The sequence below is a fragment of the Coffea eugenioides genome, chromosome 6 (assembly GCF_003713205.1).
Source record: "Coffea eugenioides isolate CCC68of chromosome 6, Ceug_1.0, whole genome shotgun sequence".
NCBI lineage: Eukaryota > Viridiplantae > Streptophyta > Magnoliopsida > Gentianales > Rubiaceae > Coffea > Coffea eugenioides.
This window is the reverse complement of record NC_040040.1, coordinates 16031727-16091765: the sequence shown is the minus strand read 5'-3', so window position 1 is coordinate 16091765 and position 60039 is coordinate 16031727. Positions and strand designations below refer to the sequence as shown.

Here is a 60039-nt window from a genome sequence, read left to right as displayed (position 1 = left end):
AATTAATATATGATATTAAAATAATGTTAATTTTATAAATTTAGATGATAATCTAGAAATTCACCTTTTTCCCTGGCGAATTTCTAAGAATATTGCTAAAATAAAAATCTATCATAAAATTGGTGTTGTTTGAGAGTTATTTCTGATATTAGGGTGGTCGCAATAATGGTGAATTTCTAAGAATATTGGTAAAATAAAAATCTATCATAAAATTGGTGTTCTTTGAGAGTTATTTCTGATTTTAGGGTCGCTGCAATTACAATATTAAAATTTATAAATTTATAAAATTAACATTATTCTTGACTGTCATCTAAATTTATAAAATTAACATTATTCTAATATCATAGATTAAATTTTTGATAATTCTAGTTTATAATAGGATTTTAGTAATAGAGTTTTAGTAATACGATTTAAGAATTTTAATTTTAAAATTATGGTTAAAGGGTTATATTGTGATGGTTTGGAAATTAGGATTTCATGTAAAACGTTAAACCCTAAATCCTAATTGAGCCAAACAACACATAATTCATTTTACGGAAAAAAATCGTCGCAGTTAAAAGTTACATTTTATTAAAAAAAGGAAAAAAAGAAAAAGAAAATGTATCGCGGCTCATCTCGTCGGCAGCGATGCATAAAAAACAATAAAACCTCATGAGTGGCTATAGGACAAAATGGGTCCTATTCCTTCATGAGCGGCAAAATATTTACAAAAATTAAAAAAAAATAAAATTAAAGCGACTCCAAAATAAATGAAAATTAAAAGGATTTTATTAGAAACCTCAAGTTGCAGATGCGACAACCCCTTATTCGGCAACCCACCTCAAACAACACCAATTATTGGACAATTTTCAATTTTAACGATATTCCAAGAAATTCGCCCTTTTCACCATATGATATAAGAAGTCAATGATATAGTAACCATTTGATATAGTAACACTGTTATTGGTTGAGTGCTAACTAGCGGCAGCGCATTCTTTGACTCCTCTCAGGAGCGGAGTTGTGTCAGGCCTCCGAATCCATTTCTGTATGAAATTGAGAATTAATTCCGGAATTTAGGAAGATTTGGGAAAAAAGGGAAAGATTGGGGACGAAGAGTGCACGGAAGAGCAGAGAGAATTGAGAGAGAGAGGGAGAATTAGAGAGAGAGAGTAACAAGAAGAGGGAAATTCTGTTATATTGCTCAGATGCCTTTTCCACCAATCAATGCTATACAAATAGGATGAAGCAACCGACTATGAAATCTGCTAACTAATTCTGTTATGCGCTAAAATGACGTCGCGCTACTCAACTTGGTCCTCCCACGACGTCGTCCTACTTATCACTAACTCTACTGACCATTAAGTGGAACGACAACGTTTGCGCATTGGGGCAAAATCAATTGGTCTAATTTGGAAAATCAATTGCTGAATTTGGAAATCAATTGCTGTGTTCTGACAAGTTGTCAACCTATATAGTAAAAGCGCGAATGGATCTGTCAAGAATGGTGGTTGCTGTGCTGATGTGGCCAAATTTTATTGGCTAGATCGTCCATCATGTGTTTCTCACGTGCCAAAAATTTTGATTTAGGGCTTCCCTTGTTTTCTTTCCCCTCGTTCATCTCCACCGATTCGTTGCTCTCCAGAGCTCCGTTTCTCTCCCCTTCCATTTTTCTTTTCATTTCTTTGTTCCTTTGTTCCTTTTTGTTGTTTTTTATTTGGTCCTTTTTTCTCTGTTTTTCCTTCCCGTTTCCCCCCTCCCCCTTTTTCCCTTTCTTCTCTTTCCTTTTTTCAATTATATGATTCTAACTAATTTTTTTCCCTTGTTAGAATTGGTCTGGATATGAAGCTACTAAACGCATGAGACACAGAAATGATCTTCTTAATTGGTAAGCTCCAATATTTCCCTAAAGTTTTATAGTTTCCTTTATTTACAAAACAAAGATATTTTTCCTGCTAAGATTTGTTAATCTTTCGATTAATAACCCAGAGGTCTGAAATACTATTTTTCCATCTCCTTCTTTGAGCAAACAAAGAAAGCCGTAGTAAAATCTTCATCCAAAAGCAGCGAAAGTCGGAAGTATTTATAAACCCAGAGATCTGCTATTTTTTATTTTCTCCCGACTTTCGACTATCATTCATCTACATGTTTTCTTTCTTCTTTGTTAATCAACAAAAATTAAAAACAAATATGGCACTTTGATGTTTTTTTGTTTAGTTTTTGTTTCTTTCTTTGTTTTCTTGAATTTACAGTTACTCACAATCACATTTTGCTTCTCATAGATTGCGGACAATGGATTGAAAGTCCAAGAGAAGGAGAAAAAGAATCAACTTTCCAGGTTGTGCGATTTTCTTTAATTTATTTTTTAGTCTTTTTCCAATGTTACTCTAGCCTTCAAATTTTTGTTTCCGTTTTTTTTTGTAAGAAAAGTTTCTGACTTCAGATCTCTTGCTTAGTACTTTAGTTTTGTTGCTGTTAACGATCTTATTTCTGCTGTCTATTGGACAGATAGGGATCTCATTTTTCTTTTAATAAATTGAGGGAAAAATGGAAGAAAAGTCGACGGGAAGAAGAAAAAAAGATTTAAGTTTTCATGGTTCGAATTTTTCTGTAGTTTATTTTCCAACCATTTTTCTAATTTTACACTAAACTGGACCTTCAAGTTTCCGGTTCCTTCTTTTTTCTTTTTTCTTTTTTTGGCTTTTCCATTGAAGATTATATGTTTTAATTTCTTGTTTAGTTATTTAGTTTTGCTGCCGGTAATAGTCTTATTTTCCATTTATGTCATATTTTGATTTCTGTTTAGTAGATTGAGGAAAAACGTAAGAAATATCCACAAGAAGAGATAGATTTAACTTTTTAGGTTGTGATCTTTTTTTTCCCCAATTATCTTTGCAGCTCACCTGAAATTCAGCTTTCAAGTTATATTCTATTCATTGGTTTCACAAAGTAGTTATAGGTATGATTTCTTAGTTTTGCCTTTTATCTTTACTATTGCCTTCTTAACACGGATGGTTATGCATCCAAGTTATACATGGTACTGGGAGATCCTGTTTGAATTGTGCTTGGAATAGATGTCTTTGTCATTGCTTTTCCATTGCAGTAGTTGCAACTTTGTATTTAGAGTATGCATAGAGTGGTGTAGTTGCATTTAAAAGTGTGGTTAACACTTATTGCTAAAATGTCTTATGGGTGTCTGAGTTTTGCAGCGGAACCAAAAGTTTTTATGCTGTAATTTGCTTCAGTACAATATTGAGTTTTTGGTTGAGCTTAACATGACTGGTGTATCAAATTCCAAAAAGTCCTTGCTCTCAAATTACATTTGTGTAGTGCAAGAAATTCTGATACACAATGAGGAAAAAGTGATTGCCAAAAGTGTGTATATTTGGCCATACTCTTAACTGTGATTATTTTATTTGGCCATCTCACCTTTTGTTCAATTTGTTGTATGGATTCCAGATTTTTACTTTTTCCTCCATTTATTTATCTCAAACATTCTGTGTGGAAGGCATTCAATGGAAAAGCATATTGTTTCTTAATGTTTATGTGCCATCATCCTGTACAAGAAGGAAAGATTTTTTATGTATGCAGGGATTATACTTGGTTCAGAGCCCATGATTGCAATGTTTTTTTTTCTTTTTTCTTTTTGGGTTTTTTTGAGTATCCAAAACTGATCTGGTGTTTTTAATAGGTATTTTGTGTTAAGCTGATTGCTGGTAGTGATAGGAGGGAAGCTGCTTATATTATTCTCACTAGCTTTAAGGCTACTTAAGTTTGTTCTATGTTTAGCCTTTTTCTACTTAATTAGGTATGTTTAGTCTTTTAAAGTACTGTTGTTTACTTAATGTTTCTTTTACCATGAGATCCTTGTAATTTTGTAGTCTCTGAATTTTTTAGTAAGAAATTTTCATTTATTGCAGATTATTTAATATTTGATTTGAAATTCATTTGTTAGCTTGCTTATATGCAGTTTCAATGTATTGATGTATTTACCTTTTGGTTCGTAGTTTGCTCTCTTATTGTAATTATTGGTCCTACAGAAAAGAATGATTCATTTATAGTGGCTCATGTGCAATTTCTTACTATCAATGCAAAAAAAAAAAAAAAAAAAAAACACCACTTAATAACTGCCAGTGCGACATTCATTGAAGATAATGCATACATGGTGGTAAACAGACTGATTTTGTATTCTTTGGGGGTTTTTCCCCCTGATGAATAAGAGAAATTTTTCCCTTCCCTAGATTCTTAAATGTATATTCTGATAGGCTTTAGATTATCACCTAATTGTGTTCTTTTGTTTGTTTGATAGATTGTTTTCCTCAACAATTGAAGGTTACGAAGCTAGAATAGAAACTCCCAGGGGGTTGATACATGTACATTTGCTTGTGAAAGTTAAAAATAACATATTGGATAGTTGTGCCTTTTAATTTTCTTTGCCTTTCTACTCTTGAATGATGAGTTGGACTGGGGCAATTTCTTTTCTGGCCTGTTCTTCTTTTTTTTTTCCTTCCCGGCTCTGTTAGCTCGTCAAAGAGCCTATTACTTTGGTTATTATCATAGCATGGTTAGGTTACACAATTTATTTCGCCAATTTAATGGGTAGATTTTACAAACTTACTTTTTTTCTTTGCATTTTAATCTTGATAACACCTCATTAATGTTTCAAAAACTAGAAGATCAATTTTTTAGCAAATGATTTTACATTTTGAGGATTATCATTTAATTACATGACTTTGTTCTAGAAGTGTTTGTGAGCAAGTTGGGTAAAGCAGAGTTGACGATTGAACTATGTGGTTCATTGCCTACAATAGCAGTCTATTCTGCCCATAGTAATTGTAAGACAAAACAGCCAAGTTTGATCTAATAATTGTTTGTTTATACTTTTATGGGTTTTTTTTAATATTAGTGACCATATCTTACTTGAGCTTTTACTTCATATGTGAATTTGCGAACTGAGATTTTTAAAGCCTTTTTTTCTATGGTTAGTCATTATTGGTGAAGTCATTTTTTCAGTGTATGTAATATATGGTTCTTGGTATCTCAACGTTATAGTATTCAAATGTGAAAACAGCTTGAAAAAATGGAAGGAATATCCACTGAAAGGAGAAAAAAATTTTAACTTTTCGGGTTGTGGATTTTTTTTGATTTATTTCCCTGTCATTTTTCCAATTTTACACTAGATTGGACCTTCAAGTTTCTGCTTCCTTTTCATTTATGAAGTTTTTAATTTCTTGCTTGCTTCTTTAGTTTTGCTGCTCCTCATAATCTTAGATTGCTGCATATTTGATAGATTGAGGAACATCACAAGGAAATACTAAAGGGAGGAGAAAAAGATTTAGCTTTTCAGGTTATCGTTTTTTCTTTTTATTTTGTGGTCATCTTTCTAGATTACCTTAACTTTGAATTTCAAATTTCTGATTTTTGTGCTATGTAGTGGTTTTCACGAAGTGTCTGGTAGGTGTTGAAATTGTTAATTTTACGAATTCTTTTTTTTTTTTAGCTGTTGCCTTCTCAACATGAATTGTTATGCATCTGAATCATATATGAAGCTGGGAGGTTTAGTTTGAAGTACTCTTGAGGTGGATATTGTTTCTCATAATTGTTATGCATCATTTGCCATGCTGAATTTATCAATCATGCTAATATAATCTTTGATAGCCATATATTGAGGGTTTTTTTAAATAATGTAGGTTATTCTTCTAGAAGCTGTGGATGTTGAAGAAAAGGCAAACAATTATCTAAAGGAAGAAATAGTTGAAAGAGATCAATCAATATTACTTCGTTTTTTCTAGACATTTATATGTTTTCTCACCTTGTAGTTTCCTCCCAATGCTGTGCTGATGTGTTTATCACCTTGGCATTTATCACCTCTCTCCCAATGCTGCCACTTTGACTACCAAGATCAACCCAAAAAAAATTACGTCAAATCATTCTGGAGGGGAAATGAAAAGAAATTAAGCATTTGCATGGTAATCGAGTGACTTTTAAGGTTAGCTTCCTGTTATTTTGTAGATATTTCTTGGCTGTGAATTTTTCTTTTTCATTTTTAAAATTTTATGACTATTAGGTATCATCTGGTGATTATTTTGTTTTTTGGTTTCTTTTGTGTGCATATGACTGGTAAAGAAATAGAGGAGTTCAGGAAGAGAACTACACGCAGTTGGTTACCATATGGAATGAACCAAATAGAGAGGAGTCATTGGGTTGGTTACCAGTTGGTTACCACAATCAATGACTGTTAAAAGCATCCATGCTTTCGGCCTTTCACGGGGAACGAGAGGAGAGTCTGAATGAAGCTGGAGCTCTCTGATGCTATTAGTCATTGAAAGTCTAGAATCATTTTGCTTGTGGCCAATTAGAAATACTTTTTTCTTTTCTTTATCAATTTGTTCAATTGGCACTGGTATAGGTTTAGTCTCACTAAGTAGATTTTCTCTTTATACTGCATGTATATGCATTTTATTATTCGTTTGAATATGTTGTAAAAGAAACTTATTACTGTTAAATATCCTTTTCTAGGAACTGACAACTTGATTTGTGGTTTTTATCAACAAAAAACAAACTTATAGCTATTAAATGCCTTTTTTAGGAACTAACAACTCCTTTGTGTATTTCTTCAAGCTATATTTTTTCCCTTCTCCACCATTATATGTGTCTTTTTTTATTTCTATTTTTATTTTATGCAAAAGCAAGGAGCATCTTAATGATCTTAGTAGTCTACTCATTGTATTGTCTTGCATTTCCTTAACAGATTATTCCTATTTACTGCCTAATAAAACTACAAAAATAGAATGGCAAAGTTTTCGATGTATCTTTTTGTACCTTTTCATACTTAATATTTGAATTTGAATCATTGGGCATTTCTGGGCAATCTTGAAAATTACACCGCGCACCGCGCGGTGTTCTCCTCCTAGTCTCATCAAAATTAAGAAGGGTTCTCTCCATACTAATTTCTGTCTTTTGCCATAGCTTTTTATCGGTCACTCTAACACGGTCCCTCCCATGAGTGCCGCTATGTTATTATTGATTTTTAATAGCCAACAAACACAAACTGATATCATAGATATCCAACTTGGTGGATTGAATATTTTGAGCAAAAAAAAAAAAAAGATTGACTATTTTGAGCATGCCACTTGACTTTTCCCAAGAAAAGATGAAATTGAGCTGATGATTATAAAAGAGAATGCTCCAATAAATGTTGACTTGTAGCTAGCTGCTGTTCATCCGTCTTGAGAACCCTTAAGAACTTAAAATTCGTGACAAATTAGCTAATAAATAAAGCAATGGAAATAAGAGCTAATTTGTGAATTGAAAGCTGATAAAATCACTCAATATGTAATGCAAAGATAGCTGGAAACCTTGGAAAATCTAATGAATGCTTGAAAAGAAAATGAAACCTACTTCGAAATTCATGTCAAACTAAAATCATCTATAGAACCTAGCTAAATTAGATTTAAAAAATCATGAAAATAGTAATCTACATGAACAGGAAATGATTGCAAGAAATTGAAAATTCTAAGCTTAGCCTAAAGGTCCCAAGAAAACTTGCTAAAAAGAGAACATTCCTATGGAAATTACTATTTCTGAGAAAGACTTTCTTTGGTGTTTGATATGACAAGCGTTCTTCTCAAGTCTAATTTTTTTCCAGTATTTATGGTAGTATGCTCCTTCATTTGGGTAGTAGTTGCTTCCTGACAAACTCCTATTTTCGTGGCTAATTTAGTGTTCCACCATCTCACCTCATTGGTTTGGTGGTCCACTTGTTAATATAACTTCATGCCACATCGAACATGTCAGCTTAAGGCAAGAGTGATAACTACCCACTTTCTTGCCTTGTGAATGGCACAACTACAATGTCCCTAACTTTTAGGACGATGATCTGGTGTATGACTTTGACAAATCGACTCGCTTGATCAGCCTTCTTTTGCCACTTTATATCTGCACTAATCAGCACATGTCCGTTGCTTGTACCGATAGATGCTGCCGATAAATTATAGATGCTGTTCATATATTCTAGATTGCCAATTTATATGTATTTGATATCATCCCTATCTTCGAACAACTTTCATTTGTCATTGTTGATAAATGCCACATGTGTGGCTGATTATATATCTGCCGGTAAGCGGTAAATATTATACCAACATATTGGAGAAGGAAACTCAATTCAAAAGGAAAATAACTAAGGTTTCGTTTGATAAAACTGAATCTGAATTCTGAAGTTTGAATTCTGAAATCTGAATACTGAAACAATTAATTTGCTGAATTTTAAGCACTGAAAAAAATATATGAATGTCTGAATTTTAATGCTAAAGCTATTTATACTGTTTGATAAATATTTATAGCTGAATGCTTAATAAGTTTAATTTGACAATTGTGCCCTTATATCCTTTCATTCAAAAAAGAAATAGAATCTATGATTTAATTAGTTTAAAATTGTAAGGTATGAAAATGACAATATTTATTTTTAAATCAAATTAATATAAAAGATGAAATATATTATATGAGGAGTATGGAGAAGATGTGAAAGTCATTAAAAGGGAGAAAATAGAAACTAAAAATCATTAGATAGAGAATATTAGGTTGTTTAATTAGATAAGAATTTTGAACATAATTAACAAACAAGGGTAGATTTGGTAGATAAGATAAGGTAGTTGAAATAATTCTATTGATTCTTATCAGAATTAAGCATTCAGTTAGGATTCTTGTGCTGAAAAAAATACACACAGGTTCAGCACTGCTTAACAAGTTCAGCAAATAGATTTTCATTTATCAAACACTCAAAACATCTGAATGTCTGAAAAGATTCAGATTCAGCACTTTTTTATGTTATCAAACAGACCCTAAATCGACAAAACAATTACTGAATTACAAAGGAAAAGGGTCAAAATTGCTACTATTATTGGAATGCGATGGCTCCGTATGCCATTCTTTTTCCAACTCTATTTGCACCTTTGTTTTTTCTACTCAATATGGAGATGTTGCCATTAATGCTTTTCCAACTGCTTGATGCTTCGACGTAGATTCTATACAGCCTATGACAATTTTGTAACTAACAATTTTGGGACATATGGATCCGAAATTTATGGAATGCATTTTTAGATTTCGGATCTTTTACCTTGATATGTGAATCTATGACAATTTATTCTTGATTTATTGGCTCATTTGTGTTCTACTTCTCATGCGGATAATAATTTGAATAAGTTTTGTGGGTTTTGGTTTTGATTTGGATGAGAAGGTAAAGAAGATTGGCTACTAATTTATGCTTATTTGGAGGCTTCATGCCCCTTTTTTGTCAAATCGATGGTCAGAATTGCAATAAATATTATCATTGAGTTTGGAATGTAGATTTTATTAAATTCTATGACTAGTTCATTGGGGCCTACTGTGACGACCCCACTTCTCCCTAAGGCGAACCAGAGGATTGGCGGGTCGCCTGCCTAACTCTCGCCAGGACTCACGCAAGCAAACCGACCAAATATTCACGTATAACTTAAACCAAAACACAATTCGCCATCCGAACATGCCAACTTTTAAGCGGCTTGAATACTAAAACACATTATCTTCAAAGACAACAGCATCCGAAGTTAGCCAATTGGCGGCTCCTAAACACCTCACGCATTACATTCAAGAAGTAAAGTCTTACAGTTTCCAAAACGTAAAATTTCTTACAGCACGAGTACATATACACATACAAGCCAAATATTATAATCAGGGTTTACACTTTTCCAGCTTCAAGTGGCAATCCCAAAACAAAACTATATCGTTTAATTCAAATACATTACAAGCCACAAAACGAAGTAGATACATTCTTAAAAAGATATAAGTAGCTCAGATTTCTCAAACCTCAGGACCTGTCAAGGAAAACAAATAAACGTGGGGTGAGCTAACGCTCAGTGGTGCCTCAAAATCATGCAATCACTTGAAACAATTAACACGTATCGATTCGACGGAAGTAAACAAATAGGGAAGCAATAATATTCGAGTATACCTTAGACTGGTCGAGGAATTCACCCAACAACATTACGTCCAACACTTATATTTATAGACTGGTCGAGGGATTCCCCCAACGACTTTACGTCCACCGCTTGATTATTATAGACTGATCGAGGGATTCACCCAACGACTTTACGTCCAGCACTTGGTTATTATAGACTGATCGAGGGATTCACCCAACGACTTTACGTCCAGCACTGTAGATAGTGCAAGCAGGATATTTACGAAAATATTTCAAGCAAGTCACCACTCGAAAGAGCTAGTGCGATAAAGTACACACTGCCCACTTCGATGGATCAGAAATCCATTTTTCCAATTATCACATATCAAATCAAGAAAGCACTTTAATCAAGTAGGCATAGAACAAGCAGAGACACTCACCAAAAGTGAAGTTCAGAGTTCAAGCTGGGATTCAAAATTCCGCGTCCTCGCTATACCCTAGAAATCCAGAATTTAAAACTATAAGTGTTGTTGTACGGTTCTTGGTTTATAAATACAAAGTTATCTGGTATATAACTAGTTTATCTACTCCAAATAAATTAACAATTTCCCTAGAGTTAAACTAGTGAAGGTGATAAAATACTTCAAGGATTTCTTTCTTTCTAGAGGTGCAAACCAGAACCAATTTGCTTTGAATAAGGTTTCTTGCCAAACAAGTTTTCTGCGTGAATTATTAAAATCAAGTTTGACCTTTAAAGTACAAATATAACATTTTCAATTTCTATTCAAGTTCTAGGTTTATAAGTATAAAAGATTCTCTAGTTTATAAATGGTTTATTCTCTCGAAATAATTCGACAATCCACTAAGGATTAAGGGTTAGTAAAAGTAGGAAATGTTTTACATGGCTTTCCTTTAAATACTTTTCTTTATAGGAGTGCGGCTAGTATTATTTTATTTAAAGTAAGTTTTCTTGCCAAGTAAGTCTCCCAAGCTTTTCACTAAAATTGGTAAAGCTCGTATTTTAGACATTTTCCTATAGTTAACTATCCAAGTGCAAAGCTTAAAGAAAGAAAAGACATGTTAAGATTTGAATTTATTAAATTTAAGTGCCGAATTAAGTTATCAAATACAGCCTTGGTTTTTCAATGCATTGAAAAGAAAAACTAAAAAGCTAATAAAAAAAAAACTAATATACCATGAACCTATCCTAGAAATGAGGCTACCAACAATTACACGCAGGAAGCATTATGCTCTTTTTTCTTGGTTGGCTGCTGCCTAAACAAACCAAAAAAAGGAACATCTCAAATTCTCAATCTCCACTGAACAAAGTACCATCACATAATGCACTAATTGATACGCAGAATCCGGTCAAAAACTGTGTACTGTATTACTTATTGGATGTGCACACAAACGAACAAATTCAGATGATTGGTTCAAGATAACATTTTTTTCTCTAAGCACAATCAGAAAGCAAATTCAAAATGCAATTTTCAACAAACAGCAAAGACCCGAAATTTGGTCAACTCCTTCAACAACCACAAATGTGCCGTGTCCAAAAGAGCAACATATAGAACTAGTTTCTTCATACAGTACTAACCAATGAAAAAATGATCAACTTATGTATAATGACAAAAATATGTATGTTATTGTAATGATAGCTACTGATATATATGTACTTAATGTGTTACAATTGACCATCGTTTCAATAAATTTTATATGTTTGATAGAATGCCCACAAAATAGGGAAATACAGACCAAAAAAGAAACAAATATAAGAGAAAAGGGACGGCATTGACATTGGCACATATAACAACCAAAGTGATTAGCTAAAAGCTTAATTTTTATATTTCAAAGGGTGGATAATAGTGTTTGAAATTTATAATAGATCCATCTTTCTTATTTTTTATGTTCATCTTAGACCCTTTATTAAGAAAGCTAAAAAAGTGAGAAAAAAAACACATTGTCACAAAAAAATTGTTAGTTAAAAACAATCATTCAAACACCATTAGCCCCAGGAAGAATTGTTAATCATTTCATTTAGCCTAAATTATGTGATAAATCATTGATTAAAACCAGTGCAGAAGTGCCCAAAATCTCCTTTATCCGCATGGTGTTCCTAACATCTATTCGGAGCATTGTGGTCAAATTTTGGAATTGAAATTGAAATGGAGGCCCTACAAAATACTAGTGTTCTTGATTTGCACATGCCTATTTCCTGATTGGTTGCCCTTTGTAAATGGAAGCAGGACTATCATCAGCTATACAAACACGTTAATGGATTCATGGATGTATTCATCTTTTATGGTCAAATTGAGACTGAGTCAATACAATCACTTTATTGGATGTACAATCCAATAAAGTCAGATGATTGATCTGGATATAGTACATCAAGTTTCTCTGTTGGGAAATTAAAATGCAATTTTTGACTATGAAGTGCCAAAATTTGGTCAACTCCTCCTAAAAAGAATTGTTGGAAATCTGCCTTTCCTTCCGGAGAAGTTATAGGCGTATTAAACTCTTACATTAAAGCCTAAAGGCATTGCTTTTGCTTCAGTGGTTGAATAATCAGTTTCTTAGTTGATTACTACATAACACTTCAAAATTTATTATTTTGATGCAAGATTTTTCTCAGGTTGATTTTCTATTGTTTTTTCTTCATACTGTAATAACTAAAATTATGATGATAAATTATGTACAATAATAGAAATATGCATGCTTTACTTCACCGTCCCAAATTAATTTCATGACAGCTGCTAATGCAACTCTACTCGATTTGTTACGGCTTACAGTTTTAAAGAATTTTACAAAACCAGAAAACTGTAAAGGTAAAATTATACGATCATGTTTAACAAGAAAATGACGGAAGTAGTTGGTATAGACTTTGTTACTAAAATATTCGATAACATTAATAAATGCGCAGAAAATAAGGAGATAGAGACAAAAAAAAAAGGAAAAAGGACACAAACAAAAAAAAGAACAGGAGCGACGTTGACATTAGGGGTGGGAAAAAAAATCTGCCAAACCCGATCCGAAAAATAGAATATCCGATTCGATTTTTCTTAACGGGACAGATGAGGGTCGGGTACCCGCGAAAAACATATACGAATACGGATCAGAAAAATAAAAAATCCACGGTACCCGACCCCGCGGGATATATTATATAAATATTAAAAAATTAGGAATCATTTTATAATTTTATAATTTTTAATCCTAAATGTAAGTGGAGTGGCTCACAATCTCATATTCTAATATCATATGATCCGTCTCTCCTCATATTGTTTGAAGAGAGCGAATATTTTCTGTGAAACCTGAATCAAATGAACAAAATGAAGAAAAATTTGTGAAACTCTATCAAAAAAATTGTTCATCCCTTTGATCCTTTTCATTTTTATTCTATCTCCATCGATTTTTCCTGCAAATTTTTCATCAATTCAATCAAAGATTTGTATTGTTGATATTGATTCCTATCTTTTGATGTTTACAAAACAAATGGATGATACTAATATCTCTTCAAGAAATACTTTCAGTTATGAAACAAATCAGATTCAAAGATTAAGCACATCTGAAAGGGACAAAGTATGTTGAAGCTGTAGGACGCTCAAGAAGACAAAATCGGACGTCCGATACTTATTACGCAACTTCGGACGCATGAAGAACTCCATCACCGGACGTCTGATAGGATCCTTCAAAGTCGACGAAACCATCGGACGCTGAATATGTCTCTACCGGACGTCCGATAGAAATAAGATGATTTCTCAAAATCTCTTTGTTTCGCTGTCGGACGCACAAAAGAGTTTGCACCGGACATCCGAAAGAATTGAAGAAAATCTCTTAAACTCACTGCCTGCTGTCGGACGCATAAAACAGGGCTATCGGACGTCCAACACTCCAACGGCTAGTTGACTCTTCAGCTACTTTCTATCCGTTGGAAGCATTAATAAAGCACTTTGTTGGTCTCCTATAAATAGAGTATGGTCAGAATCTTCAAACAACTTTTGCACACTGAAGATACAAAAGATCTAGAATGATTTTAGTGAGAAAATACTCTTCAAGGAAGATTTATAGTTTTAGTGGTGTGAGATTCATTGTAAACTTTTCATTTCTGAGTGAATACTTCATGAGTGTAGCTTTGTGAGGGTTGTCCGGAGGGATAGTAAAACGTCATAGCTTGATTGAGTGGAGTTCGGAGCAAGGAGGAGGTGAACCTTCCTTTGTACATAAGAGTGATTGTAATTCATCAATTTGAAGAAACTTGTTTGAATTCATCTACAAGCTCAAGAGGAGTTGGGTAGTTAATTGGTTTGCAATTCTTTCCTTTTTATTTACTTATTGTTACATTTGTATCAGTACATTGTTTATCTCTTCTACTCACAAGCACTTGTGCTTTCTCATCAACTGCTCCATTGTGTGGTCGCCTAGGAAAGAGTGTTGTTTTCGGGCCTTACATGTATTTGGAGTTCCAATTTTCTGTTAGCTAGATAATTAAAACATTTGCGTCTTTCATTTATTTATTTATTTGATTTATTTTATTGTAATTATGTCTCTTAAATTTGTCTCTTTTATTTCAGTGCAAGAAATTTATTTTTCTTTTTCATCACCTTTAATGCCATAAGGTCTATTCCAAAGATGTAAGGAAATTGGGAAAGATTTTTCAAGCTTGTTTTGGTTATACTTTCTCCAAAAATAATTAACTTTGTTTAATTCTTTTCCGGCCTTGATTCCACAGTCGACTCATTTAGGATGCAGTCTTGTACCATAACATCCTTAAGAAAGTTGAGAAAATTGCTAGATACTTATTATCCTTGTGTTTGTTGTGTTGTAGAAGGATAAAATGTGTGAGAATGGTGATGTTCAAAATTAACATGAAATTTGGTTTTGTCTATTAGATATTATAATTCTAATATGTACTAAATTTATGAGATCGGTTTGATTGTTGGATGAAATATGTGAGAATGGTGATGTATAGACTTTGTTTACAATATCTCTACCAATATTAATTGGAAAATATGTTTTTTTAATCGAAAAATATGTTGATATTAAGTGCAAAACAATTTTTTTATTGGAAATTTTTTTTTCGGGACAGGTCATAAAATTTTTTCGGGTGTTTAGGGTCATAAAATGGCTGATCCGATATATTAGGATTGGGTAAGCTAAATCATGTTAGGGACGGATACCCGACCGTGCCCACCCCGAGTTGACATTGACACATAATTTTAAGATTTCTAGTAAAATGTGGAACAAGGACCAAAGAGATCAGCTAAAGATCCTGCTTTTACTTGTCACCAACTATACATGCTGAATCTTCTCTGGAGTAACCATACAACAGCTTAATTAAGACAATCACAAGAAACAAAACTAAAGAATAATATGTTTCTAGATGCATGTCTTTATCAGAATAAAGTATGCCCCTCTAACTAAACATATGAAGAAGCTCAAAAAACATCCACAAATTTACGGAAGTTTTTTTGACATGAAAATAACTAACTGTAGGAGTAATTTTTCAATGTTCTTGTTTATTTATTTTAATTTTTTTCTATGTAGCTCAATTGTTGTAAAAAAAAAACTGCAAAATGATTCTCCTGTACACACTTTCTTCTTAGGAGTATTTTTGCAAACTGTTTATTTACTAGTTGACATGGTGTAAAAATGAAAATAATCTAGTTGATTACATGGGGTTGAAAAACAAATTAAGTTCCTTGATACTCGAATCAATTTGATTCGAAAAGAATTCGTTCGAGTTTGGCCTGCTAGTTAATCAAACCAAGTCGGAACAGCAATTCATGTTTGATAAACTTTCAAGTTTGTTTTGAGTTCGGTTTGATTAGCATATATGTAAAATTTACATGTAAAAAGTTCAAGTTACTCGAATCCAACTCGAGTTTGGCTCAATAAAAATTGTTTCGAACTTGTCTCGAGAAATAAATAAATTAAATTTGAACAAAATTTCTAAACTCGTCAAAATAATCAAAGAAATTTGAACATTAGAACGTTCAACTTGTTTAAACTCGTTTACATCATATGATTATAGAGTATAGGTTTTTGTTTTTCAACAAACGCTATGGAGGATTATAATCTTGAATATACAACTTGATGTATCACATGACTTTGAGACTTCTCAAGTGAACTCTAATTAAAAAAAAATGCAAGAGAAGAAAGAAATTAATGGGCGAAAATTCAAAGCGCAAAGATGAAAACTTCTGCAATTATCTTGCACTTTCGCTTCAAAGTTATGAAACCGTTTCCACTTGAACAACATATCATCCCGGTTGAAAAAGATCTCAAACGTATTTCCTAGAGATGCAATTGCAAAAATTTATTTCAAACCTATGGGCGGTTTTTTCTAGGAATACTTTTGAAAAGTGTATTGACTTTCACACAAACAGAAAGAAAGCCCCACGGAATTGGAGCCATACTTTCCACAATCTAGAAAGTGGCAAATCGCGTAATTGGAATGAACTAATGTCTTCACAGTAATTTCACATAATTGGTAATAAGTGATTATATTTGTTCTAATGAACCAGATTTGCAACATTGTTGCAATCACCCGATACTCTTTTTTACAGGGAATACTCACTCAATAGGATGATGATGTTGGGTTGAATATTTCATTTTCTAGAGGGAATGTTCAATATTGGTTGTGATGCTAGGTTGAATATGTCACATTCCCATACAACCATCCATTGACTTTTGGGTTTTTAAAAATCTCTTATCTTTATTTCAAAGTTTTTAATGATATATTTACTGATTACGGCCACGGTGAGAAGCTTTGGCGTTGCCGTTGACTGAATAAACATCACATGCTTATGCTTGCATCAAAAGGTCTAAATTGCGGAGTCATACTTTGCTTCTGTTCAGTTCAGATATGTTCAACAGACCATTTATGGTGCTGGCAGCTACCCAAGCAATAATGTCAACTATTCCAGAAGGATAACCCAAATGAGCATTCTTCAAAGAGAATTTTCTTGCGTGGAAATTTATACTTATTCCAGCCTGTTTCTCAATCTCGAAGCCTGAGGAAATAATGCACCAGCATTTAGTTGAAAAAAAAAAAGATGTTCGTGAAAAAATAGATGTTCTTGCAATATTTGGATTTCCAAGAAAACAAGGAAGAAGTAACAATCGATCTTATCAAACGGAAAAAATAAAAAATAAAAAGCATAAGATTGATGCTAAGGCCACACCCTTGAATCCTGTTGCTTTTCATTTTTGTAATTCTATCAGGATTACATTTTGTTTTTTTCTCAAAATATCTAGGACACACACTTGATTTGTCTTTTCTACTCATCTTTTCATTTCTTGGATTTTTTTTGGGTGGGAGTCACTCCCGAATGCACAAACCAAAACTTTTGTCAGTGCTTCTTGTCTTGTCTTGTCAATTTACATTGTTGTCGCACAACATTGTCGGGCTGCAAACTAATCGAGTCGAATCAAGATTTGGCCTAATCGAGTCGAGTCTCGACATAATTTTATTGAACTCGAACTCGATGAGCTGACAATTTCAAACTCGAGCTCGAGTTCGACTTGATTCGAGCCGAGCTCGAAAAAAATAAAAAATAATTATTTTATTTTTTAAAAAATAAATAAAATAATATTTTTTCTTAATAAGTAATAAAATATTAAGGATATATATGTTATTTTACTATTAAAATAAAAAAAATAAAAAATATATATATACTTAAAATAAAAAATAAAAAAATATATATATACTTAAAATAAAAATATATATATATATATATATATATATATATATATATATACTCGAGCTCGCGAACTGACTCGCGAGCTAACGAGCTTAATATTTTGAGTTCGAGTTCGAGCTCGGTTTCGACTCGAGTCAGTTCGAACTCGACTCGAGTTCGAGTCGCGAGCGGTTCGATTCGTTTGCAGCCCTACGCAACAGTAATCAGTTAATGGCTTTGTAAATCATTAACATAGTTTAGATTGCAATAAATGTAGTAATATGCAAGATGAGTCCGTGAAATGACTCAAACCACAACAAGTTGAGTTTGTGTGTTTTTTTTTTTTTTTGGATTCTAACAAGAAGTTGAGTTGAAGTCCCAAAAAACACAATCATTACTGTGCAAGGGTGAACCCATCATTCCAATCGTGGCAATTTATCTGCCCACTATATCCACTTTTGAACGAGTCATCTAGGACGGCTCTGTCTGTATCAGCATGCGCTGAACAATACAAAACTCAAATCGTCAAAGGCTTACAAATTTTCTTCCCTTCTCAACCTCAAGTGGATTAGCCTAATATCAAAAATTCAACCAATAGTGTAAATTCAGAATCCAACCGCAATCCCTCTGGATCATGAAGCAGCCTCAACACTATATTTAACAGAATGCAAAAGCAATAAAACCCACAAAAACGAGAAATCATTGGCTATAACGGTTTCATCGAAAGCTCCATTTTCTATATATAGGAAAACACAACAGAATTAGCCAGAAACAAAAACAAAATGGGGTTAGCTACCATGAAAGCTACTACTAGTAGCAGCATTTTTTGCACTTGTCTTTTATTCTTGATCATCAGCTTCAGCTCTAGCTATGCTAGCCCTTCATACTCCTCAAAGGCCATGAAGGGAGCTTACTATCCCTCATGGAGAGTTGCAGATTTTCCACCATCCGCCATCGATACAACCTTATTCACTCACATCTACTACGCATTTCTCAACCCCAGTGCTTCAACTTTCGAGCTTGGCATAGATGCTTCAACAGCACAACTTCTCACCAACTTCACATCAACTCTTCACTCCAAAAATCCGCCAGTCAGGACACTTTTCTCCATTGGCGGAGGAGGCGATGATCCGACTGTATTTTCCCGCATGGCCTCGACTCCAGCCTCTCGCAGGAGCTTCATCCTCTCCACCATAGAAGTAGCAAGAAAATACGGGTTCGATGGATTCGATCTCGACTGGGAGTTCCCTCAAAACCCGCAGGAAATGAACGACTTAGGCAGCCTATTCGACGAATGGAGAGCTGAAATCGTAAAAGAATCCAAAGCAACACATCGACCTCAGCTCTTGCTCTCCGCAGCAGTTTATTTCTCTTCAACCTTTTTCCTAGCTGCTACGCCCAGAACTTACCCAATAGCCTCAATCAACAAGAATTTAGATTGGATCAATGCCATGTGCTACGATTATCATGGCGCCTGGGAACCTACAATCACAGGTTCCAATTCAGCATTATTTGACCCCAAAAGTAACATCAGTACTAGCTATGGATTGGGATCTTGGCTCAAGGCAGGGATCTTGAGGAGCAAATTGGTGATGGGTTTGCCGCTTTATGGCAAAACATGGACGCTAAAGGACCCTAGCGTCCATGGCGTGGGAGCTCCCGCAGTTGGTCTTGGTCCTGAGGGTGATGGTGGAAGGGGGATTTTGTTGTATTACCAGGTCGAGGAGTTTAATAAAAAGAACAATGCCACAGTTGGATTTGATGTGGCTACTGCGTCTACTTATTCATTTGCAGGAACTGCATGGGTTGGATATGATGATAGTAGATCTACAGCAGCAAGGATTGGATATGCTCAGGCTCTCAGGATTCGTGGTTACTTCTTCTGGGCTTTGAGCTATGATCTGGACTGGAAAATATCCAGAACAGGTACTTACTGCTTACTAATACTAGTATTTTGTATTACTTATTGGTCTCTTAATCTAAGTTTCACTTAATTTTGCTCAATTATTATTTGTTTAAGTTTATGAATTAGTGATCCCATCTCCGAGTCTGGAATTTTGGTTCTCTCCATAATTCATACTCCTTTATAATCTATATAAAATGAAACCGTGGGTTATTTTCATAAGAAACTAAGAAACCTCTTCTTTTTTTTTTTTTGTCAATCTTAAAATGATAAATTTTCATTTATAGTATGTGGGAGAAGGAATACAGATAGGAATATTCAATATTCATTCCATATTGTGGAGTTAGATGCCAGAGCACTAACTATTTATCTTTTAGATGGCTAATTGAAAACTCTTCCGCAAGATAAAGGTCAGAAAATCAGGATGTGTGGGACTGTAATAATGATAGTCCTTTTCTCAATTATTAGCTCTGCACATGAGGCTGAAAAAGATTTATTACTGCACAAGTCGTCTGGTCAACTAAGATGATAAACAAGTATGGAGTTGCTTCTTCTTCTTCTTTTTTCCTTCCTTTTTCCTTGCTGTTTTTAGCACTTTTTTGCACTATCAGAAACGGAGACAATGGAAATAAAAGTATTCAGTTGTCCTTCAGCTTAATTTCTTCTTTAAATCTAACATACTAGCGCTCGAATTGAGACAATATACCTTACACACTCTTGCACATTCGAGATTTGAAAGATCATTAATGATTAATATGCTACTACTTGAATAAAGCCAACAACTCAGACCAAGAAGGAACAAAACTTAAGTTTGACTACTTCGTATTATTGCTTTCGTCTCAGGAATTAAAAGGTCATACTCCTAATTTACTTTCCCTGCCGTCCTATATGTATTTTGCAGCTTCCCACTTGTGGATTCATTGAATAATGAAGTTAAGATCTTATCTGCGGATGTTGGCCGGCAAAGCATCCCTAGGCCATGTTCCATTTCATCCTGCAACCTTCCAAGAACATAGATGTTGGGACTAACCGACCACTGGTGATGCTAGTTGCTGGCATAGATGTATTTTTCTTAGTATCCTGTAACACTCCTATTTTCCTATCTAGTAGCAATTTTATTTCTATTGGCCTGCAAAATAGTTGCACACATAAAAAAATAATGTAAGTTCATTAACTTTACCAGAAAATAGACTCCTCTCTTTATAGTTTATATGCATATCTATCACTCAATTTATCCTTTGGAGTTCAAAATGCGACCCCCCAAGGACGAGCATTCATTGAGATTAATTATTATCATCACATAATGATCACTAGAATGAGCAAAAGATTAAAAATTGCAACATGTATAAGCGAAAAATTAAATATGAAAATTCCTAAAATTAAGGGATAGTCCGTGATTTCGTTTGTGGCAACTACAACTCAGAGTGGGATTTTTCTAGCATATATTAATTGGCGAATCAACTTACATATTGCTCTTATGTATCACGAACCAATTATATATTAAAGAGAGTTGTGAATAACAAATCACCAGCAGCTAAGCCAAGCAATATTGTCAACTATTGGACAAGGTGGAATTCTATCTCGGTCAACTTCATAACACTGACAAATGCAAATGGAGTATATTTTTGGCCACAAAGGTGGATTCTGGGGTGAGGCTCATAAAAATGAGGGAGGTCATAAATTGATGCATGGTTATAGCAGGCCTGTTAAATTCTTGAGACTTGGGATAAATTCTTGCGAGGATAGGCCAAGCAGTTAATGTGCGAAGTAACTTTTGTTCAGTGGGAATTTAATACTTCAACAACTTCGTCACATCAAGTCACCTGTCGAAATTCATTGAGGAAAATGAAATAATAGATGGAACAAATAATATTTTTAACATTTGAGTTTCATGAAAAGGGATGTAACCGGTGTTAAATCCGAATTCATTGAAGCTGTATTTATTTTTCAGTAAAAAATTCATGCGCTAATTGAAATATCTTAATATTCGAGTTTTTTTTTTTACAAGGAAAATGCTAATCCAATTAACTTTGTCGTTAGCTAAATCTAGGATCCAAAACTGAGTCTGCATTCCTCCATTTGAAGACTAGAATCTTGCACAGTATTCTTTCCTTTCCTTTCCTTTGTCGAGATGGCCCTGTTTACTCAGGAACCTCCCGTTAAAAGTTGTTGATTGCTATATTTACGTTTGTTTTCTCCTAAAACCAATTTATTTATTTTTTTTAATAAGCAAGAGACTTTCAAAAGTTGCACTATCAGTACCAAATACAAGGGAAAAAAAAAAAAAAGATACTACTGGTGCAGTCAATGGCAGATAACACTCTAAAACTTCAAAATTTCCACAAATACCAATAACTCTATGCAGCTTGAATAGATTAGCTGTTCATGTCTACTACGAGCAAATTTAACGAGTGCAAGTTACAAGGCTCAAGAGAAAGTTTAGATCTGACCAAACTAACCTAAAAGAGATCCCAAATCTAGTAAGAACAAATGAAGTTAAAAATTCAACGAAAAAACTCTTGCTAGAAAAATTGTAATAGAATATAAATTCCCCACTAGGAGAATCCGAATAAATTCGAACTAGGAGAATTTTTGAAGAGAAAATTATTACAAAAACAAAGATAAAAAAAAAATCTAGGAAGAGCAGGAGAATAGAGGTAAAGGAATTTCTTGTCTGAAGTAATTCTAGAAGGAAAATTAGGCTGGGGGAGCTCCTAAAATCAATTTGTTGTTCACAACTTTATAATTAAAAAACCATCTGTGTCCCATCTTGTATCTAAGTGCCCAAATATTTATCCTAGTTAAGGAAAGGGATAATTTCAGAAATTTCCCTTGAGGTTTCTGACAATGTCACTCAGCTCCCCCCAATTTTAGAAAACTACACTAACCTCCCCTTGCTTTACTGTTGAAGAGACTGTATAGATCCATCAGGCTAGAATTATACTTAAGTATCCTAAAATACCCTTATGCAATATCATACATCAAAAGAAAGTGAAAAAAAAAGGTTTAGTGATCAATTTAACTAAAAAAAAAAAGGTAACAAACATTTTTATCTAGACTTGCTATGCTTCCACAATAATTGTAAATCCAAAACCTCATTAACCTGTTGAAGCAAACTCCAACTTAAACCCCAAATTCCATCAATTTTGGCATCACTAAAATCCCAAAATTTACCAAAAATCGAACTCCAACTTAATCCCTAATTTCTATCAATTTCGGCATCATCAAGATTCCAAACTCTACCCAAATCAATCATAACCACCACAACCAACTAAAATACCCTCAAAAAGCTTCTCGCTCCAAATTAACACTATATTTTGTCTATTGATTAATCTCACACCTCAAATTATGAACCCAACACCTATCGCCTATCACCTTCCTAAACTGAAAAGGACTTGGCCAACCACTATTGATGCCTATGCCAAGCGCAACCCCATACTCCAATGGCGTTAGGAATAGAGAAATTAATCTTTGTGACAAACTACCACCAATACTTGTAAATCAAACAAAAAAATGAAACCAAATGAAGATATTAGATTCTAGTGCATAACAGGCATAATAGCATAGTCCAAATTCGTCCATTTTTCTTTTCCAAGCATAACCCATTAATTTCATTTTTTCCCCTCTATCACAACCATGTTCATTATCTCCATCTAATTTGACCATGAAATTTTCGTTTGCTCTCTCAATTTGTAATTTTGGAAATTTTGATTATTTAATGTATGCAAATCATAATACGAGAAGAAATAAACAAGAGGGGCTGATAGTTAAATACCATGGAAAGAGAGAAATAGACAAGAAATAAACACTTCGGGTAGGTTTGCATGGTGGTGTAGTTGATGGGTGGAAAAGACTATGGGGTTATAAGCAGGAAGGAGAGAATCATAAGAGGTTGAAAAAAAAAAAGGAGGGAAAGAGAAAAGAAACTGCTGTTAATTAAAGTAGGGTTGGAAATGATGACGAGTTGCTATCGGTTTTTATTTTTCTTTTACTTTTGGTTTGGTTTTTGTGTCCCACATATGTGGTAAATTATCTATTAAATAGAGGGTATTGTAGTCATTTTATTGAGTCAAGGGAGTTCAGTGTAATTTTCTAAAATTGTGGGGAGCGAGTGAAATTGTCAGAAACCTCAAGGGAGGTTTCTGAAATTATCCCTAAGGGAATGTTCAATAGTGATTGTGATGATGGGTTGAACATGTCACGTTCCAATACAATCTTCCATTGACTTTATGTTTTTATAGTCTTGTCTTTATTTCAAAGTTTTTAATGATACAATTACTTATTACAGCCACGGTGAGAAGCTTCTGCATTAAACGCTTGCATCAAAAAGGTTTATGCTGCAGAGTCAAATTTTGCTTGTATACATGTATACGTAACAGACCAATTATGGTGTTGAAATACAATTGATTAACAAATTATGGGCAGCTACTGAAGCAATAATAATGTCAAATATTCCAGAAGGTGTCAGTGTTCGCTTATTTTCTTGCGTAGAAATTTACTTAATTCAGCCTCTTTGTCAAACTCAACAATTGAGGAAATAAAGCTCTATATAGAAAAGAAAAAAGTGCTTTTCTTGTGCGTATGAAAAAATCGATGTTTTAACAATATTTGGATTTCCTCGATACCTTAAGAAATAATGCACGATATAGTTGAAAAAAATGGATTTCTTGTAAGTGTCTTTGTGAAAAAAAAAATAGATGTTCTTACAGTATTTGGATTTCCAAGAAAACGAGAAAGAAACAATTACCGATGTTATCAAATAAAAAAAAATAAAAAGCATAAGATTGATGCTAAGCCCACAACCCTTGATTAATCCTATAGCAATCTTGTCAATCTTCACATACGTTAAGGGCTTTTCATATATGCGTTTCATTTTTGTAATCCTTTTCTGTTTTTCTTCCTCAATAAATCAAGGACTCAGACTTCATTTGTCTTTTCTACTCATCTTTTCATTTCTTGGACTTTCTTGGGTATGAGTGGGAATGATGCACAAATCAAAACTTTTGTTAGTGCTTCTTGTTTGGTCCAAGCTTGATATTAATATATATGCGTTTCATGTGGTTCCCGTGAATTATTCCCTAAATCTAGGCTAATATTTAAGGAACCAATAACATGGTCCAACTGAAAGAGATTGGTTGTCTTAATCCACTTGGCATTTCTATCCCATAAATAAATTATTCGAGAGTAGGCATTCGGAAGTATTTATATACTTCATAACATGTTTAGGCATAATCAACTAATCACTTTGTATATATCAATGCTGGCTGATATATATATATATATATATATATATATAATGCAGCATATTTTAGACACCAATAAATGTAAGTAATATATATAATGGTGGTGAGATTGTGAAATGGCTCAAGCGCAAGATGTTGAGTTGAAGTATCAAATAACACAATGATTAACGCGCAGAGGTGAACCGATCAATGTATCAGCCCACTACATCCGCTTTTGAACAAGTCACCTAGGACGGCTCTGTTTTGTCAGGCGCTGACCAGAACAAAACTTAAATTGTCAAAGGCTTCCCTTCTCAACCTTAACTGGATCAGCGTAATAGCGTAACACCAAAAATTCAATCAATAGCGCAAATTCAGAACCCAACCTCAATCCTTCTGGATCATGAAGCAAACTCCAAGGCTATATATATGACACAATCCAAAGGAAATAAAACCCCACAAAAACAAGAAACCGTTGGCTATAACAGTTTCATCAAAAGCTCCATTTTCTATATATAGGAGAACACAACAGAATTAGCCAGAAACGAAAACAAAATGGGATCAGCTACCATGAAAGCTGCTAGTAGTAGCATTTTTTGCACTTGTCTTTTATTCTTGATCATCAGCTTCAGCTCTAGCTATGCTAGCCCTTCATACTCCTCTAAGGCCATGAAGGGAGCTTACTACCCCTCATGGAAAGTTGCAGAATTTCCGCCATCCGCCGTAGATACAACCTTATTCACTCACATCTACTACGCATTTCTCAACCCCAATGCCTCAACCTTTAAGTTCGACATAGATGCCTCAACAGCAAACCTTCTCATCGACTTCACATCAACTCTTCACTCCAAAAATCCACCTGTCAAGACACTTCTCTCAATTGGCGGAGGAGGCGCTGGTCCGACTACATTTTCCCGCATGGCCTCGACTCCAGCCTCTCGCAGGAGCTTCATCCTCTCCACCATAGAAGTAGCACGGAAATACGGCTTCGATGGATTCGATCTCGACTGGGAGTTCCCTCAAAACGCACAGGAAATGAACGATTTAGGCAGTCTATTCGACGAATGGAGAGCTGAAATCGTAAAAGAATCCAAAGCAACACAGCGACCTCAGCTCTTGCTCTCCGCAGCAGTTTATTTCTCTTCAACCTTTTTCCTATCTGCAACACCAAGAACTTACCCAATAGCTTCAATCAACAAGAACTTAGATTGGATCAATGCCATGTGCTATGATTATCACGGCTCCTGGGAACCTACAATCACAGGTTCCAATTCAGCATTATTTGACCCCAAAAGTAACATCAGTACTAGCTATGGATTGGGATCGTGGATCAAGGCAGGGATTTTGAGGAGCAAATTGGTGATGGGTTTGCCGCTTTATGGCAGAACATGGACTCTGAAGGACCCTAGCGTCCATGGCGTGGGAGCACCAGCAGTTGGTGTTGGTCCTGAGGGCGATGGTGGAAGTGGGATTTTGTTATATTACGAGGTCGAGGAGTTTAATAAAAAGAACAATGCCACAGTTGGATTTGATGTGGCTACTGCGTCTACTTATTCATTTGCAGGAACTGCATGGGTTGGATATGATGATAGTAGATCTACAGCAGCAAGGATTGGATATGCTCAGGCTCTCAGGATTCGTGGTTACTTCTTCTGGGCTTTGAGCTTTGATCTAGACTGGAAGATATCCAGAACAGGTACATAATAGTTCTAGTTTTTTTAACTTCTTGTTATTTAATCTAAACTTCACTTAATTTTGCTCAATCACCATTAGTTTAAGTTTATGAATTAGTGAAAAGAAATTAAGAACCGTTCTTCTTCTTAATTTTTTTTATTCCATCTTTTATCAATCTTAAAATGATGGAATTTTCGTCTATAGTATGTGGGAGAAGGAAATATAAATAGGAAGATTCAAGATCTATTTCATGGTATGAAGTTAGATGCTAGAGCATTAGTATTTATCTTTTAGGTGGAAAATAAAATCTTCCATGAGATATTTGGTCAGTATGTGTTGGACTATAATGCTTATAAAGTTTTTTGTCAATTATTAGGTCTGCACTGAGGCTGCAAAAAATAATAATACATAACAAGTCTGGTCGGCTAAGATCTGGACCAAGTCATGGAGTAGTTTTTGCCCTTTTTTTTCCCCTCACTTTGCTTTTTTTTGTTTTTGGTACTAAAGTTTCTTATGGAAGGGATACTTTTTATTCATCACAAACGGACATAGACTTAAAAGTATTCAATTGTCCTGTAGCTTTCTTCTTTAAATCAAACATAATAGTGCTCGGATTGAGCCAATATATATTCACCTAACACTGTAGACATTCGGGATTAGAAAGATCATTAATGATTAACATACTAGTTCTTGAATAGAAACAACACCTCATATCAAAAAGGGACAAAACCTAAGTTTGACTACTTCGAATTGCTATTACTATTTCTCGGAAATTAAAATGTCATGATCCTAATTTACTTTTCCTGCCGTCCTACCTATGTGTGTTTTGCAGCTTCCGAGTTGTGGAATCGTTGAGAATGAAGTGAAGATCTCATCTGAGGATGGTGTCCAACCTAGGCCATGTTTCATTTCATCGTGACCACTGGTGATGCTAATTGATGGCATAGATCGACATATTTTTTAGTAGTGTCCAGTAACAATTCTCTATTTTTCCTATCCAGTAACAGTTTCACATTTCTTGGTGTGCAAAATTGTTGCACACATAAGACAATAATGTAACTTGATTAACTTTACCAGAAAACAGGTACTTCTCGTTATAGTTTTCACATCATTCAATTTGTCCTTTCAAGTTCAAAATGCGGCATTTGTCCTGCATTTTGTGTCCTGCAAAATTTGCAAGATTTTGAAGGAAAATAGTTTGTTACTCGTAAAAATTTCAATAACTGCTATTAACTGACATTAATTTCCTATATTCTCTCAATATTTTTCTTGATAAGCAAATGTGTGCGAGAAACTTATTTTCGTTTTCCGTTGCATCACATTCTTTCATTTCACTTTCCTACACAACTTTCCTTCTATTCAAACGGAAAGTCAAGAAAAGGTACTTTTAGCTAGAGGGTTATTAACAAATCTCCGTCTAATGGATCGACCAACGATTCGTTCATCGGTGCAAAGGGATCGCCAAATGGCTCGACTAACAAGTGCCTGATTTACTGGTTTAGTCGAGGTCGGAGGTCCCGAAGGATATAGTGTTGTCAGCAGAAGTGAATCTAATATTTTCCCTGGTGGAATTTATCAGTCGACTACCTTCCATATAATGTGTCACAAGGGACGGCGATGTTGTATTAGGCGACCAAGACAAAACTCGGACTAGTCAAGAAAACATGTTTCTGCTCTTCAACCTTAAATCAAATCAAGTAGCCAATATAAAATTGTTCTCTGGATAAACACAACCGTACAAGAATGTTGAGCCGCAAGGTTTGACCTTGTGTGGCAAAATTCTTCGTCCCACATCAGATGCTGCGTAAGGAAGTTTTCTTCCTTTCATCCCACATCGCAGCAGACAGCAGGAAGGCTTCATTGGAGAGCCTATAAATAGAAGGGATTTATGAAGGAATTAATTGCACCACTTAAGAGAGTTATATGGGCTATTAGCTTCTTGAGTCATTTAGCCCATTTAGTCAAATATTTTAGGCTCTCTTATTTTGAGTTTAGGAATATTTTCTAAACTCTTTTGTAAGTGCCTATTGGCCTAGGAACCACTTTCCTACGGTCTTTTGTATTTCTTCTTCATAGTAGAAATATTGCTCCTCCCTCGCCCGTGGACGTAGGTCAATTTGACCGAACCACGTAAATCTTTTGTGTCTTTTATTTGCTTTGTTATCCGTCTTTATATGGTCGGTTTTACCGCCTAATTATTATATGGCTGGTATCTACCGCCTATCTATTATATGGTCGGTTATACCGCCTACTTTGTGCTAACTTGAGTTTGTCTATTCCTGGCCCGGTCCTAACAAACTGGTATCAGAGCTGGTTGTTATATTTTGCAAGACAGGTTCATCTGGTGGGGCCCGTTCATCTGGTGGGGTCCGTCCATCCTGTGGGGCCCACTCATCCTGTGGGGTCCGTTCATCCGTGGGGTCCGCTCACCTTGTGGGGTCCGTTCATCCCGTGGGGCCCGCTTATCTCGTGGGGTCCGCTCACCCTGTGGGGCCCGCTCACGAGACTTGCATATTTGTTTGGCCAGTTTTTTGAGACAAACTTCACGTTACAGATTTTGTGGCAACAATGACGATAACAAAGACGGTTGTCGAGAAATTCGACAGGAATGTCAACTTCGGAATGTGGCAGCTCAAGATGGAGGCCATTCTTGTTCAAGACGGAGTTGATCTAGCGATTCACGGAATCGAGAACAAACCAGAAGATGTCAAGGATGCGGATTTCGCCGATATGGATAAGAAGGCCAGATCCAGCATAATCTTAAACCTCTCCGATGAGGTATTGCGTGAGGTAGCAACGGAGACTTCGGCCAAGGCTATGTGGGATAAATTGAAAGCCTTGTATATGAAGAAGACAGTCGAAAATCGGCTATATTTGAAGCAGAGTTTGTACATGCTTCGGATGTCTGAAGGTACATCTATACTCTCCCATCTTGATAAATTTGATTCCATTATTATGGATTTGGGGAATATAGATTCGAAAATTGATGATGAAGATCAAGCCCTATTACTTTTGTGTTCCCTTCCCCAGTCTTTTAAGCATTTCCGCGATACTATGATTTATGGAAAGGAAACAATTTCGTATCGGGAAATTAAATCTGCATTAAAATCTAAAGAGCAGATAGATAGGGATATTACTGGGGAAACTAGTGGGAGTCAAGCCGATGGCTTGTTTGTTCGGGGTAGATCTGAAAAGAGAAACACAGAAAATAGAAGTAGATCCAAATCCAGACATAAAAATGTGGTGTGCAATTATTGTAAAAAGAAGGGCCATGTTATCTCTGATTGCTTTAAATTGAAAAATAAAGAAAAGCAAAAAGGGAAATTTGTTGAGAAAAATACTGAATCCGCTGAGGCTAGTATAGCAGCTGATGAGAATGATGGAACCATTTTCTGTGCAACGGAAAATAATTTTAGGTCTAACAATGAGTGGATTTTAGATTCGGGTTGTTCATATCATATGTGTCCCAATAGGGACTGGTTTTCAACATATGAATCAGCTGAAGGTGGAGTTGTCTTAATGGGCAACAACGCTGTTTGTAAAGTTGTTGGCAAAGGCACAATCCGGATTAAAATGTACGATGGTATTGTGAGGACGCTCACAGATGTTAGACATGTTCCAGATTTGAAGAAAAATCTCATCTCTTTGGGCACTCTTGAGTCTATTGGGTGCAGGTATTCAGGTGGAGACGGAGTTCTCAAAATTACTCGAGGAGCTCTTGTTGTTATGAAGGCACACAGATCTGGTACTTTGTATATTTTGCAGGGATCTACTGTTACAGGTGCTGCTGCTGTTTCAACATCATCTTTGTCAGATACAGACATCACCAAATTATGGCATATGCGTTTGGGGCACATGAGCGAAAAAGGCTTAGGCATACTAAGCAAAAGGGGACTTCTTTGTGGTCAAAGTACCGGGCCATTGGAATTCTGTGAACATTGTATTTTTGGGAAGCAGAAAAGAGTCAGCTTCAGTTCACCAGCAATTCACAAGACAAAAGGTACTCTCGATTACATTCATTCAGATCTATGGGGTCCTTCTCGTGCTCCTTCTAAAGGTGGTGCCAGGTACATGTTGACTTTCATTGATGATTATTCAAGGAAAGTTTGGGTATATTTTCTTAAGCATAAAAATGATGTTTTCCTAACTTTCAAGCAATGGAAAGTTTTGATTGAGAAACAAACAGGAAAGCATATTAAGCGGTTGAGAACAGATAATGGCATGGAATTTTGTGGAGGTGAATTTAATGAATTCTGCAAGAATGAAGGAATTGTTCGGCATCACACCGTCAGGATGACGCCTCAACAAAATGGTGTAGCTGAACGTATGAACAGAACGCTTTTGGAGAGAGCAAGATGTATGATCTCCAATGCAGGGTTGACAAACGACTTTTGGGCAGAGGCGATCAATATGGCCTGTTATATTGTCAACCGTTCTCCTTCTGCATCTCTTGATTTCAAAACTCCTGAGGAAGTTTGGTCAGGTACTCCTGCTGATTACTCCAATTTAAAAGTTTTTGGGTGTCCAGCATACATGCACGTGAATGATGGAAAATTGGAGCCTAGGGCTAAAAAGTGCATTTTTCTTGGGTATGCTTCTGGGGTGAAAGGATACAGATTATGGTGTCCTGATCCCAAATTCCCAAAATTTGTAATCAGTAGAGATGTTACTTTTGATGAATTGTCTATGTTATCTTCCAAGAAGGAGTCTTCTAGTCCTTGTACTACTAATAGTACACAGAAGCAGGTGGAGCTTGATATTGGCAGTTCTGGTCCTTCTCAGTCCAAATCTTCTATTCAACAAGTGCCAGTAGATACACCTGAATCTACTGTTGAAGATAGTTCAGAAGAAGAGGAGTATTCCATAGCCAGAGATAGACAAAGGAGAGACATTCGACCACCACAAAGATATGCAAATTTAGTTGCATATGCTTTGTCTATTGCAGAAGAAACTGATGCAGTTGGTGAGCCTTCCACCTATTCAGAAGCAGTTTCTTGTGATGATTCTGCAAAGTGGTTGATTGCGATGAATGAAGAAATTGAATCTCTTCATCGTAATGAAACTTGGGTTCTTGTAAAGCCGCCGTCAGCTAAGAAAATTGTTGGATGCAAATGGGTCTTCAAGAAGAAGGAAGGTATTCCAGGGGTTGAAGATGCAAGATATAAAGCACGATTGGTTGCAAAGGGCTATAGTCAGGTACAAGGTGTTGATTTTAATGATATATTCTCACCTGTTGTTAAACATAGCTCTATTCGTGTTTTGCTTGCTTTAGTTGCCATGTATAATTTGGAGTTAGAACAGCTTGACGTTAAGACAGCTTTCTTACATGGCGAACTTGAAGAACAAATTTATATGCAACAACCCCAGGGTTTTGAGATTGAAGGTAAGGAAGACCATGTTTGCTTATTGAAGAAATCCTTATATGGATTGAAGCAGTCTCCAAGACAATGGTATAAAAGGTTTGATTCCTTTATGTTGGGTCATGGTTATTTGAGGAGCATGTATGATAGTTGTGTTTACTTCCGGAAGTTAAATGATGGTTCTTTCATTTATTTGCTGCTTTATGTTGATGACATGCTCATTGCTGCCAAGAATTTGTCAGAAATTCACACTTTGAAACTGCAGTTAAATAGTGAATTTGAAATGAAAGATTTGGGAGCAGCTAAGAAAATTCTTGGCATGGATATCAAAAGAGATCGAGGAGTAGGGAAGTTGTTCTTGACCCAGAAAAATTATCTTGAGAAAGTTTTGGAGCGTTTTGGCATGAAAGATGCTAAACCAGTATCTACTCCTCTTGCTAGCCATTTTCGGCTATCTGCTGCTCAATCACCAAAATCAGATGAAGAGGAAGATTATATGGCACGGGTTCCTTATTCCAGTGCAGTCGGCAGTATTATGTATGCAATGGTTTGTACTCGTCCAGATATTGCACAAGCAGTCAGTGTTGTTAGCAGATATATGTCTTGCCCTGGTAAAACACATTGGCAGGCTGTGAAGTGGATTCTCAGATACTTGCGAGGTACTTCAAATGCATGTTTGGAGTTTGGAAGAAATAATAACACTTTGGTTGGTTTTGTAGACTCAGACTACGCTGGGGATCTTGACAGGAGAAGATCACTTTCAGGCTATGTATTTTGCATTGGCGGTTGTGCTGTTAGTTGGAAAGCTACTCTACAACCTGTCGTAGCTTTGTCTACTACTGAAGCAGAATATATGGCTGTGACCGAGGCAATCAAAGAAGCCTTGTGGTTAAAGAGTTTATTTAGCGAGCTAAGTCTATATCAAGGTGTTATTGATATTCACTGTGATAGTCAAAGTGCCATACACTTGACTAAAGATCAAATGTATCATGAGAGGACGAAACACATTGATGTGAAGTATCACTTCATTCGGGATATCATTGCTGAGGGAAAAGTCCTTATTCAGAAAATCAATACCAAGGACAATCCAGCCGATATGTTTACGAAACCTCTTCCAGTCTACAAGTTCAAGCAGTGCTTGGATTTGGTTGGTGTTCGTTGTTTGTGATTTAAAGTCCATTGGGGCTTATGTGGAGAAGGTGGAGCAGTTTTTTGGTGGGACTCAAAATTATGCCAAGGTGGAGATTTGTTGAGCCGCAAGGTTTGACCTTGTGTGGCAAAATTCTTCGTCCCACATCAGATGCTGCGTAAGGAAGTTTTCTTCCTTTCATCCCACATCGCAGCAGACAGCAGGAAGGCTTCATTGGAGAGCCTATAAATAGAAGGGATTTATGAAGGAATTAATTGCACCACTTAAGAGAGTTATATGGGCTATTAGCTTCTTGAGTCATTTAGCCCATTTAGTCAAATATTTTAGGCTCTCTTATTTTGAGTTTAGGAATATTTTCTAAACTCTTTTGTAAGTGCCTATTGGCCTAGGAACCACTTTCCTACGGTCTTTTGTATTTCTTCTTCATAGTAGAAATATTGCTCCTCCCTCGCCCGTGGACGTAGGTCAATTTGACCGAACCACGTAAATCTTCTGTGTCTTTTATTTGCTTTGTTATCCGTCTTTATATGGTCGGTTTTACCGCCTAATTATTATATGGCTGGTATCTACCGCCTATCTATTATATGGTCGGTTATACCGCCTACTTTGTGCTAACTTGAGTTTGTCTATTCCTGGCCCGGTCCTAACAAAGAATATATACAAAAACAATTTAATGCAAATGCAATAACCCGAGAAATGCTTACAATTGTCACACTAACCCGATATCTTGACTGCACAAGATTGAGGGTAAAACCTCCACTACTTCTATATATGAAAGGGGAGAAACTACAGTAGAATTAGCACACAAAAAAAAAGATCATGTCTACCCTTCAATTCATCAGTATTATTTGCACTTTCCTACTGTTCTTGATCAGCTTCATCAGCACAAGTACTTCTGCTGTTGATACATACTCTTATGAGTCCATTAAGGGAGCCTATTGGCCCTCGGGTAGATTTTCATATCTTCCACCATCAGCCATAGATACTACTTTGTTCACTCACGTCTACTATGCATTTCTTTTGCCTAATAATGTCACGTCTAAGTTTATGATAGACAATTCAACAGCTCTTCAGCTTGTGAACTTCACATCAACTCTCCATTCCAAGAAGCCACCGGTCAAGGCTCTTTTCTCCACGGGTGGAGGAGGCGATCTTCCATTTCAATTTTCACAGATGGCCTCAACTCCTTCTCTTCGCAGGAACTTCATCCTGTCTACCATAGAAGTTGCTCGAAAATTCGGGTTTGATGGAATTGATCTTGATTGGGAGTACCCACAAAACCCTCAAGAAATGCAGGATTACGCCATTCTGCTAGAAGAATGGAGGGCCGAGGTCATAAAGGAGTCTGAGGCAACAAATTGTCCTCAACTCTTGCTGTCTGCAGCTGTTTACTTTTCTGCCAACTTTTTCCTACATGGGCCGTTCAGAACATATCCAGTAGCTTCGATTAACAAGAATTTGGATTGGATCAATGCCATGTGCTACGACTATCATGGGTCATGGGAACCTACAATTACAGGTTCCCATTCAGCACTAATTGACCCCAAAAGTAATATCAGTACCAGCTATGGTTTGGAATCCTGGATCAAGGCTGGAATCTTGAGAAGCAAATTGGTGATGGGATTGCCGCTTTATGGCAAAACTTGGACGCTAAAGGACCTTATGGATAGTGGCGTGGGAGCGCCGGCCATTGATGTTGGTCCTAGTGGAGCTGGTGGAAAAGGAGTACTGTTTTATTATGAAGTGGAGGATTTCAACAAGAAGAATAATGCAACTGTTCAATTTGATTTAGGGACACTATCAACTTATTCAGTAGCTGGGAATATATGGATTGGGTACGATGATAGTAGATCGACAGCATTGAGGATTGCATTTGCTCAGGCTCTTAGGCTTCGTGGCTACTTTTTCTGGGCTCTGAGCTTTGATCGAGACTGGCAAATATCAGAAACAGGTACTTATGATTATTCTTCTTGACCTTTTTACATTCGTACCTTCATTGGCTTAGATTATATTTTAAATTGTTATTATGATTTATGTAGATTTTGTCTGTTGGCAAAGGATGATGATTGAAAATTTCTGTCTTTTATGAAACTGATGAGCTTCACTCACAATCTCAAGAAGTGGGCACTGGGCAGTTGGAGATTAATTTTATTATGATATATTTTCCTTTGTAGCTAGAGCATTAACTGTTAACTCTTTTTTCATCTTTTTCCCCTCCTTATTTTTCAGTTGGAAAAGGAGGACTTTAACTATTGAAACAAAAATAATGATCCTCATATAATAATATGAACTCCATGGACGGGACTACTAGGAAACATCTGTAAAATCTCAATGGTATATTGTCTATTGGGATGCAAATTTCATTTGGGAGCTATTAGCTAGATAGCAAATTATATGCTTTTACAATAATTGTATTTTTATTTTATTTTTGGTGGGCACAGAAGTAATACTTTAGTGAGCAGAATACAACAATTAATCACTACTGTTGTTGCTTAGGGTACATGTTTCCTGATTTGTATTGTGGATCATGTGGTTTGTGGAAACTAGCTTTGGAAAGAGAAAAAAAAAAAAAAAAGAATTAACTTCATCTTGCATTCTCGAACTTGCATTACTTTCTCACTTTCTATTTTGAACATTTTACACCCTAAACTCTCAAAATTATCCCATTTAGGTCTAATCAATGATTATGTACGTTCACAAAATTAACGAATCAAAAGGTGGTGAAAATTAATGACAATGTATCATTTTGTTCCAACTTCAATCCCTTAACCTTTTGACCAATTTTAGTTCGTTATTATTTATTTATATGGTCTCAATTATTAATATTTCTATGATACATTTTTGGGTTTTCTATTCTGTTAATTTGCAAAAATTATCATCGACTAAACTTAAATAGAATAAACTTGAGAGTTAGGATGTAAAATGTCGAAAATCAAAAATTTATGATGCAAAGTATTCAAAATTGAAATTTAGTGTGCAAAGTAAACAAAATAACACAAATTCAAGGGTACAAAGTAGAGTTTGTCCAGAAAAAAAAAATCTTTGCTAGAAAATCAGTACAATAAGTGGATTGCATTGAACTTCTTCAAGCTTTGTATACTTTCAAGGAATTTTGTAAATCTTTACATCTAGAACACTTCACTTTCCTTTTCTAAAAATGTCTTACATGCAGGACCATCAATTCTAGAGGACAATCTTCTCGTTAAAATTTACTGAACTTTTTAACAACTTCTAAAAGTCGACTGAAAATCTCACTCTGTTTAATTGTTTTATGTAGCTGCCTTTAATAAGAAGGAATTAAGGATCCTCATGAATGAAACCCAAAAAAAAAAAAAAAACCATTCGTAAGTTTACCTTCCTCAATTTTAAGTTTTAACCTGTCGTTTTATGTTTGCAGCTTCCCGATTCTGGATTGGCTAGAAATGAAATCAAGGATCATGTGCAGATATCGTCCGGCGCCGGCCATGAATAATACAAACTGAAAATGGTATCTTCAAATATCATTGGCCGGATCAAGGACCATTTGCAGATAAACCTTGTCTTATTTATTTCCTTCTGCCCTTGTCTTATGTATGTGTCCTTTCTCCACTTTGGACGAACCCTCTTTATTGTCCAAAAGTTAATTTATGAAATCAATAAAATATCGATTGTCCTTTCGCCACTTTTTTTTTTTTTTTTCGTCTTTTATACAAACCAACAATTATTTCAACCATGGGTAATTATTCACTTGACCAAATAAAAGAAAAAAAAATCTCCTATATACGATAAACAATTATTCAGATACATGCACGATGAATAAATGATTATTGTCTGTGCTAAATGTGTATGAGTCATTAGAAATTTACTATGCTCCACGTCATAAAAATAGTTATACATGCATCCAAAATTAAAAAAATAAAAGTGAACTAGTTAAACGTCATTACTCATTTGTTGATCATGAAACTTACGGGCGTCTTACAATTGCATTGCTTCATCATCTCCTCAATTGTCCAGCCACGGGTTTCAAAATTCTATATGGCTTCATTTGGATTGAAAATTTTGATAAGATATTTGAAATTCATTCAAATCACTCTAGTTGTTTGAATCATTTAAGCGGCATTTGAGATAGTACATTTTAAACATCAGAATAATCAATGATTTATGAGTCCAAATGCGTCCTACATAATCTATAGACAATTAGAAGAATTTGAAAAGATTTTAAACTTTTTGTTAAATCTTTCAATCCAAACGCAGCTTTTAATGATCTTCACGTAAGCGGATCGATAGTCTACATAAACGATTATCGCACAAGCAAATCTACACGTGAAATTTTTATTTTCAAGTATGATGAAATAATTATTTTCAAAATAATTAGTCATCACGAAAATGGTCCGTACAAATATTAATTAGCATGTAGGTCAATATGAAATTTAAAAGTTAAGCGGTCAATTACTAGCGATAAGTATAGTCATGTTACTGTATACTAAAAAGAGCATCCCATTCAGTTAAAGCGATTAATAGGTTTTCTTGAAAAATAAAGAAAGTGATATTCTTCCCTGTGTCTTGAAAGAACTATTGATCTAAAATATAAACACAACAAATAATACTTAAACCCAACTAGAAAACACATTATGCAAAATATTACAACTCATGGGACACTACAGAATTCTCTAGAAAACAATGCAATAAGTTGGGAATTTTATTCTAGACGGATTGAGAGTAGTTGTTTACTTTCAACAAAGACAACTTTGCAGGACATAGGATCAAATCTCTCCCTTTCATGCAATCTCTCCCTTTCATGCAAATAGCTTTAAAAGATAAACAAGAAATGGTAATCAATAGCATATGGGCAAAAGAAAAATAATAAATAAAGACTGATGAAAAGAATTAGCGAATCCTGGCATAACACTTAAGTCCATGATGTCCGGCTAGCCTTCAAATTTCTCCATCCCAAGCCATGGAAGCTGCAACACATTTACATGCACTAGTGAGGAAAGCAAAGCCTATTTGTTTTGCAACAAAAGCAATTAAAAAGGGTGCTAGCTCGAAAATGGACATTCATCAATATACTGACGGAATATAATTTTGTCATGAGGGGTCTTAGTGACAATACCTAAACAGTAATAACACCAGGGTGATCAGTGTAAAATTATTCTTAGATACAGGAAAGATTCATTGTACAGGGACGTGGCAAAATTTTCTAATCAATCCTTGAGAAATATCAATTTCTGGTTCCAAATCAAAATATTTGTATTTCTTGTTTATTGTTCCTGGTGCCTATATAAATCATGGCATGATTAAAACACAGGAGAAATCGAATACTTTTATTATCTGCTCTAGAAAGAGAAAGATTACTAGTGTAGGAATGTGGCAAAATTTTCTATTGACTCCTTGAGAAATATTATTTGTGGTTCGAAATCAAAATATTTTTATTTCTTGTTTATTGTTCCCGGTGCCTATATAAATCATGGCATGATTAAAGACATTAACTTTTTATTACCTGCTCTAGAAAGAGTCCAGTTCACATCAGAACCAAGCGCCCAGAAGAAATAACCACCAAGACCCTGAGACTTGGCAAACTTAATCTTGTTTATGATGGATGTGGCATCATCGTATCCAATCCATGTAGTTCCTGCATATGAATAAGTTGATACCGTCTCACTATCATAAACTACAGTAGCATTATTCTTCAAATTGAACTCCACTATTTCATTATATCCAATCATCCCTTGGTCCCCAGGACCGACTCCCACCGCAGGAGCTCCAATTCCATTTTGGTTGCCATCCTTCAGTGTCCAGGACCTTCCATACGCAGGCAAGCCTAGAACTAGTTTCTCTGATGGTACGCCACTCGCTTTCCACGATGAAATTCCATAGCTGGTGCTTATATTGCTGGAATTGTCATAAAGCAATGCCTGTGCGCCTGTTACTGATGTGTTCCAAAAACCGTGATAATCGTAGCACATGGGATTCAAGAAATCTAAGTACTCTCGAATTGCATATCCTGGATAAGTGCGATAAACGCCAGAATTGAAGACATTGGAAGAGAAATAAACTGCCGCTGATATAAGCAGTCGGGGTTTTCCTGAAAGAAGTGACTCCTGTTGAGCAGCTACTCTCCATTCGCTGAAGAGCAACGCAAGATTGGACATGTCTTGTTGAGTAGCTGGGTACTCCCAATCGAGATCTAAACCATCAAACCCATGTCTTCTGGCCTCATTCAAGGAGGAGATGATAAATGAAGCGCGATTGTCAAAATTACTTGCCATGTTGGAGAAAATGGTTGCGTTTGTTGCTGCACCACCAATGGAAAGAAGGACCTTCACTGAAGGAGATTTCTGGTGAAGGGTTGTTGTGAAGTTTGTCATCCATTTTTCATCGAAGGAAGAGATGTTTAAATAGCATGACGTAGGATCAATTAAAGCGAATGCGTAGAAAAAGTGGGTGAAATATGAAGTAGGTATGCTTGATGGAGGAATAATTTCTGCTTGCCACGATGGCCAGTATGCACCTTTGATGCCTGAAGAAGGTAAAGGAGATGGAGATGGAGCTAGAGAAGGAGTTGTACTACAAGGTGATGGTGGTTCTGCTTTTGGTGGCACAGGCGGTTGTGAAGCCGGCCATGGGGGTAATGAGGTGGAAGATGGAGAAGGTGATGGAGGAAGTATTCCATAGGGTGGTGATACTGGTGGTTCTGATGGAGGAAGTGAAGGAGAAGCAGAGACTTCATAGTATCCAGAAGTTAAAGGGAAAATTGGAATGTTGAAGACCATAAAGGCCAGAAGAATTGACAGGAATCTGTGCTCTGCCATTATTGGACTCTTTGCTGAGTTCCCTTTCAGACTTCTGTCAGTTGATGCAATATATAGAGATATTACCTACATGATCAAAAACTTGTTTGTTTGCTGAAAATTTCTAGGAAGAGGTTATCCTCCTTGTATACCACAACCTTGTATGTGTTTTACTTTTACTTCGTTGTATACATATACACACACGTACGTACACACATATACAGCACCGGTGAATAACAGAATAACATTTGTGCGAGGGATTAACGTAGGATGCCACTTCATAGATAAGTTGCCGACGCGAAATGTTTTCTGGTGCCATTTCATTGTCTTGTCTTCACTTTTTTCCCAGGAAACAAACAAGCGCAAAATTGCGTGGTGAAGCCTTGGATTATTATAAAAACACTATCTAATCGGATTTATGTTGGCCTGCTTTCTTGTTGCCAAATGGAATGGAAGATCTTGTAATCATCATCACTGCCTGGTCAAGCAAGTTGTGCTGTGCCATAGCATGCATAGACGTGTCCTCTAAGTTATCAGCCAAAAGAAGCTCTCTTTTTTTTTCTGGTATCAATAGAGAAGTTCTCGAAATCAGGACCTTTTATTTACACTTCTTTTTTTCTTTCATGCCATCCAATTCGTCCTTCTCCAAATATAGGCTCATTTTGTTGTTTTGCTGTTACGATCATATATAATACACTAGGTAACCTCAATAAACTGATGAGTAAAGAAAATCTCATACTTAACCTGAAGAAAAAAAAGAAGAAAGCACAAAAAAAAAATATTTTTTGTTTTGAGCAACTCCAAAAGTACTTATGGTAGTTTTTTTTCCCCCTTGTTTCATCAATTTGGGAAGAAAAATGTTTTTGGCTCAATTTGTCCTAAACTTGACCTTTGCGAAACTTTAGCAATTAAACCATAAAACAAACACCTCCATTTAGTGGTTTCCTAAACTGTTTGGTAAATAGCTTTCGTCTTTAGTTGGTGATTAGTAGTAGTTTCGTTTTTCCTTAGTCGGCTCGGAAGCCATGTTTAAATTGTTTATTGTGATAAGATTAAGTCTTACTAACTTTAATTGACCCCTGGCATTCAAATTTTCTATACCTGATCAGTCATCATAAAACAAACACCTCCATTGCGGAATCTCTAAGTATTTTTTGTTAGTATAAGACTAATTAAGAACTCTTTTTCTTTTTTTTTGGGAAACAACTCAATGCGGTCGAGGTTTGGTACAATTAGATTCAGTTGTTGTATTTTTTACATTATTTGAAATACAATTATATTATATTGTTGTATTCAAAATAAAAGTGATAGACATGAATAAGATACTTATATACTGAAAACTTGAACATGTACAACAAGCAGATGGAACTATACCGAAAAAAAACGATTGCACTGAATATCCTTGTCCCATTTTTGGAGTTTAGAAACAGAAAGCAATTAACCAATGAAAATCTATTTAATGTTTAGCATACGGATATGAAATCCTTGATGCATAAGTAACAACGTAAGGAGCCAAAAGAAGTTTCACAGTGACCAACTTCTAGATTTATTTAAGCAAGGATTCTTTGATAAACACATCTTCTCCTATATAGTTCCCAGTGCCCCAAAACAATTAAGCAGATATGGTTAAGCATATATATATATATATATATATGGGTTAAAAACAAAAAAGCCCCCGTGATTTCAAGACATATAAAACGACACCTCATGTTTTGAACTAAATTATAAACTAACAGAATTCGTTAAATTTAACGAAATTGACGGTCTCGGCTGTTAAACTTATCGGATTCCGTTAAGTTTATCGTTAATTTTACCGGATTCCGTTAAATTTTTCGTTAAGTTTACCGGATTCCGTTAAGTTTAACGAATTCTATTAATTTACAATTTAATTCAAAACACGAGGTGTCGTTTTATATGTTTTAAAATCACGGAGAGCTTTTTTATGTATTAGGTATACCATAGAGAATTTTTTTATTTATATAAGGCCAACGATGTAAAGACAGGTGTAGCCTAGACGATTGTTAGGACCTAGTCGCATGGAGCAGCCTTGGGACAAAAACCAAAGAATTTGAATATCTATAATCTATATCTTCGTACAAATTTGACAGAAAACAAAAAGGTATGGTCTAATGCAAAATATCAAAGTGGCGAAGGTTTCTTTTTCTGGAGTTGAATACCTTATTCAAGACTTATTTTTTATTCAATCCGTAGGAATTAATAAAAAGGCAAATCTCTTATGATACACTAAATTTAGCTAACTCAATTATTCATAGAGCGATTAGATCTGTCAGTTTTTTAAATCTCTTTTCTAATTTAAAATTATGGTGTGAGGTGCATCCTCCCTATTTCGGATATGAAATAAATGAAATAGACCAAATTAGTAGACATTTAATCACGAATGAAATCTTATTTGAACTGTCTATATGTAGATCATCATTCGGAACCATACCGCATCTCGAATCTAGTGAAGTAGGATGTCTTATACATTTCAACTGTACCTCCTTCGAAGGCGTGGTTCAGACAAGAGTCAAATTCATGGTCATTGAATGGGTACGTACATGGGGAATTTGCTGTATTTCGTTACATAATCATGTTTTCTAGTCGTGGAGGGAGGTAGAAGGCATGGCTCTCTTTTGCACTACGTCGCGTTCCAAGAATAATGCGTTTGTGAGGCGCGTTTTGTTGTGTAGCTTAGCCCTCACGCCTTCAAGTTCTGCAAGAGGTGTTAGCCTTCAAGGGCTCACTAATCAAGGTGATCAAACATAAGAATTGGAATCCACACAAATTTTCATAAGTTACATAGAAGAAATATTACACTAATTTAACCGTAATAGTTTAAAAGAAAATTCATAGCAATAAAAGTAATATTGTCATTTTGTACATATAGTCTCTAGATATGTATACATTTGAACACAAATTATTGAAACAACTATTGTGCTAAATCTTTTCAATTACACCAACTATTGTGTTGGGAAATTTCATGGATTTTTAGGTCGTTTAATGTTCTTGCTCATAACTTTGCTAAGTATGCTATTAATCTTTCAGATTCTTGTATATGGAGAAACTCTCCTCCATTTTTTATTTGTTCTGCACTTGTTGCAGATTCGATCTCATGATTAATAAAATTATTCTATTTTATTATCAAAAAAAAAAAGATCCTCCAAATAACAATTCAATTTCGCTGCTAAAATCAAGCTTCTTTTTTGTTGTAATTTAAAATTGTGTTTCGAGAATTCCGAAAAAAAGGACTTAAGTAGCATTTAATATAAAGAAATTGTAGAAAATTCAATACACACCAACTAGCTAGTTATGGTATATACGTGTATTCATGTATTAAGTTGTCTATAAGTAGGGTCGTAACAAATACTATTAATTAGTTTAACGTCTAAAATTCATGGTAAAGAACTTCTATTTTTCTATCTATACATTCCAATTATATTCATATTATTTATGTACAATTTTTTGTATGTGTAATATAGAGATACTTGTGCATTAATCTATACATGTATCCATGTATCCGTATATGTAGCTTCAAATTTTCACTTTGCTTATCAGACCACATGTTGAACTGCTACAGATGTGACAGAAAGCTATCGTATATAACATATAAATGTGTATTATATGCTATATATTGATCTCAATGATATATCCCGTACCTTAGCATGTTGACAAGGCGATTTTATTTAATGCAATTACATTGATAATTCTAGGTGTAAAATGTCTTAATTTTTATTTCTGTAATTGCATAAAAAATAATAATTATATAGAAAATAATAGGCAGATGCCCATATACCTACTTTGACAAGGTGAATTTGATTAATAAAGTCAGTAATCTGTGTCGCCTCATTCCAAGATAAAATATATAGTCTACATCGGTATGTCTTTTAATTACTACTTATTCTCAGTTAATTTTGAAGAAACCTTAAGAAACAAGTATTCAAAATATGTTTTTTTTCTTTTTCCATCTCCAAGGTTTTAACAGGGTACAGAAACGGAGAATCCACCTTTGTGAGTGATGCTTAGCAATAAATTGATCATTCAAACTTGAACTCAATATTGGCCAAAAAATAATATGCTGGTAATGTCAATGGCCAGATAAAACATGTACTAAATTTTAATTATGTTTCATCTGCATCCGGCTAGTGTCATTTTACCCTCATTACAACTGCCTGGATTGGGATTCTCGATGTCACTATTCAATGTCAAATCCAGTATCAGTTCCACTTATCACGTGAGGATAAAAGAAACTTGAATTAAATCGAACCAATCTGATTTATTAAAAAAAACTAAAAGATGCATGACAATTTAAATAAATAGAACAGTTAGTATAAATATAGAAGTGGTATTGAATTGTCACTAAGAAGTGACACCGAGGATCCCATATAAAGGAATTGTAGCCATTTTTTAACCTCTTGAAAGTTAGGGAAACGATAAAAGAGGTGATCAATTGTCACTGAATATACGCAATGAAGATCTACGTACCACAAAACCAAATAATAATACTCTTATCGTTTTTACAGGCTAAACATGCAAGTGCAAACACTATATCTTATGCATATACACGCATGACAAGTAAAAAGCACAGAACATATAAAGTACGAAGACTAAAAAAAGGTTAAAATCTCAAACAGGAGACAAATCAAGAGTGATATATAGAAATATCTTTTTATGGGTCATATATGAAATGCTGAAAATATGCTCCAAATTATCAACAGCATCTGGATTCTGGCCTCTGTAGAAGCATGCATCTCTCTGTCAATCATATTTGCTGTCCCATGCCATAGAAGCTGCCATAAGTAAGCATTACACATAAGTATTAAACACACGTCATAATTAATTATTCACATTTTCAAAACAAAAAAAAAAGAAATTCTTTTGTGTTAACAAAAATGTAAAAAGGAGCAAAGGAAGTTCTTTCTACCAGCTCTGGCAAGAGTCCAGTTCTCATCATAACCAAGTGCCCAGAAGAAATATCCCCCAAGACCCTGAGCCTTGGCAAACCTGATCTTCCTTCGAATCGACCTAGGGTCATCATACCCTATCCAATTGGTTCCAGCATAAGCATAGGTTGATACTGTTTCAGGATCATAAACCACAGTGGCATTATTTTTTATGTTGAAACCCACTATATCTTTATACAACATAACCCCTTGATCTCCAGGGCCTATTCCTACTGCTGGAGCTCCAATTCCATGATCATTTGCATCCTCCAATTCCCATGTCCTCCCATACACCGGCATTCCCATGACTAGCTTTCTTGACGGCACTCCATCTGCTTTCCATGTAGAAATTCCATAGCTCGTGCTAACGTTGCTGGTTTTATCATAAAGCAATGCATGAGCACCTGTTTTTGATGTGTCCCAACCACCATGGTAATCAAAGCACATAGGATTTACAGAGTCAACGTATTCTCTGATGGCATCAACAGGATAAGTACGAGCAACATTGTCCAAGAGCACATCAGCAGAAAAGTAAACAGCTGCTGATAGAAGAAGTCGACGTTTGCCTGAAGCAATTGAGTCATCCTCTACTGCTGAACGCCATTCTTGGAAAAGGGATGCCAGGTTTATCATGTCTTGCTGGTTAGATGGAAATTCCCAATCGAGATCTAAACCATCAAATCCATACTGTCTAGCTACAGAAATGGTGGAGCGAATGAATGTGGCATGGCTGTTTTGATTGCTCACCATGTTGGAGAAAAGGGAAGTATTTGTTGCTCCACCACCTATACATAAGAAGGCCTTTGCTGGTGGATTTCTTGTGTGAATTGTGGCTGTGAAGTTTCCCATCCATTGTTCATCAAATTCAGTGACTGAAAGCTGGTAATTCTCTGCATCAAACTGGACAAAGGCATATATGAGGCGATTGAAGTATGGAGTTGGTATAGCTGATGGAGGGAGATTTTCTGCCAACCAGGAAGGCCAATATGCACCTTTGACCCCAGAATATCGAGATGCATTAGACTCCGAAGTTTCCAAACCAATCAAGACAAAAATAAACAAAAGCAACGCGAGTTTTAGAGTGGCCATTGTAAGGTATATTGCTCGTTCAACTTTCCAGTGGCTGACAATACTATCACTAAACAGTGTATTTATACTTGTCCTCAGGAAATAAAGATACAAATACATGTCGACGTCAATCTTTCTATGAAATTCTATTAGCATGACGTTAATGGCACGGACGGTAGACTTATTGCCATGTTATGCTAATGCAGGCATACAATTCAGAATAACTCCTGAAGATGGACAGGTGAATACATCCCGACGATCTGTGAAGGCTATTTGGGATCCCTGTTGTGAGCAGTTATCTGTCTGGACAAAGACAACATGACATTGGTTCCAATCTGATGTCCTAATCAAGATTGTTGGATCCATAAGCCTACCCTCATTCCAAATTAGGCACCGGTTCCAACCAAAATTTCAGCCAAACATAAATTCATTTCGTTTGTTTGCAAACGTATTTACAGAAGAATCCAATTTTTTTCCTCCCAGTAAAGGCAGAGAAGCTGTCAAATCTACAGACAGGCAGTATACTTTGATCTCAAATATCTGTCTAATTTACTTGTGGCAGTGGTAATTTTATCAACTGCCTGACATTTGTGATACAATGATAAAAAGCCAAATTTGGAGTTTGATCACCCCAATTAAGATCCTGTTAACTTGCGCTTAATGAATTGCCCAAGAAGAAACCATCTATTAAAAGCATATGTTTGGATAGCAAATTTTTTCAAAAAAAAATTTCGCTTGCATCATAAATACATTTCTCAATTTATCTTTTTATATTTTTAATCACATTTTTATCTCACATACATCACATTACAAAAAGTACTACAGTAATTATTCCAAATAATTATTTGGAATAATACTCTATCCAAATGGACCTGATTGAGTCTACATCTTTCGACAACTGCAAAAACTCAAATATGCCTCAGAAATATATGAAAACTTGATATTACTATGGGGAAATTTTTTTTTTTTTTTTTTTTTTTTGCCCCTTTATACCAGAATACAGGTCAAGAATAAAAAATCAAAACAATGATGGCAAGGGACCATTAAATGGATGAGAAATGGGAAACTGAGCAGCTGATGGGATTGTATATTAATAGTATGTCGTCTGAGGAAGCAGCAAAAGCAAAAGCATGTCAGTAGCAGAACATGTTAGCATTTTCAGCAAAATCCTGCAAACAAACAAGCATCACAGTCAGGAGAGAGAGAGAGAGAGAGAGAGATGGTACAAATGCGGATCAAAAGCTACCTTCACAAAATTTGGTTATGGAGCTAGCAATCGAGACACCATTGAGGTTAGCTTGCTTTGCTTTTCATCCACTCCACAAAATTATCCAGAATCAAAGACCATGCTTGATCTGAATCATAATTTTCAAGGTCTGGAAAGCTTATCTGTAAAAAGAGAAATGCTTGACAAAAATTAGAGAAAGATGCCCAAAAATATAGTATCAAATTTGTCCTGAAATGAAGGAAAAATGGAGGCAATCTGTTCAGGTTAAAGTTTGGCTGATGAAAACAGCAATAGTGATTTGCTAAAAATCAACTGTAATTACAGAAAGGCAATAGTGATTTGCTAAAAGTTCTGTTTCTTGGATAGCATTATTTATATAGTTGGAAATGGCCAAAGAAATTAAAGAGAAAATAGAAAAATCTATGAAATTATACTGTTAACACTTTCTTCACCTAAATTGCTCGTGATACGTGCAAAGGGACAACCAAAGGATGAAATCTTCAAATACCCAAGTGGAAAAGAACTTTTGCTTTTGCTAAAACTCTCTTCCGGGCCAATACTCAAATAAGAAAACAAAAGATTTTCAGCAAAGGAACAAGATTTAACAACAAATTCATTGACAGAGAACTCATCAAAATATCTATAGCCCCAGATTTGAAACTTCAAATGACAGAAGGAACCAAGATATCAATGTAGGAGTGGAGCAAAGTTAGACAGTGAGTTAAAAAAATCATACCTCTTGGCAGAACCTGAGGAAGTTTAACCACTGATCCTTGTTAATCACCTTATACTCTTTCTGACTCTGAAACAGGTGCAAGTCTTATTACATCACAAGATATCAAAATTGATCACAAAAATGACTCCAAAAAGCACAACGTGCTACCCTAATAAGAGATCAAAAGCAAGAACGAAATCCCCAAACTTTGCCTCCTCATTATGATGGAGGATGGAAATGAATAGAACAGAATGACTGAAAAAAGCAATCCTCTTTTTTGTTGATTTTTTGCTTAATCCAGCACATGTTTCATGTTTGCGAACCCTGCTCAAGATTCACAAATTTTGCTCTGGTTAGAGTCACCCGTCATCTACTGAAGTTTTTGGCTATTGATGGAATTTATGTAATTAGAAAATTAGTTCAACTTGAGCAAGCTTTTCAAAGTGCAAAATACAGCAAGCAGACTTCCATTCCTCTATCAGAATGCTGCTGGTTAGCGCTTAAATTTTTTATTAAAACCCTTGTCAATTTTAAGTCCATTGAGTTTTTTATGGGCAAGAAAAAGCTCTACTGCTTGATGTCTCTTTAGCAGAACATGTGATTAAAATACAGAATGGATGGAATAGGAGTGGCCCAATGCAAAAACTTGGGAACTTTAGCTAAAACTAACGTAAAACCAACCAAACAGACACAAGCTAATTAAGACAAAATGAAATTGGCTGTGGCTACCAACCTTCAGGTACTTGGTGAAGTACTCAACCTGGGATCGATATTTTGGTCCAAGGACAAGATCTAATAATACGCAAGCACTCTCAATGTCTACACACTTTTGCTTCTCTTCTGGAAAAAATAAAGAAACCAACCATGTAAATGGTGCCATTTAGCTGAATAATCTGCTATCTAAGTTTCTTACCTGTTAGGCAGTAGCGAAATGCATACATATAGAAATCATCAAAGTTTTCCGGCTTTGAGACCTTTGCATAAAAAATAAAATTAGCAAGTTGTTCTTGTATCTATTCAACAAGTCCATCAAGTAAATCAAGAATAAAGAATAAAAAAGTATACCTCTTTCTCCAGATTTGACAAAGATTTTTTCAATTTACTGATCCTGTCAACCTTAAGAGCATCCAATCCTCTTCGCCACTCTTCCTGAAATGTGAACCAATATAACATACAAAAAACTACACAAGCAAAATATTCACCTTAAAGCCTACATACACGTCTTCAATTTAGCTACAATACAAACTTGTAGACAGCGGCAGCTGTTTAGCATAAAGACCAATCCTTAATGGCATTCTAGCCATGGCAACTGAACTGTTGAAACAAAAATATATCACAAAGTAGAGAAACATAACGATGGAAGTGCACAATCAGAATATGAAATGAACACCCTAATTTGCATGATGCCACAAGCTTCACTGTGCAAAGTGCATTTTTTAGAAAGAATGCATATCCAGATAACATCAATTTTCCCTCTATGTTTGCTCTGAAGGATATATCAAATTCAGAGCTTCTAGGGGCCAGTTTTGAGCTTGAGATCAGAAGTGAAAACTAAGTTCTTTATTTAAGCAGGACAGGATAAAAACAAACCAGAAATACTTCAAATTGAATTACCATTAACTACCAATTAACACTAGTTAATAACTCAGTTCATGGATCTGTATTGCCAGCTCCCAACACCACCTAAGTTCATGGATTGCTGTTGCCAGCTCTCATTGCCTAATGGTAGACCAGTAACAGACTTTTTTCATCAGTAGGACGTCATTCTCCATATATGTGCAATGCCTGTTACCATCTTAACCTAAAATCACTGATGCAATTTTTCACAACTCACATCTTAGTGATATTAATATTTCTTCCCCATCAAATATGTCATCTCACTATATCATCTCTTTGCTTATCATGCGGTAGTTTACTAGAAAGTTAGGCTACACAGTTGATGAAGTAAGAATATTCATTAACTTTGAAAATTTTCCAGCAATATTAAGAGCCAATTGACTGAGATTTTGGTATAACACAAATTCTTATGTTGAAGCCCACTACTTCTCCCACCATTTTGTGAATATCAGTTGGACTTTGTATAACATAAAGTCAAGTTATGACTCACCACAACTTTCATTACTTGCAAGGATTGAGTTATGGAAGTCCAAAGAAACCAAAAAACATAAAGTATTTAATAGCCATATGTGTATATCAGCTTAGAAGCACAAAAATGTCCGAGCATTGATCTTCATGCATGTCTAGAGCACATTAAAAAACACAAATATGTGAAAGAGAGTTTAAAGGTAAGAGTAAATATAACAAAAGCAGTAATGACACCATATGGGGTAAACACCAGGGAAAAAAGAATTGGTTGAGAAGTTCTTTGAACATTACAATAAAGAAAAGAATAACTTTTGGCTTACCTGGGTAAAATATCCTTGCTTTTCTGCTTTCATCTTCCTAAAAAAGGTACCACTTGTCAATTCTAAGTGGAAAAACTCATCATACTCTTAAGTAAGACTGAAGTTATAGAATCACACTGCTGAGATGCTAACTTACCAAGCGAGCATCAGAATCCTCACATCAGTATGATCAACTTGCAGATCCGAGCACAGAGCCTCAATCCCTTCTGGACTGCAAATAGATAACATATAACGAATTCTTACTCCAATGCCGCTCAACTTTTTGAAGTAATTTACTGGGCCAAATGATTTCAAAGTCAAACTAGATTTCCAATACATTTTCTTGTAACTACTACATTAAACAAGATGTCGATCTCAAGTGAGCAGATGCCGTCCTATGACTATTTAAACAGCCACTCTTTTTCCCATTTGCTCTAATCAAGAGTGACAAATTCTGACATGAGAAAAGGATCTTGATAAGCAATTATTTTTCAACATAAGCTTATAAGTCAAGAAAGCATATCTCATGTGTCCACAGTGACACATTTTTTAATTTTGACTGTACAAAAATTTTGCTGCAGACATGTAATTTTGTTTGTTTTATTACTTTGGCAATATCCAATCAAGTCAAACATGGAATATGAAGTGCGTTGGACTTTAGTACTTTCTGGTATTCTTTGAAATCAACTTATTCAAAATGCAATTCAGCAGATGGAATACTCAGCAAAATGAATTACTTAAACTAAAATATACTTACTCAATCATTCCCAATGACTTGTTCACATACGACTCAAAGAAGCTGTCAACCAGCTGTCTGACTTTTGAGAGAGCTTTTCTTGAGGCTGAAACAAGAAAACACCAAATGGGTCAAAAAAACATGCACATAGTTCTTGATTGAAATTGATATTTCAGATTTAGTGTCCTCAGCTAATCAAGAAAGCCTGAATCTGGTGCAGATAAGCAAAGATGCGTACAGTTCTTTTACCTTTTTATTTGCGTTTATAAGGAAGTAATTAGCAAAATGCTGCAATGCAGTGGCTGCAAAGTTTTGATCTAAACAAGTTGTAAACTTAAGGAAGATCAAGTACCATGAGTGGTTCTTGTGTATATTCAGGATTGTACAAGATTCATTATGACTGCGAATCAGTCACATGACCAGCAGCTACAATATCCATCAATTATTTACATCCGAGTGACATAAATATGAAAAGACCATAATGTATTGGATCTGTTATTTAGATGAAACCTCTCTTAGGTAACAGAGTTTGCTCAATATGGAGCTTCACTTAAATTAACCCATTTTAAGTAGACTATGCACAATAATATCCATATAATTCGCAGAGACACAGACATAACATAGGAAGTCTTTATAAGCAGCATATTATGTAATTGGACACTCCTTTTCTCAGAGAAAATCAGATAGGCATTCCCTAGGATCCTACCCTAAATCAAGCAGCAAAAGCTTTAGGAGGTCCCGAATATTTTATAATGGTTCCTAACTTGCCAGAGATAAATGCAAGGCCTGCGGAGCAAAACCAAGCTTGTATGACAAAGCAATATATAGAGACCAAGAAACCATCTCAGTCTGCTTTCTGCTTCTAGGAACATGCAATACTCCCAAAGCCCGCCAAGTTGCTCAAAGATCAGAGCCTACATTTCAGTTAACTCCATGTAAATTCCTCCCACCACTCTATTGAAGAGCAATCCCAGCTCAGTGAACTATATGCTCACACACCATCTTCCTGAATTTGTTGCCCCAGGATGTTGCTTAACTTCTTAAATATTGTATTTCACAAGGTAGACTTGGCTGCAAATGACTGACCTAAATGTTTGGGCTCCCTAAAGGCCAGTTGGCGCTTAATCAAATAGTTGAAACAAATTTGTCCTTAGGAAGGCATTCTACTCTAGAATTAAGTTGAATTTGGCAGGTGCTGAGACCTGCAGGGGTGTAAACATCTCTGCTTGCTGTATCTATTCTATATTTATTAAAGCAAAAATTGTGCCACTTGGAAGTATAAAATGCCATTCTTAATCACAAAGTAAAAGCTCCAAAGGCTAAGAATTCTGTGACCACCTTGAACAAGCATCATGTTTCAAACAACACTGAAGGCTCTAAATGGCGCCAAAAATCGCATCATTGAACTTAATCCAATCTCCACATTTAAGCATATAAACCACCTTTCCATCAGTAGTCATCGGTATCTGAAATCCCAAAATCTTTCGCTATCATGCCTTTAATCAAGAAAGCAATAGAAAACCCCAGTACAACAATGGCAATCGACTCAGATCAGACTTGAATAGACCAGATAGTTCTCACTACATAACCTACCAAATTTGACTAAAATCTTGATCACAGATTATCTGAACAAAGTAAAACATTTATTTACAAATTATAAAGAAACAAAAAGCACATGCACACATACAAAAACAACAAGAATCACGCTCATAAACATTAATTTTGATTAAAACACAATTTGAATTCAATAAATTCACAACTAAAAAAAATGTACAAACACACAAAATACACCGAAATTGAGATAAAACAGTAATCACAGTAATTCCTTAGAAATCCCATGTCTGCTAATGAAACCCACTAATCAAATTTAACAAAGAATAATCGAATTGAACAACATTTCCAATCAACCCAACGTTTGATTAAACAGAAACATAAAGAAAAGAAAGAAAAGAAATGGTTTTGTTACCAGAAGAAGAAGAATCAACCCGAGAAGATTTGGCAGCTGGGGCTGAGTTCAAAGGCCTAGATTTCCTCTTTGAAGAAGCTCGAGGCATTTTTTCTATTTTTCTTTTATGCAATGATGAGATTATTGTTCGTAATCTTTCTTTTACACTGAATTGCTTTTTTCCTTTTCCCTCTCTGGAATTGGGTTTTGTTTTGCAGAGGGTTTTTGGGTACCTGGGAGCTCTGAAGAATGCAAATGCAGTGTGGGATATATAAAGGTGTGGGTGAGTGGGCGGGTGGGTCACTACTTACCGGGTTGGGTTGATCGTTGGACTGTTTTAAAGATTTATAAGAAGCTCCATAAAACTTATTTAATTAAAGTCAAAATAATTTTTTCTATTATGGTATAGGGATAATTTCAGAAACCTCCGCTAATGTTTCTAACAACTTCACTGACCTCTTTTAAGATTTGAAAAATTATACTAATCTCTCTTGAGATTTATGATTTGGTAACAAAATCAATCCACCTCTGAAAAGTATAATTAATTAAAAAATTACTTCTTGGAGTGAGATGAAAATTTTGTTCCACAAATGCCCGTTATGCATTCCAATCTAGGTGTATTAGCTGCAAAAAATTATCAATTAAGGTGTATTGCAATTATGATTGTATCGAAAAATTCCATGATTTTCAACTAAGATTATAACTTTTAAATATTAAACTTAGAATAGCAGAGATAATTTGTTTACCTGATTTAAGGTATGCCTTTTATGATTTAGCACAAAAATGAATTTCCAATTTTGCCTTTCTTCTACCTCTTTTTTCAGTCATTTCCATGAAATTACTCCAATACAAAGGGCATCTTTTCAGTTTCTAAACCAAGGGGAAAAATCCTCAAGAACAAATTTGTTTTTCTATTTCTTTTCTCTATAATTCCTTTATTCTACTCGAGTCTTTCTTATATACGATTGAAATATGGTCATATCAAGTTCTGTCAATCACAAAAAAATGCTAATTGGTGTAGCAAATTGGCGCTATTTTGTATCTTCTACATTACTATTCATACTGTTAACAAATAATTTCGTTAATTAGTTGATTTGTGCCATAATTACACAATTTTTAAATTTTAGTTTCTAATCTCAATTAATGTGTTGAGGTACATGAATAATTTCACACTAGATAATGTCAACAAATAGGCCCCTTATTCTGTTAGAAGAGGTCAGTGTAATTTTCAAAACCTCAAGAGAGGTCAATGAAATTGTCAAGAAACTCAAGAGAGGTTTTTGAAAGGGAAAATGATCGGTTTCATCCTTTACATTTCACAAAAATATTCTTTTCGTTCCTCACTTTTAAAACGAAGCAATTTCGTCCTTGACATTTAAAAACTGAAGTTCTTACATCCCTGAACCCAAATTTCAATCTGAATCAAACCACCAATCAACTTAATTAGAAATTTTAGGGGTGTAATTGGTAGATCACTTGGTTAATTCAACATGATATTTATGTAAAATTTAATGAACCCAAAAATAAAAAATAAAAAATTATAACATAAAAAAGAAAGATTAATCTTTCCTACATTATCATTGTATACACTGACGGTTTTATGTACTGCCATATCATTGTATACACTGACGGTTTTATGTACCGCCATATCATTTCAATTTAAATTTAAACACCAAATTTTATATTTATGATACACATTTAGATTCGCAAACGGATATACTAACGGTGTATGAAAAAATTTACCAAAAAAAAACTCTACTATTCCAAGACAAAGAATGGCCTTTTATGTTATAATTTATATTTTTTTGGATTAATAAATGTCATGTGAATACGATGAAATTGACCGAATGATCTATCAATTCTATTTTTGAAATTTATTACTGGGTTATTGAATGGTTTGATTCAGATTGAAAATTAGGTTCAGGGATATAATAGCTTTAATTTTTAAATGTTAGGGATGAATTTGCTTCATTTTAAAAGTGAGGGACGAAAAAAATATTTTTGTTAAATGTGAAGGATGAAACATGTCATTTTCCCTTTTTGAAATTATCCCTATTGCATAATCTAATCAAAAGTACATAGAATATATATTAGTGATGGTTTAATTTAGAGTTTTGTTTTCCGTCCTTCCTTTGCGACTAAATGAACTAAGACAAATTTAATGAATAAAAAAGTACTTAAGCCATTTTATGTCGAATTAGTCATTGGTTAAACCAAAAGGTAGTTCGATATTACTAGTTGCCAAGGCCTTGAGTTTAAGCAGTAAAATCATAAAATTATGAGTCGTCATTTAGAGTCACATTTTATGGGTTAATTCCTTAGATTATAGCTATAAAAAAAAAAAAAATCAGTAAGTTGTTACTCTAACAATGTTCGAGTACTAAACTATGCATGCAGTACTAACGAAGCATGGTCGGGCAATTTTCATTTTTTTTAAGCATGATTGATGCTATCATGCTCAGTCAGTATGGTAGCATCGGTCAAGTAAGAAAAAAAAAAAAAGCTGACGGATTCCTTTCTGTTACAGATGCTATCACAATTGTGTAGCAAAAAAAAGGCCAATTGATTCTAGCCGTCAAATATTCCGTTTCAGAGACCAGTGCGACATATTCCATTTCAGACAGACCCATTATCTAGTTGAGGTAGACATCACAAGCATGGCTTGTATGATGAAACTGTTGGTGAACTTAGCATTCAAACTTCAAATCATGGAGATACACACTCAACCTCTACACAAGCCTTTGAGTCAGCAGTTTACTCTATTTGTATCTCTACCAACACCAAATGTGCATGCCTCACGCTAGCTATACACACTTACCTTAGTTTAGAGAATATGTCATGCCACCGCTGCCCTTGCCGACCATTGGTGCCCAGAGCACGCCGTCGCTACAATTTTCGCCTTTTGCCACACTACCCACACCCTCGCCACAAAGTCGTGGATTTGAGGCACAATTTCCATTCTCATCGCATTTACCTCCGCATGAGTGTGTTTCTATGGCATCAGTCTCTTCTTCAAATGCTGAATTACACCTAATATTCAGTTTCCTTAATAGAACAGGCGGTATTTCTTCTATTCGGAAACTTTTTGATTATTACAGTTTTGGATAGCCAACGATCTTTCCTCTCACCGACCAACCTGCATGTGCATCCGGACACTTTCAATCAAGAGATTTTTCCACCTTTCATTCTGAAAACGATTAGATAGTAGTGATTGTGCCGAATCACCCACAGAGGACGATGTTGATCTTGATAGTGCTTCTAGAGATGATGCACCCCCCTTGATTGCACGGATCACCTGACATCCTTTGTGAACGTCAGAGAGATCAACCAAAAAGATTTTATTGCCCACCCACAATACCACGTGAAAAGGGCAGGAGTAAGGGCAACATGCGTCTTAAGCATTGACGTTATCATTAGTTGGGCATGTTTCTTAATTTTATCATACGAATGATAGTTATTCTTATTTTTAGATTTCATCATTTGACATCATCATATTTTTCTTCTTTTCTATTTTTTTGGCTTTTATTTTTCTGATTTCAAGTATTACAATTTTATATCTTTCTAAATACAACAATCTAATTAATTATATTAATAATTTTAATTACTTAAACCCTAAACGGTAAATCCTACACCCTAAACGCTAAACTCTAAATCCTATTAATCGATTCAACCAAAAAAAAAAAGAAAAATGGGTGACTGCCGTGCTTGTGCGTAATTATTGGCTGCTATGCCACATACGAGCAGATGAGAGCGTCAATCTTAGTACTACAAGTTTCGTTCAAAGTGTCAACCAGGAAAAATGATCCTACTAGAATAGTGTAAAACCTCAACGTGCATTGGATTTGATGCTTTTTTTTTTGTTTTTTACATGCGTGTAATTAATCAACTGACCCCCACAGAAACAGTAATAAATTAGGACTAGCAAAATTCAGTATAATAAAAATGGCATACTCGCAAGCTGGTCTGGAAGATAAAGAAAGATTTCTCAGAGAACTCATATTTCCAAAACATTCTGGAATTGGACCCAAGAAATTATTTCCACTCAAATCTGATAGAGTTATACCCCCTGAAATTGCAAAAATAAAGGTGGAATGGGACTCTGAGATCATGTTAATTTGAAGTTCTAATGCTTGGAGAATCCATTACCCTTGGAATGTCAAATGGAAGTTGCTCCGTGAAGTAATTGCTGCTAAGATCCATCCTGCCAACCCACTTAAATTTACCAATTTCAGGTGGAAATTGGAATGCTACCCTCCATTCCATTTTTTTTTTTTTTTTTTTACAGAAGTTCCTGTCAGTATGAAAACTCTTTAAAGCTTTTACAATTCACCAAAAAAGATGAAATAATACTCTACTCTTTGGGGTTAAATAGTCGCCTGCAACCTTAAGAGTGTCAAGGAGATACACCATTGCCTATTGGTTACCTGATAGATAAACCAATATTTTATCGTGTATCACATGCATAATTAATGAACATCCCCATTGACTGCTATAGCCAATTTCTTCTCCCTAGACCATGGAGGTAATTTCGAGCAAATTGGTGCAAAGTTCTTGAGCTTTAGATATCATAACCATGTGATCTGCTTCTTTTATTTCCTTGGCCACGTCTGGAGGATTGTTTTCTACCATCCACCTTTGCACATCCGCCGGCATCGCCACGTCTGATCCACCAATGAAATATGCCCGACGAACTGACCCATATTTTTCCTCGGTAACCCTAAGTTGTTGATTTGACTCCTGGTCCGTGAAGAACTTGGTCGGTCTTACTAACAACGTTGCAAGTTTTAGATCCTATTGAAATAGTTGACCATAAATTGATGAAATAAAATTGAAGTAGACATGCAGGGTATTGTATTTTGCTTGCTTTTTTGGTACAAGAGAAAAGAACTTCTTCAACTGGAAGTGCAACAATTGATTTATGCTTCAAATACATATTTGGTTAATGATTCTTGTAGAGCAGAATCAACTTCACTTTCGTGGAATTGCCCGTGATGACTACGCTAGGCCGACAGCATGAGAGACTTATATCTATCAAGCTAGTAATCAACAGCTCAAAGAGTCCGTTTGCAAGGTGTATTTTTTTGGGTATTTATGAAAATTTTTATTATAAAATTTATAGAAATTTTTTTGTATATTTAAAGATTTGGAGAAAAACTTTCTTATTTTTTCCTTTTCTTTTCTTTTTGTTTTTGCCTTTCTTTCTTCTCTTTTTATTTCTTCTCTCATTGTTGCTGTTCTTCTTCTCCCTCCCGCCATCTCACTCTCCCCTTTCCTTCTTTCTTTTTTCCTCTTTCTTCCTCCCTCTTTCTCCTTCCTTCTCCTTTTCTCCCCCTCCTCTCCTTTCCTCTCCCTTCTTCTCCTACTTCCCCCTCTCTCTCTCTCACTCCATCCTCTTCCCCTCTTCGACGGCCTCCGATTGCATGACCAGAGGTCGTCGGAATGGGGGAGGGGCCGGGGTGAGGTCGTGAAGAAGAGGGAAGAAGGAGAAGGCGAGGGAGGTGAAGAGAGAGAGAGGAAAAAAGGGAGAAAGGAGTCTGTCCGTGGTGGTGGGCTTAGGTGGAGGAAGAAGAAAATTAAAAAGAAAGAAAGAAAGAAAAAATTATGTGTCATTTCAATATACAAAAAACTTGACTTCCAAACAAACACTCTTTAATGTGATCCGTTTACGATAAATAAAAAACAATTGAAGATATAATTCATCAAAGAGATATTTGTCCTTGGAAAATTTTGGACCTGATAAAGAATAGACTTGTTCATCAAATCAGCTATAGTTCACCTTTCCCTGCCTGAGTAACAATACTAGAGTCTCTAAATCTATCATTACTCTACTTATCCATATTTTTGTTATTATGAAGCTACACTTGGTGTCACAGGTTAGGCCTTTCTTGTATCTACTGAATGAAAAACTCGTGGGTGCTTGTCCCAATTTTATCAGATGTCCCAAAAGCCTGGGCACTTGTCAATAGTCATATAATCTGAATTTTGAAGAGAAAAGTTTACATAATTAATATTTAATTAAACTTTATGCGTTCTTAGTGCCCAAAACAGAAAAAGCACAACAAATGAAATAATCCCAACTAATTTGTGTGTAAATCATTCAGAATTTCCAGCCCATTAATGGGTCTTGGAAGAATCTTTTACCTCAAGTGGTGAGTTTGTATAAACTCTCTTTGCCAAGAATTCGTTCCCAAAGAGCATAATTGTTTGGGTACCTCCAGACACATTAATCTTCTTTTGTTCACTATCTAGATAATATTCTGGTCCTGGACAAAACTACATATTCGTGGAAAGGAAACGGATCAAATTATATAACAAAATGAACTGAAATGAAATCACGAAACAACAAAATTAAGCAGTAGAAGTCAAATCAACAAAATGAACGATTTTTCTATTTCCCAAATATCTGTTGCCGTATTTTTCACTTAGGTGGATAATTACCATATAAATCAAATGCTTTGGAGTAGGTGGATACAAGCATGTTTTGCCAGAATTCAATCTCTTTCAGAATACTGAATTTGAGCCAAGTGAGCTTATGTATGTTCATAGAATTCTCTCAATGGTCCTGAACCAACCATTACGACAGACATTAAATCTCTCATCTGTTTGAGAAGATTAAAAATTTTGAGCATTTAGAAAACTCTTTTGACTGTTTTTCTACTATTTAAAAAACTTAAAGCTGCATATGCATCATAGTATAAACTTGAGGTTTAAGCAGTAATACATACCCATTCGTCAAGTTTGTCTAGGGGCAATTCAGGACCAAGCATGTGAGCAGAAACAAAAACAGCAAAATCAATTTTCTCTGGATATCTTTCCATGGCTGAGGAAACAGCATAGCCACCCATGCTGTGGCCAACAAGAATGACTTTTTCCTCCGGCGAAAGAGCGTCCATGAACGAGAAGAGTGGTTTGTGGTAGTCATCAATGGTTAGCACATCTTGAATCCGCTCCTGGTTTCGCCCAGATGCAGCTAAGTCTAAGGCTGTAACTTTGTGGCCTGCCTCTTCTAACAAAGTCACTAGTTTGTACCAAGACCATGCACCAAGACAAGCACCATGAACGAGCAGAAAGTGTGAACGATTACCTACCATATTGAACTTTTCAGTCTGTAGTGTTTTTTTTCGTGCAATTCAATATCTAAAATGCACTAGTATATGTAAGCAAGCATGCCTAGACATTTGATACCTGGGCATGGTAGGCCCAATGGCCAACAAAAGTGCTAGACATCAAGTGATCACGCCTCCTGGGATCAGGTTAATAAGCAAAAGTCTTGACCGTTTCGGTAAAAAAAAAAAAGTGATCACGCCTCCCGAGTCCTGCCAAATGCCCGGTTGTGTCTTCGGTTCGGCCCTATT

The 60039-nt window shown here is 35.3% G+C and overlaps 5 protein-coding genes and 1 long non-coding RNA gene across 6 annotated transcripts; 4 read left to right on the top strand and 2 right to left on the bottom strand.

Annotated features, from left to right (window-relative positions):
* Positions 1-5117: 5117 nt before the first annotated feature.
* On the top strand, positions 5118-6389 carry LOC113776518. The gene is made up of 4 exons (XR_003469025.1): positions 5118-5323; positions 5477-5555; positions 5667-5965; positions 6103-6389. It is a non-coding gene; the product is annotated as an uncharacterized LOC113776518 (long non-coding RNA).
* An 11718-nt stretch (positions 6390-18107) lies between these two features.
* On the top strand, positions 18108-20706 carry LOC113775287 (class V chitinase-like). The gene is made up of 2 exons (XM_027320099.1): positions 18108-19515; positions 20394-20706. The coding sequence occupies exons 1-2, from the start codon at positions 18372-18374 to the stop codon at positions 20414-20416; spliced, it is 1167 nt and encodes a 388-aa protein (XP_027175900.1). The 5' UTR covers positions 18108-18371; the 3' UTR covers positions 20417-20706.
* A 4563-nt stretch (positions 20707-25269) lies between these two features.
* On the top strand, positions 25270-26418 carry LOC113773686 (class V chitinase-like). Its single transcript, XM_027318310.1, has one exon. It carries the CDS (start codon positions 25270-25272, stop codon positions 26416-26418), a length of 1149 nt encoding a protein of 382 aa, XP_027174111.1.
* A 2592-nt stretch (positions 26419-29010) lies between these two features.
* LOC113773685 (class V chitinase-like) lies at positions 29011-41212 on the top strand. The gene is made up of 4 exons (XM_027318309.1): positions 29011-29228; positions 30063-30455; positions 33774-34849; positions 41181-41212. The coding sequence occupies exons 1-4, from the start codon at positions 29011-29013 to the stop codon at positions 41210-41212; spliced, it is 1719 nt and encodes a 572-aa protein (XP_027174110.1).
* A 3211-nt stretch (positions 41213-44423) lies between these two features.
* LOC113773684 (class V chitinase-like) lies at positions 44424-45832 on the bottom strand. Its single transcript, XM_027318308.1, has 2 exons — positions 44590-45832; positions 44424-44455 (listed from the first exon to the last, which is right to left on the bottom strand). Exons 1-2 carry the CDS (start codon positions 45830-45832, stop codon positions 44424-44426), a joined length of 1275 nt encoding a protein of 424 aa, XP_027174109.1.
* Positions 45833-46483: 651 nt separating this feature from the next.
* Positions 46484-52906, bottom strand: LOC113775868 (DCN1-like protein 4). The gene is made up of 10 exons (XM_027320907.1): positions 52706-52906; positions 50761-50845; positions 50161-50235; positions 50025-50061; positions 48685-48768; positions 48533-48593; positions 48353-48459; positions 47641-47706; positions 46923-47065; positions 46484-46845 (listed from the first exon to the last, which is right to left on the bottom strand). The coding sequence occupies exons 1-9, from the start codon at positions 52791-52793 to the stop codon at positions 46970-46972; spliced, it is 699 nt and encodes a 232-aa protein (XP_027176708.1). The 5' UTR covers positions 52794-52906; the 3' UTR covers positions 46484-46845; positions 46923-46969.
* Between the last annotated feature and the right edge of the window lie 7133 nt (positions 52907-60039).

Bases quoted from the DNA above. Each gene is read 5' to 3' on its own strand.
- LOC113775287 (XM_027320099.1), top strand. From the start codon at position 18,372: ATGGGGTTAGCTACCATGAAAGCTACTACTAGTAGCAGCATTTTTTGC. The intron at 19,516-20,393 runs GTACTTACTGCT...TGTATTTTGCAG, and splicing joins CTGGAAAATATCCAGAACAG to CTTCCCACTTGTGGATTCAT.
- LOC113773686 (XM_027318310.1), top strand. From the start codon at position 25,270: ATGGGATCAGCTACCATGAAAGCTGCTAGTAGTAGCATTTTTTGCACT.
- LOC113773685 (XM_027318309.1), top strand. From the start codon at position 29,011: ATGTGGCAGCTCAAGATGGAGGCCATTCTTGTTCAAGACGGAGTTGAT. The intron at 29,229-30,062 runs GTATATGAAGAA...TATTGGGTGCAG, and splicing joins TGGGATAAATTGAAAGCCTT to GTATTCAGGTGGAGACGGAG. The intron at 34,850-41,180 runs GTACTTATGATT...CAACGTAAGGAG, and splicing joins CTGGCAAATATCAGAAACAG to CCAAAAGAAGTTTCACAGTG.
- LOC113773684 (XM_027318308.1), bottom strand. From the start codon at position 45,832: ATGCTAATAGAATTTCATAGAAAGATTGACGTCGACATGTATTTGTAT. The intron at 44,456-44,589 runs GTAGAAAGAACT...TACTTATGGCAG, and splicing joins CTGGACTCTTGCCAGAGCTG to CTTCTATGGCATGGGACAGC.
- LOC113775868 (XM_027320907.1), bottom strand. From the start codon at position 52,793: ATGCCTCGAGCTTCTTCAAAGAGGAAATCTAGGCCTTTGAACTCAGCC. The intron at 50,062-50,160 runs GTAAGTTAGCAT...TACCTTTTTTAG, and splicing joins AGGATTCTGATGCTCGCTTG to GAAGATGAAAGCAGAAAAGC. The intron at 48,460-48,532 runs GTAAGAAACTTA...TATTTTTTCCAG, and splicing joins ATTTCGCTACTGCCTAACAG to AAGAGAAGCAAAAGTGTGTA.